At 42.6% G+C, this 72089-nt stretch overlaps 2 protein-coding genes across 2 annotated transcripts; one reads left to right on the top strand and one right to left on the bottom strand.

Moving 5' to 3' along the window:
• Positions 1-9997: 9997 nt before the first annotated feature.
• LOC131263555 (protein phosphatase inhibitor 2) lies at positions 9998-12513 on the top strand. The gene is made up of 4 exons (XM_058265768.1): positions 9998-10353; positions 10556-10735; positions 10817-10978; positions 11163-12513. The coding sequence occupies exons 2-4, from the start codon at positions 10635-10637 to the stop codon at positions 11560-11562; spliced, it is 663 nt and encodes a 220-aa protein (XP_058121751.1). The 5' UTR covers positions 9998-10353; positions 10556-10634; the 3' UTR covers positions 11563-12513.
• Positions 12514-20585: 8072 nt separating this feature from the next.
• LOC131264743 (bromodomain-containing protein DDB_G0280777) lies at positions 20586-63981 on the bottom strand. Its single transcript, XM_058267013.1, has 4 exons — positions 63715-63981; positions 39893-40169; positions 31805-31932; positions 20586-21780 (listed from the first exon to the last, which is right to left on the bottom strand). The coding sequence occupies exons 1-4, from the start codon at positions 63979-63981 to the stop codon at positions 21694-21696; spliced, it is 759 nt and encodes a 252-aa protein (XP_058122996.1). The 3' UTR covers positions 20586-21693.
• Between the last annotated feature and the right edge of the window lie 8108 nt (positions 63982-72089).

Genomic DNA, 72089 nt, shown 5'->3' with positions numbered 1-72089 from the left:
CTTGTTCATATACTTTACAACAAAATCAGGTAAAAGGGTAAATGAGGCCCCGGTCTGAATTCCCGTGTTCCTACTGGCTCGTATTTGCGCCTGACGCTATGCAAAGTGCATTCGTTTCGAATATTTGAACGCTAACGGTTTGCTGAAAAGAACATAACTCGGGGTCCACACTACAGCGCGACGTTCCGTCACAAAACGCGACGTCGCCTGACAGGCGGCCGAACTCCATACAAAAAAAATGTCGCACAATTCGCGCTAGTGTAGAAACTGCGAAAAACGCGACGTCGCGCTAGCTCTTGTCAAATGTCAATTCGAAACGAAAACAAACCGACAGCTGGACAAAACGTAAACAAACCGAAACACAAACGCGAACAAAACGAGCAATATTCTTCACGAAACTTCGGATTTTTCATTGAACTACTTATTATTAGGCTTCACAAATGTAATTCAGTTTTCAAACTCCGTTTTGATTGATATTTTTACCAACGTTTTTTTCGGGTGCCGAAACGTAAACAAACTGCTCTTCAACAAGTAGGAGATGATGTGGAAATATATACTTCCTACGGTGGGCCAAAATATCGTCGTTGTTTGTTTAAGTTTGTTTTCTCAGTGAATTTCAAATGTGGAAGCGCCAAACTCACTCAGGGTGCATAAAATACGTAGCTAAACAAATATCATGCATTACTACCTCAAAATTCAATAAAAAATTTTAGCCAAGTTTGTGCCCCAATGTGATACATATTTCGACATACTCTCCTACCTCTGTCGCGCTTGACTTGCGCGATTGTTCTGCCGAGACTGGGCTACTTTTGAAACGGGACGTCGCGCTGCAGTGTGGACCCCGAGTAACGGTTTAAATTCATCATGCAGTGTAGGTTGAATGCAGGGTAATATATTTTTACATGTTAAATTACTTTGTAAATTATACCACACATGATGGATAGGCCGCGGCGAGCGCAGCTAGGTCTACCGAAGAAAGGTGTTTGTTACTCGGGGTCCACACTACAGCGCGACGTCCCATCACGAAACGCGACGTCGCCTGACAGGCGGCCGAACTCCATGCAAAAAAAATGTCGCACAAATCGCGCTAGTGTAGAAACAGCGGAAAACGCGACATCACGCTAGCTCTTGTCAAATGTCAATTCGAAACGAAAACAAACCGACAGCTGGACAAACGATAAACAAACCGAAACACAAACGCGAATAAAACGAGCAATATTCTACACGAAACATCGGATTTTTCGTTGTACTACTTATTTCTAGGCTTCACAAATGTAATTCAGTTATGAAACTCCGTTTTAATTGATATTTTTACCAAAGTGTTTTCAGGCGCCGAAACGTAAACAAACTGCTCTCAATAAGTAGGAGATGACGGAGAAATATATACCTCCTACGGTGGGGCAAAATATCGTCGATGGTTGTTTTAGGTGGTTTTCTCAGTGAATTTCAAATGTAGAAGCGCCAAACTCACTCAGGGTACATAAAATACTAAAGCTAAACAAATATCATGCATCACTACCTCAAAATTCAACAAAAAATTTAGCCGAGTTTGCGCCCCAATTTGATACATATTTCCACATACTCCCCTACCTCTGTCGCGCTTGGCTTGTGCGATTGTTCTGCCGAAACTGGGCTACTTTTGAAACGGGACGTCGCGCTGCAGTGTGGACCCCGAGTTATACTTTTGTGATATATAAATATATTTCCAATTGATACTCTTTAACTCTGATGATATACCGAACCATCCTTTAATTATTTCGTTATGGTTTTTGCTTTAATTTTTATAGGATGCAGTAAAATTATCTCTTATTGACCGGTTACAATTTATTACTTGTCGTTCATTGAAGAAAATTGATGAAGTCTATAGAATTTTTGTTAAATATTAGGAGAACCCTTGAAGGTTTAGGGCCCCTTGCGAGCTCGGGGCCAACCGTGGCCACTCAGTCCGCGCACCGTTAAATCCGCCACTGCGTTTGCCTTGCCAATTTGGTCAATTTTGCCTCGAGTTGCTGGTTCGCGCAAGCGAAAACGCTCTCGAGCGCAAAGGGTTAATTGCGGGGATCAGTCTTGTGGTTGGCTTTAGGGCGATCACGACACTAATGTACTGATAGGCTTTCACATTATATTCAATTAGGTGTTTTTTCGGCTCCGTTCCAGAAGATAGTGCATATCGCTTTTGGGGTCTGGAGCAAAACTGCTCCACAGTGTATCGTAACAATTTTCAAATAATCTTGCTGTCAAAGTATATTCGATTGGTTGTTCGTAAACAGCACAAACTTGTTTGATTTCATAGAGCCGCTCCACTGTAGCTTTCGAATAAGGATTGCGCCGAAAATGCAAATCTCTTTCGCTCACCTTGCACTGATTCGCCACAATTTCTGTTATACTGATTGGAAGACATTTTGTGCACGTGTAGCACGCGGGGAGGGGCTCGCTGGATATTGTTAGAAACTCTACAGTTCCAACGACACTGTCGTTTAAATATACCTTTGCTTCCCAGACTCCTTCATCAAGTGGAGGGAGAAGACTACTTTTCCAGGGATGGTTTTGGGATTTGAGAGGGTGTTCAGTTATCGTGAATTCCTCAACAGATGCTACTTCGCTATGAGGATTTATCCAATCTACCCTGACGGTGTGATTTACGGGCAATGGATTGTCAGCAGGTAGATGAATAATTAAAAACGGAGCTTGCTCAACCGTAAGCACTGTTAGAATTAGAGGTATATGGTCTAATTTCGGATCGGGAAACAAGGAACACGTGCGACCGATTCCACTATACACACAGGAATGAATTCTTTATTCAACAGTTCCGGTCATTTGACACATGCAGTGCTGCCAGTGTCATCAATTCAGTAGTTGTTCAAACCAGCTTGGTTCAACACTTCTTGTCAAACCAGGTTGGTTCAACACTCCTCCTCAACGCTGAACGTTTTGATGCCGATTGCCTCCCGATGTTGTCGAAGCTTCACCGCTTGCAACGGTTTCGTGAGTAGATCAGCTTGCATGTGCTCGGTCGGGCAATACTGCAGTAGCACGATGCCGTCCCGAACCATTTCTTTCACAAAATTGAATTTTGTATCGATGTGTTTTGTCTTGCGTTCAGCTCTGTCTCCGCTAACCATCGCAATGCAACTTTGGTTGTCCTCATTGACCACGACCGGACCAACCTGTTGTTCGCCAATATCTGCCATTAGCTTGAGGACCCATTTTACCTCCTGCAGACACTCGGCAAGGGATACATACTCGGCCTCGGTGCTAGATAGTGCCACACACTTCTGCTTATGGCAGCCCCATCCGATGAGCCCGCCGCCGAACTTAAAAAAGAACCCTTAGTTGGATTTGCGGTCGCTCTCGTCTCCTGCCCAGTCGGCGTCCACAAAACATTCCAGCTTCTGTTCGCTTCTTCCGAGGTAAAGTACGCTGTCCAGTGTATCCCTTAGGTAACGTAGTATTCGCTTAGCCTCATTCCAATCCGCTTCTGATGGATCTTGTACTCTCCTTCCCAGAATGGCTGTAGCTATTGAAATATCGGGTCTACTGGTCACAGCAGCGTACAACAGAGCCCCAATAAGACTTTGGTACGCTTTCGCCGAATCCAACTTCTTGCCAATCTCCTCCTTTCGTTTTAAGAAGCCGGGATCCATCGGATATTTTGACGGCTTTGCATCTTTCATGCCGAATCTTTCCAGAACTCTTTCCAAGTAGGCTTGCTGATCAATACAAAATTGTCCTTTGTTTAGCCTAACACGTATTCCAAGAAAGAATCTTAGATTACCCATGACACTTATTGTAAAGTTCTGTTCCAGGACGTGGACCACCTCAGAAAATTCCTCCTCCGTGTAACAAATGACAATTACATCGTCTACGTAAATGAGTACAAAAATGGACTTATCCGCTTTTTTGCAAATGTATAGGCACGGGTCCGCCGTTGATTGAATGAAACCCTTAGTTTTCAGTACGTCGTCGATTTTCTTATTCCAAACACGAGCTGCCTGCTTGAGCCCGTAAATACTGCGACGCAGCCGGCAGACTTCATTCGGTTTACCACTCTCGTACCCTGGTGGTTGTCGCATAAAAATCTCCTCCTCGAGATGACCATGAAGATACGCTGTCTTTATGTCAACGTGTTTCGCCAACATCTTCCTTTTGCTCGCTAAAACCAGCATCGTCCGAAAAGTTATCTGTTTTACGACTGGAGCAAAAACTAGATCATAATCGGTCCCGAATTTTTGGCAAAAGCCCTGCGCCACCAAACGTGCTTTATAACGAACGAGATTGCCGTCTTCGTCCGCCTTGCATTTGTAGATCCATTTCGACCCGATTGCCTTCCGTTGTGGCGGCAGTTCCACTAGCTCCCACGTATTATTTTCGCGATGGGACTGCATTTCCTCTGCCATTGCCGACTTCCACTTGGTGCTCTGTGGACCGGATACAGCTTCCTTATACGTCCTTGGTTCAGGCAAACTTTCCATCACCAAATTCACTTCCTCGTCGTATCTTACCGGCGGAACGCCTGCTGTTTTCCTCTGTGAACGACGAACGGTATCAGTAGACTCCGGAGGTTCGGTCTCTGGCACCGCAGCTCCAGCTTGAACTTTACAGTCATCATCATCCCACAGTCCACGAAGCCAATTGTTGTCGTTGTCGTTCCAAAACCCTCGTGGCCAACCATCACCTGGACAATCCCTGCCGTAGAATTCGGACTCAGAGGTTGTTTCGTGAGTCAAATCGGGTTCAGCTTCCTGTTTCACTGTTACATCGAAAGACCACTCGATTTCTTCCCTTCCAGTCGGACTATCCTCCAGTTTGGGTTCATCGTGATGATGCTCCTTAGATCCGTCGCTGAATTCGAGAAAACGAACATCCCGACTGATTTGGATTTCTCCCGTCCGTGTGTTTAGCATCCGATACGCTTTATGTTCCGCGGAATAGCCGACGAACGTCATTCGTTTCGCCTTGACGTCTAACTTCTTACGCTTTACCGACGGAATGAACACGTAACCGACGCATCCAAATAGTCGCAAGTGGGTCAAATTTGGTTTTCTTCCGAACCAGATCTCGAACGGCGTACGGTCTACTGCAACAGATGGCAAACGATTTTGCATGTAACAAGCGGTGTTGACTGCCTCCGCCCAAAATCGCTTGTGCATGCCCGCGTCCTGAAGCATACACCGGGCCATCTCACTCAGAGACCGGTTTTTCCGCTCCGAAACCCCGTTCTGCTGTGGTGAATGCGCCGCAGTGTACTCCACCTTTATTCCTTCATCCGCGTAGAATCTCCTAAGTGTCTTGCTGGAGTATTCTCCACCCTGATCGGAGCGAATGATCCGCGGTTTACGTCCGAACTGATTTTGAACCAATTTCACAAATTCGCGAATCTTATCCTCGACCTCAGATTTTTTCTTCAGGAAACAGACGAAACTATAACGACTGTGATCGTCTATTAAGGTCATAAAGTAACGACATCCCCCTGGCGTCGTCTCCTCCATTGGGCCGCACACATCTCTATGGATTATATCCAGCACTTTAGTCGATGTCTTTTCTGCCACCGATGGGAATGATGGTCGAACCATTTTGCATTTGATGCAGCATTCACAGGTCACTCTGACTCCGCAGTCACGAATGCGAACACCAGACGCCAAGTTCCTTCGTTCCAACTCCTCCAGAGCTGCCGGGTCTCGGTGTCCAAGCCTGCGATGCCATGTATGAAGGCAATCCTTGGTGTGTCGGCTGTCATTCACCAATAAGGCCCGTTCATCAGCCATATTCAGTCGGTATAGGCCACCCACTTTATCAGCTGTAGCCACGACTTTCGCACCGTAAACAAGCTTGCAATTGCTTTTGTCGAACACTGTATGAACACCTTTACTGCAAAGTTTGGGCACTGATATAAGGTTGCACTCTATACCCGGGGCAAAAATAACGTCCGTTAGTGTTATCGACACGTTCTTTCCAAAGTCATTGTCGCACGAAATAACCACGCAATCCCCTATTCCACCCGTACGGATAGATTTGCCGTCCGCTGTAAAAATCTCAGGACGCACACTTCTGTCTAAACGGCTGAACAACTTTTCATCGTTGGCTAAGTGTGATGTTGCACCAGAGTCAATAAGCCACGCACGCGTAGTTCCGGGAACACTGGAACGCACCGAAAAAAGGAACGACGCTTGGTCGTTTTCGCGCACTGTTTTTGCTCGTTCTATCACCTTTTTCTTTTCGCTGCTTTTCTGCTTCAGGAACTGCTTGCACGCCTGCTTCTTGTGACCGGGTTTTCCACAAAAGAAGCACACAATAGACTCCTTGTTCGTTCGGCTGCCCGTTTTCAGCGCCCGCTCCTCCGCCGCATCACCGCTATACAATTTTTCGCTTTCATCCAGTAGCTTGGACCGCACCAGCTCCATTGTTAGATCTTCGTCGGAGCGGTTTTCCAAAGCGGTGGTGAGGGTATCGAAAGCCTTTGGTAGGCTCCGCAAGATCATAGCTACTTGCATGTATGGTGACAATTTTTCTCCAGCATTCTCGAGGCGAGAATACAATTCCTCCATGCTGTAGAGGAAATTCTCCATACTCTCTCCTTCAACGAAATTTGCGCTGCATATTTCCTTTAGAAGTGCCACTTTTCCAGTTAACGTAGCTTTATGGTGGTGAGCCTTCAGGGCATCCCACGTGGATTTGGCGCTTGTTTTATCCAGTATGAGGTTATGTTGGTTGTCCTCAACCAACAAAGCGATGGTGGCTCGCGCCTTCGAATCCCCTTCCGTCCAATCGGAAGTTACCGGTGCCGGCGCGACTCCCGGGTCAACGTATTTCCACGTTCCCTCCCGCATCATCACCATTTTTACCTTGAACGCCCACGCTCGGTAGTTCCGATTATTCAATCGAACAACACTCACTTTAGAGAGATCCATTGTATTTTTTGTTTTTCTGACTGCGACTAATTTCACTTTTAAAAAAAACTTCGCCCGAAAGATTAACAACACTTAATACACACCGCGTGGCCTGGGCCCATAACCTGTTAGAATTAGAGGTATATGGTCTAATTTCGGATCGGGAAACAAGGAACACGTGCGACCGATTCCACTATACACACAGGAATGAATTCTTTATTCAACAGTTCCGGTCATTTGACACATGCAGTGCTGCCAGTGTCATCAATTCAGTAGTTGTTCAAACCAGCTTGGTTCAACACTTCTTGTCAAACCAGGTTGGTTCAACAAGCACTCGATCGAAGTCAATCGGAAGCAGCTCTGCTTTGTCAAAATGGTTTGTGACGTACATGTGGACATTCTTTTTATCGATAAGATTCCGCGAATAAACTCGTTTGAACGTATTTCTGGGCTTAACCAATAGCTCTAAGTCCAGGATTTGATCACCTACAAATGCTTGGAAGCGTATCAAAAATCCGTTAAACATGTTCCGATTGAAATAGTGTGTGATTTCTATGATGTGCAACACTTCAAAAGGATGCAAGAGGTGTTCACGACCATAAGAACCCACTAGCGCGTATGCGATCGTTATGAGGGCAGCTGTGTTGTTTGTGGTATCGCGATCGTGATGATGATAAACATTTTCCCAATAGGAATTTAGGTTAGGCGTGTTTGGTGGGTACTTTCCCAGCATCTTCTCTTCTAGTTTCAAAAGAATCGTCTGATCAAATATGGGATTAAACTTGCGCGCTAGAAAGATGTCATCAGCCACCGCCAGCATCAGCTGAGACCAATCTTCGTCTCGTAAGACAACAGGGCTGCAGCCGACCCAATCGATCGTTTGGCTTTTCTCGATGCATCCATGTCCCAATTTCCAGCTTATGAGCTTCAAATTGCTGTCGTAGTGAGTTTTGCAAAACCGTGAGTTGTAAAGAAGGGTATGGAAAAATGTCTCCGTACCGAAGCCGGTGTATTTGGCTAATTCTCGCAGATCACCAACCAATTCCTCGTTTGTATTGACAATATACTGAACAAATTGTTTCGACAAACAAAACCAATCGCTTCCACCTTGGTAGGTGATTCCTACTGGAAGACGCCTTTCGCCGATGCTCCACATGCGTCCGGAACACTCGACGAAATTTTTATCCAGTCCAGTACTTGAGATATATTTTTGTAAAGGAAGTACTTTCTGCTGCAGTAAAAAATTTCTACCCTTATTAGCTGTGAGAAAATTTGTCAACTTGGAAACACTTTTCACTGGAAAATCACTTTCACTCATATTGATAATGAAGTCTGGCTGCCACGAAGGCATGGTTAGAATATTTTCTAAGCAGGTTAGCAAAACCTGTAGCAGTGAGTCACAACCCCAAATGGAAATGTATCGTTGACGAGTCACATGTATATTTGGCGTAATCCTCTCCAGTTCTAGTAATTCCCCATATAGATAGTTTTGACGCTGAAAATATTATCGTATATTAGGGAAACTTTTTAAATATTTGCATTATTGATTCAAACGTACTGCGTCCACGTGGATATAGTAGTAATGCTGTGGATCGTAGATTGCTCCCAGTAGACGACGAATTTGTCGGATATTTCTTTTATGAAACATCAATAGGAACGCTATTCTAGCTGGGTTTTCCGTTGATATTTGACTAAATTTGATTGGGGCCGCTGGATGCCCTTTAAAACAAATAATGAGTTAATGGTTAGAATTAAGCATTAAATCGTCATTATAACTTACTTGCAAGACCAGTTTCGTAAATATAAACCAGTAGCTTTCCGCCACACGTTTCCCTTCCATTACCAGAACACGGAGTGTTGCATATTGAATCTTTCTCCACCTGAGACATATTTGGTTCGACATCACCGCAATAGCACAAATTTCTAAACATAGAAATGTTTGAATAGAAACGACACCTAAGTCAACGTTCTTGCGTTGTTGAATATCATACCCATTCACTACGCCAGCATATCGAAATCCTATCATCATACACGTATCGACACAATTCTTGGGAGTGTTTGTCACAGTCTTTTTATGAAATGGGGCAAATAGCGATGAACTTAAAGGAAAACATCCAACCGAACGGTATGGAGCATATTTTCCACTGGGACAACGATGTTCGATTGATGATGGAAAAAGTCTTCCGAAGGCACTTTTGCAAGCGGCATTTCCAATGGCAATTTTACACTGGTCACTATCGGCACGCTCGATGGACGAGATGGCATCCGTGTCCGAAATAACACATGGAAATTTGTATTCCGTTCCATTAGCGCCTTTAAACGAGTGCTTGTAAGTTTGAGGCTCGGTTTGGTGAAGTGAAAACAAATATAATGTTTCGAAGCACAACATGGAAAGTAGCGTAATTATCAAATTTCGTTGAGTTAACATCTCTCTCCCAAGAGAAAATGTTTTTCGAGGCACTTTCATTATGCTCAACTAGTAAAAAACAAATGAACATTGCGGCTCTAACTGTGCTGTACAGTTCTCTCAGGTTAGGCAGCAAAGAAACATCTGTTTAAATGAATCATGTTTTCACATGCTAGACGAGAATATAATTCAAATCAACCTGATTGTTTGATCAATGTGTTAATCGGATCGAAACGTCTGTGTCAGAAGTCAAAATTTTTAATTTATGTAACTTAAATTTGGTCATAGGGGAATGCTAAACTTGTTTGTTACGTATAAGCAATTGTACCTGATATACGGATAATTTAAATTGTAACGCGCGTACTCGACTCCTTCAATACGTCAATGTCAAACATTCGAGGAATAGTAGTGGTGATGGTCATTATTTTGATGATTGATCCAGTTGGACCTCAAATGTTATGTGTGAAGAAAATAGACATGATGGAAAGATTGACTATTTTCTTTTTTTTCATTTTTCATTGTCGAAATGAGTCAGGTACCATTACATCTTGTACATTTTTATGCCTTGTGTCTTCAATTTTTCTCGTTCTTCGCATTGGATGGATCGTCATTTCTACTGGGTTCATAATTCCATAGCCAGGAACGACAGTACCTGTTGGGTACTACAGGAACTGCACATCACCACAACGAAATTGTCGATATTTTTTGCGACCGACTCGGTAAAATTATCAGTGAAAGATAGTGTAGAAAATCTGATCAGTGATCTTATCTGAACGATATAACAGCATTTTGGACTATCTTGCCCATTCCTTTCGGCGCAGTACGTTTCAGTTTGTAAATACATCTAGCAATCGAAGAGGCAGTACAATTTCGCACCTTCCGGCACGGTGTCAGCTTTCTAAAAAATCTCGTCGATAGAGGGATTTGTAGGTGTGAAAATTTTACAAGGTGCCTGTAAGACGTAATCCCACGATCGCGTTTGTTAGATCTGATCATCTAATAGCGCCTTTTCACTAGAATCGTAACGTTTACCAACGGTGACGCTTCCGAACGGACAAGGTAAGATTCACAATACCATCGTTCGGGCAGATGCTGCTCTGGATGGTCGTAGCTGCGATGAATGTTTGGGATGGAATAATGATCTCAAACACAACATTTTTCTTGACCATTTACAATCATTTACAAGCTTACACGGGTGTTGTGTTATAACGTTATTTTCGGTAAAATATTCGGTGTTTTCATTTATGATCGTTCTTTCCAGCGCGTCACTCATTCCAGTTCAACCGCACCGGATCCCGGAACCAACCGTCAAAATTAGCGGAGAAGCAAGAACACGTAAAATGTCCTTTAGCTCGGACTCGCCGGATGCAAAGAAGCCCTGCAAGGGTATTCTGAAATCTTCCAGCAGCTTCGACAAACACTCATCGGCGGCATCTTCTGCGTATGTGTACAACTACATCCGGATGTAGTCACCGGGTTTGTGACTGTTGGTATTAACTTCCCAAACTGTTTTCCATCGTAGACATCGGAAAAGCGCCAAATTCGACGAACTGAACGTATTACAAACGTACCACCCGCCGGACAAAGACTATGGTCACATGAAGGTGGACGAACCCAAAACACCGTATAACTACGTGGAGGAAGGGGACGTCGATCAGCTCGACGCCGAACTGCTGGCAGAAAGGTAAACATCGGCACGGTTCCTATTGTTGTGCAAAACATAGTGTAAATGTTTTGTAAACGTTTGTGAATTCAACGTTGGACTCCATCGATCATTGTATATAGTGTAGAAGCTAATTCCGTTTGACGACAGATAAGAGAGATGTTTGATTAGTACGTATAGTTTTAACCCCGCTACTTGTTTTTAGATTGCGCGTGGCAGCTAACTCGAAAGAAGAGTCCGCATCAGAGGAAGAATCCGAGGAAGAAGAGGAAGAGTTAACTGAGGAACAGAAAAAGCGCAAAGTTGAATTCGAACGGCGCCGAAAGGCGCATTACAACGAGTTCGAGGCGGTCCGGTTGGCACGCAAACTCATCGAGGAGGACGAAGACGATGAGGACGACAACGTAGAGACGGATGGTGCGGCCAATAGTGGTACCGCCGCCGGTACAAGCAATGCAACTGAATCGACGGTACCGACACAGGCCGCGAAAGGTGACACATGCATGGAAGTGGAGGAGCCGGACGACAGCGCGCGAAAGCCGAAGCTGTCCACTCCTGAACATCAGGCCACTCGGTTAAAACCAGGTATGGAGGAAATCGTCTAGACGCACGGCGTTAACGATATCCGCGCGCGGTATGTGTGCCCGGAAAATAAATGTTTCCATGCTGAGGACGTCGTTTGTGATGTGTTCAGCTCACTAACGCAAACAAGCAAACACCTTGCGCACGTTTGCGCCACACGTGTAACACAATGTGGAATATTTCCCAAAACAAGACGCAAGGCTACACCACTCTGCCACTTTGTAACTTCTATAGACGGCGTATAGCCTGGTATGCACGCAAACAGAGAAGGCAGAAGTTTTATCTATTTTATTTTTATACACATTGAAATGCGCTTCCCGTGTTGTGTACCGCTTCGGATGGAATGGATCTCCAGCGTGCTGAAATTTTATATATAAAATACCGCAATGCAGTTAAACTAGACACTACTCTAATTGTTCGAACATTGTACGAAAGTTACAGTCAAACATAAGCAATCAAACGTAGAACGATTTCGTTCGTACAACATAAATACTTCAGGCATACTTTAAACATCACGTCATTATTGGTTTACGATAAATCGTTCGCGATCATATCGATCGTGTAATGAAATATTTCACTAGTCAATTGACGACGTAAACGCCTACTTTGACCCACCTTCCCGTCGATTTCTGCGATCTTCTAATGTATTTTCTTTTCTTTCATTTCTTTTGCTGTATTTCCGTTTCTCTATCAAAACTCACACTGTTTGTTGATTAATGGCTACTGACAAAATTAAAATCACAAATTATGTTTCTTCATTATTTATATAACTACCCTATACGCCCGACTCTTGTGTGTTGTACCTATGTTCGTCCTGGCTCCAGTTCACTCTAGCTCGGCAATTCTTGAGGAAAGCTCCGAGCTAAGTGGACCCCGCAGCTCGGTTATCGCATTAATAATGCTCGTGTCCATTGGATTGATGATCTTTTTTATAGTTTGCTTTACGTTACTGTTTTTTTTGGTGAGAAACAGCAAGTAGTGATAGGCAGCGTGAAGTTAATTTAGAAGCGTAATGTTTGCTCCCGCTTCCCCGCTTTCGTGGATTCAATGGAGATAAAATGTTTCCTTTTGAGAGTGAGATAGCATTAGATAGAAACACAATATGCAGAGTGATTTACAAAATTTGATCAAACGATAAGTGGAATGCGGTACGTTGGACTCGTTAAGAACATATATTGTGATTTGATTTCAATCCTTCCCATATGGGGTTTTGCACATTTCATCGTATCTGATATCCGACTGTCGTAACAATTGCTAGATAAGCCTAATATTATTGTAAATAACCTCGCAACAAAAGATTTACATCATAGTTTCGTTGGCGCTTTGGAATAATACTACGACAGTTCAGTAATTTTCACTAAGAAAAACAGATTTCATTTGTTGAAACCCAATATGTTCAACGCTCCGATACTAATAATGAGGTTGAAGAAGAAAATAAATTAAACTAACACAAATACCTCTCTGCCAAGCTGCTAAGTTAATACATACCGATAGTGTCACTAAACCCCATCATGTAGTGATCCCTTAGTCTGCGGAATGCGTCCCAAATGACCCCGAAAAGCGTCGCCATATGGACACAAACGGACTACGTTAGCCAACCGACCACCAATGTCACATTTTGGGCGTGACGAAAGCTGGTTTCTTCGTTGTGGAGAAAATATTTGCGTCCAATTGAGGATCATTAATTTCTACGTATATTATGGCGATTATGTTCCTTTCCTCGCACTTCCTCATACTCTCGCTTGGTAATGGTTTTTGGGGAAACTTAATCGTTGTGCACAAACAATCATCCAACCAATCAATCTATTTAAAGCAAAACCTTTCTTGATCCCGTACAATGCCAGGGCCAAAGATAAAAATGGCAATAGCAAATACGAATGAAGCCGTCGCGTATACAATAATTTTTATATCTCATTTGCTTACGTGATAAGTGACACTGCTGATTCGGCATGGGTGGATGGTGTTGAGGCACGATACAAATACGACATGGCCATTAAGGTAGAGTATAACTCTAAATGGTTCTTGAATGCCTAAGAAACATGAGCGAGCAGTGCTTCAGTGTGACCGTGTAGATACGCTGTTCGTGCGGATGGAAGCAATAGAAACGAGATTTAGTGAATAGTTGTTAGACCGTTCAAATCGAATTTCACCAAGAGCGCTCGTTTTATGACGATAAAATACTGTTTTAAATGATAAATTTGAAACGTAAAATTAACGGCCCGATTGGTAGCTCTAGTATTTCATTGAACAAAACAAGAAATGCAAAGGACGCGATAATCAAAGGAGAAGTTTCAACTATATAATAAACCACGTAGTACATTACTAAACTACAGTATAATAGCAACAGACAGGGTGGCGTACGGAAGAGGTAATAAGAGAGAGAAAATTAAATGTAGAGACGTAAACAATTTAATCAGAGTGAAACCGACAGAATTGCCAATCTCTTCCTTATAATAAGCCATTATTACCGAAGACTGGCGGTTGAATGTTTTGTTGAATAATTGTGTTACCGAATAGTTCGAATCAGGGCCGATCAGGGCGAGTGAGTGCTGTTACATGTTGTGCTTCATATTTTTCATCGGAATCGCAACTGCCGATCATTTTAATTGTTATTTGGTAAACTTATCACAAGCCCATATTGCCTTGCTAAACTTTTCTCGAACATTTTTTCCTTCACTGCTCACGCCTATTAAATGCAATTTTTTTTACTGACGGTTGCACATGTCAACCCACTAGAGGTTGTTGCGAATCGCCTAGAGATGACGTGCGCTGAATGTAACATGAAGGATTAATTGCAACCGAGATAGCGACAAAAAATGTTTGTAAACGTAACTGTTTTATCATGTGCTGGACGGTACGAGCCAGACGTTAAAAAGAAAAAAAAAACATTAAAAGTGCATAGAAAATAATCTTGAAAAGCAATGGCGATGGTTTTCATCCACAAAATACATACATTGAATGTGAAGGTAGTGCTGAAGAAGCGATAGTTTGAGTTAACATTTGTGCATGCATAGGCGTGAATATGCTTCTAGGAGTGAAATTTTACCGTGTGAAGGATCGCAAAATATGTTTCGGTTTCTTAACGTATTCTCATGCTCTTTGGGATGCATAGAGGGATAATATTTTTACACCCTCTTTAGGGATACAAACACAATCCTGAAGAAACGTAGGACAGTATACCTGAATCAAAGATTTGATTTGAGTTTGCTTTCGATTAGATATTACTTTGTACCACGATTAATTGAAGTCACTGATGAGCGGATCTAGCTATACCATGGGTAAAGATTAGGGTTTCAAGACCCTTTGGAAAGAACGTGACCTCTGAGTGAGAGAAATTGGAGTGAGATTTATTTTAGTTAAACGTTACGTTAGGATGCTATGCTGCACTAGAGAGGTAACATCATTTTGTTTCATTTGAATAATTTGTCATCCTATAGGTAGAATGGCGGAGTTTGATTAGGAACCAGTTTCTACGTTTTGTGCATATGGTTGAAAGAACAGGTAGTGCGAACAAAATAAAGAAAACTTGTAAAGCTTCCGAATGTACTGTGGAAAGTCACTAATGAACCGAATAAAGGTTAGGTAAACAATGGAAATTGGCAGTGCTGAGTAAAATTAGAACAATTTAATAGAACCTGGAAACGCGAAGGAATGGAGTAGTGAGTGTAATTTATACATTTTATGTATGCAACTCTCTGAAAGAAAAGCAACTCTTGAGAAGGTTGAAACTGATGAATAAATCTGAAAATTGAAGGAATTGTTTCAACTGCAGTATGGTTTATAATTTTTTTATTTAAATGAAAGAAAAATAAAATGTGAGCCGTGAGAGTAAACTACGTACTCCATTCCAGTGCAATAACATTTCGCTTGATTTATATCTTTTATGCTTTACAACGATGATGGATAATCAGGTGTTTTTAAAAATAATCCGAATGAAAATGTTGAGCTAATTGATTTCGACGCTGCTTGCCGGTCCGTGTCGCGTTCCTCCAACTTCGTTCCCTCGCCATCCGAGTGCATCGGCGTACCGTATGCGATTGGGTTTTTTGGTTCAGCATCCACGAGCCTTCGGCGAAAAACGTTGCTAGCGCAACACGGCATTGCGATCGGGCGTTCTGCATTAATGATGTTGTTGTACCCACTCATCTGATGGTGGAGATTATTTTGCTTGCACTTGTGTTTTCAACGGATCGGTACTAAATCATACGGCGTCGCGTCCGATGCAGCGGAGCGAATGTCCATGGGAACCTTCGGTAATCATTTTATTTTTAAACCCGGTCCATACGCACCGCACAGACGTGCGCGGTTGTTCACGCATGCAGAAAGGTGACTCATTATCGTTAAAATAAATTCCCATCATTACCACCGACCGATTCACGTGTGCATGCAGTGCCCTACCTTTTTTTTTGTTTGTAATGATATATTTTCTTTCGCCAGCCAGACACAGTTGGGTGAGATGATCCTGACGGGCGGATGGCCCACAGTTGCCACCGATGCGTGGATTAATTTAATAAACAAAAATACCCGTTTTACCGGGAGCGTCAAACACGTCCCATATATATATATTTTTTTTAAAACAACCGATCGCATGAATAAGTGGAAAATCGATTTGATGGGGAAGTAAAAATCAAAAGTGTCATGTTGTTTTTCATGCCTGATTTTTCCCTCCCTCCCACTCTTCCACCCACGCAATTGCTCAACCTTGCACACACATCACCCCCACAATTGCTGGATGTATTCAATCTGATGATGTTGCAAGCATGGAATTAAAAAAGCGAACGCGCCCGTTAAACGTTCCGGGTGGGATTTATTTGTCACCCCGCCCACCAGCCGATCACTGCCTACATTTTGGGTTGTTTTTGTTTCTGCTCAAACTGTCCTTCGATTGTCGACGATTGTAAAAATTAATTCATCTATTTGTTTACTTATCACGTGGCAACGATCAGGAGTTGTTTACAAGCATATAAATTAGCGACGAGCCACCGCACGATGCGTTTCCAATGTCCAACGGCAAAGTTGGGAGCGGGTTAGTGTGTGGGTGTGTCTCTTTTCTTCCCCTGTTCGTAGCCCACATTCGAATGTCACTTATTTCCAACACGCCTGAGGAATGGATATTGCATGGGAGCTGGGTTGGTGCATGTGGGAGGATGCATTTTTTACCATCTATCAGTGAGGTGCGGTGAGCTTGTTCTCCCAACCGGAAGCAAACATACACACACGCATCGAAAACACAAATGCACACCGGCACATATGCACGCTACTCAACTGTACATTCTGGTTGTTATTTCTGCGTCCCCCCAGGAGGGTACGGTTTGCGATGTAATAAACTGGTTTACTTTTTTTGAACGTCTGATTGTGGGGCGTAATTCAGTGGAAGAAAATTTCGCAACGTGTCGAGTGGTTTTATTTTGTATGTTTCCCTATTTTTTCGTTCACTTTCTAAGTGGTTTCAAATAGAAAAACAAGTAAACGCAACAGTTTGTAAAATAGTTGTTCTCAAATGAGTGAAGCAGTTGCAAAAATTCTCTAAGAGAAGAGCACAAAAAACAGCTAACTGTATTTGCTTATGGGTTACATATTTTTTCGCTGATGAATATGTTTTGTGCACTTCACTGTCGCCAACGGCTTTTGCTGACGTTTGCCGATATTCGAAAACACTGCCCGAGCTGGTGTTTGTTTCTGTTCCCTTTTTGATTGCAATTTTCACTCTCACGTTTTTTTTCCGTTTTTATGCAGTACACAAAGTGCTTCTGCCCGTGTTTATGCTGGCGATTCATTTGGATGATTTTTGTGGGTTGTTGAAATGGTGATATTGTGTTTTTTTCTTTTTCTATAAAATACCACATGTTACATGTTTATTACGGTGTACATTGTTCGTCCGCTGGGGTGGACTTCTGGATTGCTATGTGTAGGAATTGCCCGCGGGAAATGAAGTAATTGAGGTGACGCAATCTTTACGATTCCGTGGTATGGTACATTCCACTGGGGGAAATAGTATTTTTGTTTAATTAAATTGTACGTTCAAGCAAAACGGAAAATTTTACCAGGTCTATTCAACATCAAAGCTTACTTTTTCTGATTTTTCATTTTGGGTAAAAACAACACCTGCTTTTCCTGAGGGTATCACATCAACACAAGCAGTACTGCGCTCCGAGCTGGTTCGCTCCGCATCAGGGTGCATTACCTAAAAATTGAAATTGTCACATAGAGTACAAAACCTTGCGAAACGAAGCTTTCTGTTCAGTTGAATTTCATCTTCTATTTATCCGCTTTGAAGAATTGGGTTTCAGTAATTCCAATTGCTGTGTAACTTTTTCTACCGGATTCATTATTGGTTGAGTTTTACTCACAATTGAAACTAGCGTTGAACATTTACAGACAATAAAAGATTTTACAAATCCCGAAAATTTCATATTTATTCTAATGATGGTGTTACCAATGATGGACAGGAATATAAATTATTATGACAATACAACGACGTTGTTACTCCCCATTAACTGGTGGATTATAACATATTTAAGTTAAATACTTTATCCTTCAGTGAGAAGAATTATAAATGAAATCTTTTTCGTTATGTTGGAAAAAATAAAAGAAATATGATCCCGCGGTTTGAGCTTATGGGATTTATGTGACCACCCGGTGGTTTGAGGGGAGAAAACCATAATGAAAATAGAAACAACTCCCAGCGCAGAGGGGAGAGGGTGGCGGTGGTGATGTGTGTCCTTTTTGCGGTTTTTGGGGCGATTTTAATTGCACTAAGTTTGTGGATAAAGCGGGCTATGAATTAAACATATGTGTGCCATTTTAACCACCCAGCCACCCGCCAGCCGACCTCCGACGGTGTACGCTTTTGAATAATGATTATTGTCATCATTTTTTTTTTTTTGGTTCGTTCTAACAGGCAATTTGTGTGTTTGCCCTTCAGGAAAAGATCGACTGAAGAGGACAGGGAGCAGGGGACGTGTGCTTATGTATTTCTATAAAATTAATCAGCAATAAGTGCAAATTTACGAGTTTCACAGATATATATTCCACAGAGTTGGTTTACCCCAAGCTGTCCGTTCTTCGCTGGCGGTTTCCCTCCCCTTTGGCCGCTAGTTTGTGCTGTCTGTTCCAATTTGCTCGCGCGCCAGGAAACCCCGTGGGTGAAACCTATTGTCATTACGGGCGACATATTTGTATATTAATTTTCATAATTTAAAACAAAGTGTATAATGCCGCTCCAATTTGCAACAGGGTAAACACGGTCGTACATTTTTGTGCCTTCTTTGTCCTTGCGTTCTTATTTTTTCAATGGATTGGTACACTGGTATAACATTTGCGGTTTTGCGAATAAACATTTGAGCAGGGAGATTTTTAAAATCATGAAATGATTATGAAACAAATAAATGTATGATTAAACCCTTTCACATTTTTGCCCGAGCCCGACTCGAACAAGTGGTTGGAATTTGGATTGCTTTGCCCTAATGCTGGCTCGGGCAGCTTTTTGTCGCACGTTTTGTTTCTATTTCCGTTGCGCTGCATTTATTTCAAGTGCACCTGCCTCTAAAACACGTTCTTATGTATTTTTAAATTTTTATACATTTATTTGACATCCATTTATGCAGTTGAACAAAATTTTTGATTATCATTGTCAAATTATTTAATCAATAAAATCCTTAACATATTTAGGAAATTATCATTTTTTTCTAGGGGTTTAGACCAAGAGCTATACTAAAATGTAAAAAAAAACAGTGTGATAATTTTTTGAGCCATTTTTTCGACATGGCAGACCGGTGAAGGGGTTGAAATGATTTAGACATAACGACAGCTAGACTTGCAAATGATATTTTATAGCATGTACTATTCAAAATCATAGGGTTAGATCTTACATGGGTTGACTATTTTGTTTTTTCAAATGAAACAACAATTAATCAAGTTGTTTTGTTTAGGATTCGTGACTTATTTTTATATATAAATACTGTTTTGTGATGTTAACATTTATAGTGAACTTTCGTAGGATTTGATTCACGCCAAATTGCTGTATTTTCAATACATGCCATGAAGTTGAACAGATGTAAAACTTACCCGTATAACCAATCGCCAATACTAGGGTTAACGCATAGTCATGAAACACCGGGCGTCTCCATTGTTTGCACATTTAAGAGGGCTTTATTCGTTAAAAACTATACAAAAAAGGAATTGTGATATACGTTCGCTGGGCAATCTGTAATGATGTGGTTTTGTGCCGTACGCGGCGCGCTCCATGCGGGAATGCATCGTAAATAAACAATGCACAGCGCGCTGCACGCATAAATAAATAAATAACGTACGATTCGACGCACGCCCTCAATCCACCGCCCTTGCCCTGCCCATTCCGATTATCACGATGGCGATCTACTTGCTCACGTTCGGCAGATCTTTTCCACCTTCATTGTTCCGTATCGATGTTTGGGTGAAATTTTCCGACCCGTTTTGTTTTACTCCTATCCATGTTGACTCTTTCAACCTTGGAGTTTCACACACTCCGCGGGCGACATAAGCCCCTTTCGGTGCTCTTCGATCTCCGATCGTGCGCTTTACGCCAGCGAATTGGGTAGCCATTGTGTTTCCTTCCATTCTTTGCACACTGTTGCGCCCATATTTTACCGTTAAAATCGCGTGATATATTAAATATTTGATTACTAATTGCTTTTAACGCTGCGTTCGATTCCCTTGCGTTGGGAGCGAAGTGAAGAAAACACAAAAAAATGGATCTTTTAAAACCAAATAGTGTCAACGGGCAGTGTGCTCTACGGAGTGTTGATCGCTGGCCACCACAGCTTTGGTGGTGATTTACCCCTGCCCCCTCCACGTCCCGCTGTCTTCCTGTTTCTCCCTGACGGAAGGCGTAATCCTTCGTAGTTCGATGCTGCCCGCTGTGGCCACATAATTTTTTAGGTACCGAATTAATGAGTGGTCGGACACCTGCTGCTTACCATCTTTCCGGTTTTCGGTCGTTTTGTTTTTCTTTCCTTCCACCATTTAATTTCTTTCCTTTGACGCGCTTTCGTGTGTTTCCACTCGATTATAACGAATAAGCCTTTATATATTTATTCTTTTTGTCATAAAATCACAACAAGCGTTAAGCGCTTACGGTACACGGTAAAGCATAATACACTGTAGCGGTTTTGTTTTCGTTTGTTTGTTTTGTTTCATTTGTTCATCGCGTTCGAACCAGGCGGAGGAAAATAAAAGAAAGCGAAGAGTCAAAATTAATAAGATATGCAAATCTGTCAGTATTGCAACGGGGAAGAGGATATTGTTTGATTCCTAGTATTTTTTGTCCTTTATCCACTTTCTGCCCTGTATGCATTGCGTTTGCTCACGTCGAATACATAAACCAAATTAATACACACGCGGAAACGGAGAACAGGAAGCACACGATTAGGCACAGGAAAATTAAAGCCATCGCGCAGTTAACGCGCCCATTCTCCAGTCGTATCATTTTCTATTGCTCTCAATTTCTTTTTAAAACTGCCTTTTTTGTTGGACGTTTATGTTTGGCCTTTACCGCTGTAAAAGTGTTATTCGAAGCGTGGTCAGAGGCCTGGCTTGCGTAAATAAATATAGAAAATAACATTTGCTTTTTAAAACATACACTTAGAGTGTTGGTCGTTTTTTTGTTTGAACGACTACTATGGCTTACAACACTGGTCAAGACGGATCGGCACTAACGCCAGTGTCCGATCTGACCGGAAGCAGTCCTTTAGGGATCTGTTCGCTCCGACTGCTCCGGGTGCGTACGCACCGAAGTCAGCTTCTTTCTCTCGCAAATCTTACCTTAGTAAATTTAATTTCTACTGCTACATGCTTTCGTTTCCAAACAGTGTTGGGATTTGTTGTTGTTGCGTTGTCGAAAAAGTGTTTTGTGTGTTTTGAGTATTGGCTTCCGAGTCCTTCAATTGCAATTTCGGAGAAAACTTTTGGTGCTCTTTTACGTATTAATACCGGAAGGGGCATATGGAGGCAATGTTTAGTAAGGTCCGCCGTACTCAGCGTTCAGATCCAGATTAGATGCCGCCTATAGAATGACCAGCAAAAGGGGAAGTAGTTTCTTTGCTTCTCTGCTGTCGCCACTGCTGACTCACATCGAAGAACTCAACTGAGCATCCGATGTACCTTTTCGGTTACATTTATGCATGATGCTGCGTTCCCGGTGGAGCCCGGTAGCCCGGGTAGGTGTTGTTGAGGGCATTCTTTGCGAAAAAGGCTCCGTAGTCCTTTGGTTTGTTAAACACACGATACATTTAGCAGCCGATTGGACAGGCAAAGAAGATGTAGTGGAAGTGTGCGTTGTTTGACGATTTAGTTTCCGTTGAATTCCGTCCGAGAAAGTGTATTGGTGAGCGATGACGGCAAATTTGCCCACGAGTCCCGTAGAGCAACATATGGAAAAGAAACAAACACGACAGAAAACGATAAAAAGGATTAGTGATAACGGATTACAAAATGGTTTGGAGAGGATCATGTTGGGTCGGTGGCAGCTAGTGTTAGCGAAATTGGAACAGCTACTCGTGTCCAGTTTATGTTCGTCTTCATCGAAAACCATCGCATCCATAGAAAATAAGCTAACAAAATGCGGTCTAAGCCTTGCGCCCTTTGGATAGTGGTACGAAAGCGTTTCAAACCCCGAACAGGTCATGTGAATGCTAAAAGATTTATTTTATTCGTTCAACTGGAGCTCAAAAGCTACGGGTTGGTATTTTTCTTGAAAAATTTCCACTTGAACTCCATCGAAGTGAAGCTTTGAGTGCAAAGTAATTTAATAGATTACTTCCTGATCAAACACATTCTAGTGTTCAACCGTAGAACGTTGGCCTACAAGTTCTTTGTTTACTCGAGGGAAACAACCACATACACGTGGTTTGAGTCTTTCACAATTCACATTTGAACTTTATTGTAAGCAACAATCAATTCAATGCAATAAATCCTGGAAAAATGATTAAATTGTGTAATGTGCTTTGTAATTTTCCAGCCGTTGCATAAAAAGAATTGGTGTAATTGATCTAATGTGCAAGCTTTAATCAAACAAATGAAGTGAAAACTTGCCTATAGTATAGAAAATTACTAAATATTGCTTGTCTTTGCTGGCCGTGCTATCAATATCGGTTGATTCGAAAATTCGAGAGAGGTTTCAAACCTGTTGTCAAAGCCAGTTGTTAAACATCAATGCTTAAGTTATTATGACCAACAAAAAGTTTGCAAATAGACTGATCACTTAGAAAATAAAGCTTCTCAGCCTAAACAGACTAATTTATGCATCAAGACCATTTTGTGCATGCAAATTTGCACAGTGTTGTCTAGAATTCATGGTGATCTTTAATTTATTTTACAAGAAATAGGTTTCTGCTGTGACCTAGAATTTTATGATGCATCGTGTCTTTAAACTGGATCAAAGTTGAAAAGGATTATGAAAGGATCAAAACTGAATTTCTTCAACTTTCTAGATAATCACCTCTCACACCGTGTATCAGGGAAGCGATGAAACGTATTTTTTTATTTAAATGCCATTTTTTCACCTTTCGCCATCACGCAATTGAAATCAAAAGAGATTTCATTATTTTTGCAACGGTTGCGGTTGATGTTTTACGCTCACCCCGGGATTAAGAGTTGCCCTCTAATCCTTTTCCATGCCAATTATCGAACATTTTCAAAGCCGGTCGAGATGGGAAATGCGTTGTCGAATCAGGTGCACGATTCATTGTTTAAATCTTATTTTCTCGCCACCCTTGCCTGGTTCTTTGACTCGAAAAACATGTGCGCTCCTTTTCCGGATCGATAAATCCAATTAATTTGAGCTGTACTCGAAGCTTGTATGAATTAATTTCATCACAATGGCGATTATTCGTTGGTCCACGGTGTGCCATTCGGCGTGCTCATGCATTTAAGAATGTGTGACCTCCGGAAAACGCAAGATATACGACGCTAGAGGGAACGAGATGCGGAAAAGTTGATTCAATGTTGAGGGAAGGAGAGATGGACCCGATGCAGAACGTGTTCCGATGGCGTTGAAATCCTTCCCCGCGACCGGTTGTTGAGATAAAAAGGAAGGAAAACGGTGAAATGGCTGTCAGTGTTTTTTTTTGCTCGCGTTGTTGCCTGAAGTTTTGGCGTTTTCATTTTTCGCTACCACTTTTTTCACCTGTTTTTTATTTTCGCATGACGCAATTCGAACGGTTTGCAAATTATAAAAAATGGCTTCTCGCTGTCCCAGATCGTGTCACCGATGTTGGGGATAATAGAACGGAAAAAGGCTTCCAAACGTCCGCACCGACCAAACGGTCGGGCCCGTTCCGACCTCGGTGTCCCGGTTTGGCCGTGGCCAGTCCTTTGTGGATCGGATCGGAAAGTGTCCAGCGCGCCTGGTTCGGATATCCCGTGTGCGGATGATGTCAAACCGATCCCGATAATCTGCCCGGCTCGTTAGTGGCGAGACCGGATGGAGGGAATGCACACCAAAAAAAGGCTTTGTGCACGTTTCGCTTAAAGGTGTCAAACAACAATACGAGCCACTTTTTCCGGTACGCCTTTGCATGCCTACGGGCGGTTACTTCGGGATGACGGGGTTCAACTTTCGTTGTTTTACTCGGACGCTGCACTATTTTCGCCCTAGTTGGGATGGATAGGTTCAGCTGGGTGGGGAATGACGAACGTTTAAATTGAAATTTTACTTGTTCTTTTCTCCATCCTTTGAGCTCAAATTTGGCAAATTCCCCTAGCTGAAGATAAATTTGAAGTTACAATGGGGTTTATTACTGTCCTTGGAGATTAGTTGTGTCTTCTCATCGTTTTTATTGATCTTAAGTTGTTTCATGTGCCAAACTTATGTTCAATGAATTGTTATTGAACGATTCATTTTCATTTAAAAAATACAGTTCAGATTTATGGGTCCGACTAGATTCAACGGCTGCTGTCGATAGAAGCTTTCGTTGAGTTTCCATAGGAAAAGTACGCAATAATTCGGGGAAATGTAAAAACAGCCTCTTCAACAATAGAGTAAACTTTTGCTCATTAAAAAAAATTCCTCAAAACGTTCAAATTTTTCATTTTTGCTCTAGCGTTTGTAAGTGAAATCATTACTTTTCACCTGATCTTCTAGCGAGAGCTCAGTAAAACGACTACGAATGGATCAGTGAAGCTGTTTACCATCTATAAACTAATAGTCGTTACGGTTTTATGGGCGAATGGTGCAAGTGTAACAAAGGAGTCGTACATCAATCTATCAACATCGAAACAGACCAAAGCATTTCATATTCTCGCTGTATTGGTCAACTGTTGTGATCAAAGGTGAAAAGTTTTACAAAAGTGCTCTCTTCAAGGCCGATTTAATGTGTAGTAATTGACGACTGTGGATATACATAAACCGCAAAACTTTTTCAAAATGAGAAGAAACGTTAAAACTAGAATTGAGTCTTATGGATTTTTGTGCGAGATTCATTCGTGTGATTATTTTATGAATGAACCATTCAGAATGATTTAAGAATCTTTGGGGATTCATGCATCTTCAACGATCAAAAGATTCTAGCTACGCTACAAAAGTCTGCATGAATAAGAAATGACGAGGTTTTTTTTTAGGTTTTTGTATGGGATTTCGATAAACAACGTCGAGAAATTCAACATCGTGAGTATTTTACGAATCCTTAATGTTTCAAGATTTATTTGGGATCCATCAATTTTTGGAGACTCATCAATCACAGAAGGTGCAAATATCTTTTTGAAAAATAAAATATCCTTAAGTGCATGAATCTTGAGGAATCCCGAATTTTATTTTGTTGAAAGATTCATTCACATTCATCTGTTTTGCACAACTCTAGTGAAAGTATAATATGACGGAAAATAGTATTTTATGTTCAAGATCCAAGAAGAGGAAGGAAATTGTATAACGGGGGAAATATTAAACGTCGCGGTTGAAATTACATGAAAAAGCGGTCTCAAAAGAGGAAAAGGCCTCCAACTGGCATTCTGATTTCATCATAAATATTGAATGTCCTGATTGTGGTTTATGAACTTAAAACCCACGCATAATCATGTTCATGAAATGAAACTGAATATTTATTTGTAAAACGAAAAGTGCGTCCAAAAAAGTATCGTCCCAACTTGGAGGGCCATCATGTAAAGAAGACATGAAAGGCTGATCTCATCACCAATAACAGCGACGGACGTTATATGGCAGAATCCTAGGCCACTATTCATGCAATATACAAACATCAGCCCTCGAAGATACCATTTCCCTCCGTTAGAACTCGGTCAAATTCAATTAGCTTGGATTTTAATTCAATCGCAGTTCAACTTCTTAATAGGAAAGGAAAAATGGAAACAAAAAAACCCAGAGAGCTAGACATAAAACACACTACCGGGTCGGGATGTCGTTTGCCCGGTCGATGCATGGGAAACATGAAAAGGAAAAAAATCGAACTCCAAAGCTCGAATAAAAGATGAAAAACCGTGACTCCTTTCCGCCAGTATCGGGAGGAGGTATTCGTACGCGTGGGAAACGTTGCGATCGACAGAGGGCAAAAAAAAGGTCAAATAAAAGGAAAATTCATACACCACACCGGGACAGGTGCACGGATGAGACTTAGTCACCGTCAGCCTCGCTCTGATGTCAACCTTGCTAAGCCTTTCAGGAAGGACTCCGCCGACGAACCAGCCGGATAAGTTCCGGTGTCCCGGAAGCAGGTGCTCTTTGGTAATGCGTTTCCATTCTTTTATTTTCCCAACGAACAGGCGGCCACATCGGATGGGCCTCGGAGGAGGGGCAGATTTTCTTCTCCTCAGCGAGGATGAAAGCATTGCACAAAAGCAGGGTGGGATTTCTGCCAGCCAGCGTTGCCCGTAATTAGAATTCATGGCGCGGGAAGTGAGGCTGCATTTGGTCGCATTAGGTTCGTTTGTGTTCGACTTTTTTTCTCGGTATAGATCGAAGTGAATTTAATCAACCGCTGATGTTTTGGGGTCTCGGTTCGCTTCGCGGATTATGCGATGAGGTGCATAAAGAGATGGATGAAATTAATTAATTTTCCTGCATCAACTACTGCCGTTACCAGTTTTTGCGTCCATGTGACGGCCATTTGTTATCGATCGAACTGAACAATCATTTATTCCACAGAAATCCTTACGAACCGAAATCATTGATTATTTTTCAATTCGCAAAGTATCAACTTTGCTTTTTCATAATATCTCATCCCTCCTACCTTTGTACTGTATGTAATAAGATAGTTCGTTGTGTATTAAACATTGCTTATAATGAAAATATACCATGTTACAATCCCATCAGCTACCCATGTTTGAATGCCCGGCATTGTTAGGGTATATCACTATGCAACGCGCCATAACGCTTTCCCTTGCAGTGGGTGGTCAGAAACGAGGGCGTACATTTCGTGAATTCGCCCGATGGGATAAACACAAAGAAGACGTCCATGGGCGAGTACGAGTAGATCATTGCATCTAAATTGTCTTGTTGCATGTGCTGCGACATGACAAACAATGCACTCGTCGCTGGAACCGGCTTTCATAAGCACATTTTTCTATCATTCTCGCATACCGGTTGGCATAACAATAAGCAGGGTATCATTAACCATCGCTCGTGGTGCTAATGATTATGATGATGTTTCAGACTGAACATCCATTCGAAGGCAATAGTTGCCTTGATTGATCCGCGCCCATCAGTAACTCATACTTTGGCTGAATACAGCCCAACAATAGCGATTGCAATAATCGGAAGTAGTTGCCATGCAGCAGCATAATGCATAATATTGTGTAGCGAACGCATTAAGAGGAATGCAGTGCAGGTGCGTTCTGCATTAAATGTATACAATTGCAACAAGCGTGTAATTCTAAGAGAAATACTATTGTAAATGCTCGGTTAAATTCTGCTCGAGCTCATCTCTTGATGACTTGACTGGATTTGGAAAGGCTTTAGTACCTTGGTACACTTTTGTTGTCAATAAGACCGATGCTAACAAAGCTTTAAACCGCGGTATATGAGGTTCGATGCGTCCATCACCCGAGTGGACAGCAATGGCACCATCGATCGGGTCGAGTGGGTTGTTGTTAGAGCCGGGGATTTCCGGTCGGTAGGAGGTCATTATTATGAATGGATTTCCTGCTCTCTTGAACGGAAACAAATTTATTGTTACGTCCATCGGGGCCTGCTGCCACTGTCCGACGTTACGTACTATAAAAAAAATGGTTCGTATCCTCTCTTCCTCTCGCTCTCTCTCTTCCATCGAGCCACTGGACACCGGGAAGTGAGCAACAGTATGTAATTTCCTGCATCGTGTGCAATGGGTTGGCTCACGACTAAAGCCAATACTAGACCGAATCCGATATTGTGGAGGATGTACGACTTTGTTGGGCTAATGCTAATAATCATGCTGTTTGTTCTCTTAATAGGGGAAAAGGGGGCAAAATGCATTCCTTATTTTGATGATCCGAAAGCATAGATTCATTGATTCTGATATTAATAATTTAAATATAAATTGAATGGAGTAAGAGGGTTCATAAATTGGAATCGAAATATTACAACATTTCACAAAGGTGCCTTGGGGTATCGCATACGCACAAATCGGAAATTTTTAAATTAAGCATGCCTTTCTTCTTATTCTTGGCGTAACGACCTCTTGGTCATGTCTGCCCCTTAAGGGCTTACGAGACTTGTTTCCCTGTTGTACGTGGATAGTCAGTACTCTCGTACCGGGGAGGGTCCAGTCTCGGTTGGGATTCGAACTCACGCCGTCGAGGTTGTGAGCCCCGGCGCTCATGGGCCGATATTCTAACCGGCGCTACCGCTCGGCTGTCGCGGAGCATGCCTTTATCAAGAGTTATTTGTTAAGAAAATATTATTACAATGTAATTGTTGTAATATTGAACCAAATTAAACTCCATTAGTGAGGCAGAAGATATCATCTTTAAAAACCAACTTAAAACTGCACCTTATTGTTTGATTGTTTTACTCAACTTGAAGTAGTAGAAGTGTCGAATTGAGGAAAAATGTTTGCCTGTGTTAAAACTTTTTCGATTAAAGCGTTTAAATGGCCCCAGCTCGCCCTTTTCTTAAACAACAATGTCGGCGGTCTTGTTACCAGGTGTAACGATTTTGAAACCCATTTGTGTTATCGTTTACGAAATTTAGTTGCTAATGATAATGCCATGTTGTTACTATTGTGTTTACTTTTTCGTCCTACTGTTCGCTGTTCTCAATGGCTTTTTTTTTCTATGTATGTCAAAAACATTAAATTTTAAAATTAATTGTACATATGTTGTTAATGCTATGGTTTGGTGTTACTATCGCTATTGTCTCAAGGATTTTTGCTTCATTACTCAAGGAACAACTTTTTGGATTTGCAAGCTATCTGTTTGTTTCTTAATTCAATAATTCTTTGTTCTTTGATGTTTTCTTAATTCAATAATTTTTTGGAAATATAGTGTGTTTGTCCTATTTCAAATCACTTGCTTATTTAATTTGACTCCTTCTGAAAAAAAAGTAACGAGCCTTGAGGCATAACAAAGTAACACTGTGCAATTCTAAATATTGTCTTATTGTTCGTTTGTCTAGCGAAATAAGGTTTATAAATAGAGTAAGTATTCTCGTAATCATTTTTCGATTGTGCTTCTCAAAAAAGGAGACAGTAGATGGTAAAACGTATCTTTTGACATTTATTCATTTAAAAAGCTTCCCTCTGTTTTTCAATAGCAAGATAATTTTCAAAGTATGTCGATAAGTTTTGCAATATTCGAGCAACTTTAATTTAAATATAAACAACAAACGATTGTTATTGAACCACTTTGTAGTAGCTGTACATTTTTTGAGGTCTACATTTTTCATTCCACCTTAACCGAATTCCAACTGACCACACACTATTCACCGGGTAAGCATTCGGGCACATTCGGAACCGGCCAGGTGGATGGAAAATATGATATTACCGCACAGTTTGTTGAAACGGTAGCCACAAATGGATGTACTTTTTGGACCAGGCATTTCAAAGTCTGGCGCAATTTTGCATTTCGGATAGATTCGTTTTATTTGCGGTCTTATCAGCGAGATTTTGTGGTCTGTAACACGGCCGAATAAAATGTCCCCCCCCCATACTTTTTCCGTTTCCCCCAGGGATTAGCTTAGCGCCAACCAACGGCACACGTGAAACGTGTTTTACTCGCGATTTCCATCGACCGGTGTTTGTGTGAAGCTGGGAAAATTTACCCACAAAAATTACATTTCCACGCGGGGTGTATTATTTTGCGGTAATTAGACAGCCTTCATTGGCGCCAATGGTTTTGGCCCACTTTTGTCGCGGTCTTTGTGTTGGTGGTGGTGGTGTCATGGCTGCGTGCACTTTTATTGCCAGCCGCTCCCGCCCTATCGAGTGAAGTGTACTTAGAATGCACCGCACGGCCAATGCGAGTGGGTGGAGGTGAGTTCGCTTAAGCTCAACTTTACCCCCACCCAAAACCCCACATCACCCGGTTACCGGTGGTTCCGCAAATGACTCCCGAGTTCACCATTTTCTTCTAATGAGCGCTAGTTGGCTTAGGTTAGATTCAATTAAAACATTCATAATCACCTAGCATATCGCACAGCGGGAGGGCGGTGGCATTCGTAACGGCGGCCGGGCGGTAATAAAACACGTTGGTGCACAGCGTGGAATACCGGGCGCCTCCATCGTGCACGCCGGAGCATTCTCATCAGCGCCCGCCACCAACTGTTGATTGTTCCGGTAAAACAAACGTTAAATTTTAAATACCCTGCCGGTGGCGCGGGCCGGTACCTTGACTTCTCTCCCCTTCGAGGGGGTACGAGACGATCGGTCCCACGGGAGGCTGACGAAAATCTAAAATTCATTTGGATTGTGTATGTAAAATTAGAGTACTACAATTAAAACGACCCGACGAGCTGCGAAGGAGGGGAGAGTTCTGCAAGCTTCATTCGTTCTGGGGAGCTTTTAAGGTTGACCCTGAATTTTGTCACGCGCGGTTGGCGCTGGCCGTGCAGTTCCGGGAAAGCGGTTCGTGTATCCCCACGATAAATGTGTTTAATAATTCCCGAAAAGTGCCTTAAATGGGCCGTCAGGTTCACTCGCTCGGGAATCCTTAAGCGCTTCATCAGCGTCCGGTTGAATGAGGTGCCGTACAGACGGCTGACATTTTTAGCTCTGAACTTATGCCCAGCGAAACACATTGGGATGTTGAAACGTTGGATAAATAATGAGTTTTAGATTAATTAGTTTTTAAATCATAAAGAACCCTTCGTTTATCTTTCTAGTAGTTTGTTGATGGAACGCACTCGAACTTTATTGGAAAGTTTACCCGTGCACTTGTTTACGAACGTTATTTAATTAAATTGAATGTACTTTGCCCGACTTCCCGAACATCCGTACCTCAGAGCGAGCTGCTGCTGCACTGCCCGGTCGGTGGAGCGTGCCCCAATTTATTGAATCAAGTTCAATTATTAACTTTTGTGCAGGCAAACATCCACCCTCTCCCGTCCCGCGTTCAGCACATTGTCGTCGTGTTCCTGCAGTTGAGCCCGGATTTTCGTCATAAACAATTTTCAAGCTCGTTAAAACATGCCTCCGTTTAGCACGCCCGCACTCGGCCGGACAAATATAGACGTAAGTTGTAGCTTTATTTTTTCTCCGTGCTTCCCCATCGCCACCCCAACGGAAACACAACCCACAAGGCCAGGCTAGGTTGTAGACGGCGGGTTCGAGGGCTTTGGGGGCAGTTTTATGTTTCAATTAAATTTAATTCAATCACGTGGGACATTGAATTAATTCGCTTATTGAAAAGCTAAATCCGGCGTGATCGGGTCGGTAATTTAGCACAGTGCCGGGCTGGTCGATTGGTCCGCTTTTTAAGAGCATTACCCCTAAGTGAATGAGTGTTAATCGTTTGATTTTGATTAAACCAGCGCTGGAGCTTCTAATCCGCGCGGTCCCTTTCATCTTGGTTGATTGTAGTAAAGCTGCCGTTGACAAAATTTCCGTCAATTAAGCTGGTAGCCGGTGAAAGCTAGCGCGATTGGGTAAGCGGACCAAACGGGTTGGCGAACTAGCCGCTCCCTTCGCTACTAAATGTAATTATTACGCCAATCAAAACGGCCCCACTGATCCTCTTATTCGGGAGCACAAACTAGTGCGCATCCACTTTAAAGAGTCCGGAGTAGGTCCTTTAGGGTTAATTTGATTGTTAGCACCGGACGAATTTAAACGCAGCTGAGTTAGGTGTCAGTTCGGGTTTGCTCACCTTCTGTTGGCGACGCGGGCGGAAGGCCGGCTGCTGGGCTAGTTTGCGACGTTCCTCGTTGTCCACTTCCGATTGGCGTTTGTATTCCTCTGGGGGCCACTTTTGATCTCCGCGCATATTGCTACCTCCTGTTGCATGCCGTAAGAAAAGAATAAAAAAGAGAGGTAAAGAGATGTATTAATTTTGCTTGCAAAATTGAATATTTAAATTTTGTGCAATTCACTTTAAATTGATTCGCAACAGTTGGATAAGACTGTAGCTTTGTCTGTCATAAACCACTATTTTATTCGCTGGGTACAATAACACTGGACTATTAAAAACGCCTCTTTTGAGCGAATTTTCCGCTACCATCGTCGCGGGAGAAGCATAAATCTTCGTTTCGCCAATTGAAATTTGGAGCGGGGAAAACATATCGCTCCCTAAGCAAGCCGGCGCGGAAAAGTGAATTTTTCCATTCGCCATTAGCCGCGAGCCGAATCATTATCGTAAAAACGTGTACCCGCGCGTATCAATAAAAGTCAAAATCGATTTTCAATTTCTGTCGCCGCACTGAAATCCTTTCCCATCTGCGCAAGAATAAAGCCTTTATTTGGCCGTTACTTTAACGATGGCAGCAGTTGGTGCAGCGGCAGCAGGTTCAATCGGTCTCGGCGGAGCGTTTTCTTCGAGTGCACGATACGGCCATTTTTCCAGCGGCCAGGTAAGCAGAAAGAAAGAAGCCGGGGAGGGGAGGGGAGGGGGGGGATGAGTCTGTTTTTATTTTCCGCCCTCAACTATTTGATAAGCGAACACTGGATTTTCTTTTAGCCCTCGGAACCATGTTTAGAGCTTCTCCACGGTACAACCCGAGCCTATAAATTTAATTCAAATGTGATGACACCATTAGCAAATGTTTCCTGCGCAACTGTGCGAATCCTTCGTTTCCCATCATCCGCCATTATAACGGGCACCGTCTTCGTGCCCCGATAAGCTCCGATTTTCGTGGCAGAAAATGGCGCACCGAGTGGCGCACGGTACTTTCTTTTCTCGCGACGATACAGCCGCACCTGATCCAGATATTTTTATCGCCGTAAATCTAGACCGAAAAGCGCATTATACAATTTGGTGGAGTTGGCATTTTTATGGGTGATGAAGCAGGCGGCAAAAAGAAAAAAAAATACGTTCGTTGCCTTGCGGAGGGCCAAAAACATTTGCACTCGAGCGAGGGTGAAAAGCAAATATTTCTTGTTGCGTAGATGTTTTCCAATTCAGCCGTGTTCGCCAAATTTAGGAACGTACGTACCGCGCCGTGGCTCGTAAAAAAAGTCGACTAAATTTTCGACTTAATACACACGGTTGCACACTCTTGCGCGGTGTCGAGAACCGGCCCAGAAGTCGACATTATCATAACAATCGGTGGGGCCGTTAAAATGGTGAATGCAACGCATCTTTCAACGCGCGTGTCGTGCGGATGCTCGAGTCAAACCGCGAGTCGAATGTGGAAAGCTGTCTGGTTTCTTTTTTGCAGGAGATTGATTCATTTACATCTGTATGATTTACGCCCCGGGGGCCGATGATTTATGCCTGGGAAACTTGCTGTGCTCCTCCCGAATGTGACCCGGGTTGTGCCATTTTGAGCGAAGTGAAGCGAATTTTCACGCCACACCCAACGGGTTGGAAAACCGGGTATGTAAAATCAAGTGAACCTATTTTGGTGCTAAACCATTGTGATGTGATTTCTCCGTGATTTCCACCAGGGTAACATTTTATTTGTCTAGCTTTTGTATGGCCCTTTCGCTTGTATCGGCACGTCTTACGTCGGAAAATATGTATTCAAATGCGTGATGCATCGTTTGCAAAAGACGAGATGGTTCGAAGCAAATTGCGACAAGCATTATTCGAAGCGAGAAATTACAAACAATTCCAATGTGTCGACGATGCAATGGTATTGTCTGAAGGTGTCAACATCACAAGCGCGTGATCAGGTAGCATCATAACAGGGGCTTCAGATAGTCGTTCGAGTGGAAGAGCTCGTCATTGGGGATTTCTTTTCAAAGCATGACGCTAGGGAATGATTTTTCATTTTTAGTTAAAAGGCAGCGAAATTGCTGCTCTTCAAAGATACACCGAAATGTACTCATGCCATCGGTGCACCGACATCGATCATCGTTCGAGACGCAGCTCTTGGAACAGTTGTAATTTATAATGCATCGTGTATGGGTAAATCGCTCCGCTTGTTTCACGTCGCCATCCAACGGCAGGTGATAACAGTTCCATAATGTGCGCCAGGGCTTTGCTTCTCGCCGCGCCGCGAACAATTTCATTTCATGCCAGCCCAAACGGATGACGAAGATGGTGTTGTAACGTGTAAGGACCTTGCATGCTTCGCACGTCACCGGCTGAGGAACAAGGATCACAACGCTAGCAGGGTGTAGAGAGGAGGAAACAGCGGCGGTGTGTTTGCTACCTGCGAGCGGGTACATGCGGGCGACATCCGACGACAAACGGTTTGGCCCCCGGAACGAATGCAGTAGACGTGCTTCATGCGCACATTAATGGTTCAATGGGTGCCCTCACGCGATGCATTGCAAATCGGTGCATTCGGGTCCATTCGGTGAGGGATACGCACACACGGGGACGGGAGAGAAGGGGTGGGGGAACGAAACCCTTTTATCCGGTGCTCCAGTGAAGGGTCACGGGGAGTAAAACCCTCCCGGGAAAGCTCAATCTGAGCTGCATAAAACGGAAAAGCGTGTCCTCGTGAAAACCTCTCTTTCTACATATTTTTTGTCTGCTTTTCGTTCCTTCAATTCAGCGTTCTTTTTACCATTTTGGAGCACCATCGAAAGTCAATGGCGGCCCCGAACCCAATGTGTATATGTGTGTGTGTGTGAACATGAAATGCTTTTCTTCGATGCATTGCGAACGTTCGTGATGTCAGAGGCGGGAGGCGCAACACCTGAGTTTGTGGCGGTTTGTGAACATTTCAACCTGGCTGCACTTGACATCTTCTTGGACACGATTGTGGTTTTTTTTGGAACATGGTGGGTAGTTTTTCTTTCTGGCGGTTGGTGTCGAAATTGGTGAACGTTACTTTTCTTTTTCAATCGTTTGCATCACTTGAAATATTTATTTTCTGAATGCTATCAATCAAAGTATTTTCATCACGTTCCCGTAGCAAATGCTCGAGGTGAACGTATGAAAATTTAAATGGATCAAATTGAAAGCACATTGAAGACTGTGATTTCATGAGCTAGAACAAGTTTTTGAATGAAAAAGTAAATTCACCGAACAAATTGACATAACTAAGAGCAATAGCAATAAGAAAGGCAAAAACTACCGTTTGTTGAGAAGAAAAAGAAATATGTTTCAACCTCTTTCCACTTCACGTCCCTCGTGATTTGATTGCCATACATTTGCTTTTTAAAGTCACATCTCTTGAATGGCAAATAAAAATCGCCTCGTGACAAACATTACCTCGTAGTCTTCGCACAAAAATCACACAAGGTCACCGGATCGGACGAAATGGCGAGTGAAAATCGGGCAAACACTATCGCCCGGTTCGAAGTGTCTACTGATGTGGCCACAAAACGATCCTTTCTCCCGTCAGTTTCTCGGCCCGCCTGCCCGAGCATTCTGGCACGTCTTGGCACGTCTTTCGCCGAAGGATTGTTTGACTGGCGTGCCGGGCGCGCGTACGGCGTTCAACCGCGATGAATATTTGATGTGCGGAAAGAGCTTTCTATCATTAAATTGAATTTATTTCAGCAATTTATGAGCACGGCGGCCTCACGCCTTACGGGATGGCGTCCCGTTGCCGTGTGGCGTATTCGCACGTCGGAATTGCGTTGCGAGCCGGAAATCATTTGGCCCGCACGCCGGGGGAAGAAGTTAGTTCCTATTAATCCCGTGGCCACGGGTGTGGCGTGAATAAGCGCCACCAGGCCGAGGCCGACGGTGGAGGTGTTTATTTGCGCCAAATGCGCTTTACGTGTTGCGAATGCTCGAGCGGGAGCGTGTGGGGTGGGATTGATTTATCTGCCATACGCCGATGCATCCGGTGGCCGGTGGGTGAGGAGGGGGGGGGGGGGGGGGATGGGCAGGGAGAAGACTCTCGGATGGAATCTAGGTTAGGCTGTGCCGATGGTTCGAGCATCTGGCCCAATTCCGAGCACTTGGAACCTTTTCGGGGCCGTTGAAGTTCATCTCCAAAGTGCTAAATAGCTTTTAGCCACGTGTCCGTCACGCACAAACCGATTCACGCATCTGCCTGTACAAAGGATTTGTTCAGCTTTGTATATGCCGTACATCCACCGTACGATCGAGGAAGATGGGGTGGGTAAAGGTGCATGGGTACGTCACCTTTTGGGCCTTCGAGCCACGGAGCATTATTTTCCGCCCGACATCAATAACGAAATCGGTAGACTGTAAAATGGAAAGCTTCCGAATATCATAAATCAAATCGGCACACAAACAAACACACACACACACACACACACACACACACACACACACACACACCTTTCCATTGAACTGAGCAACCTCTGTATCTCACGGTGAGCCGTCAGCGGGACAAACACCTTCCCGACAGGCAACCAACCATTGTCCAAACGAGTTTTTTTCTGAGTCGTAGCCAAAAGTGCTAGGAAAGAGAGTGGATTTCTTTTTATACTTCATCCTCCTCCTACCTTTGCGCCACTCTGCAGAAAATGTCAAGAACCCGATGGCTTTCCGGTGCCGAGGCAGGGCAACTTAAACCCCATCGGGCAGAAATGTTCGCTTCCGGCCGGGAATCTATCACTTCTATAAATAATAAACGACAAATTGCATAGGAAAAATGGCCTCCGGAGTTCGAGGTTTGCGTGTGCGCCCGTATGTGTGTTTGTCGCGAGTGTGTGTGTACCGATGGGAAAATCGAACAAACTGATTGAATGTTACGGGAGCGGTGGGAGAAGATGTCGTGGGTGTCGGTTTCGGGCCCATTATGCTCCGTGACTCGAAGAAAACGATTTGTTTATGCGCCCTCCGGGAAGTGGGTGGCAAAAGCTATGATTTCCATCCAGTGCGGGTCGGTTCGGTGCATGGAATGTTTTTCTTCCGCATTCGAAATGCTCATAGGAGGGAAAATGTATGCTATTGAAAACATAGCCGGTGGGAATATGTGATGCTGGTGAGTATTTTGATAGTGATTTTAAAACGGAGCATGATGGATGTTGTGAAAATGGGAATATTTGTTTGAAACTTGACTATTCAGGTTTGAAGCATGCTCGATAACCATTTCTGGGGAGATGAAAAAGAGATACACTTCTATTTTTACAACATCTAGCGCAACTAGTTCATGATGGAAAATTATCCGTTGCGGAAGAAAAATTGCATCAATGCCTCGCTATCCACGCATTGGAAAAATGCATCAAACCCACAAGCACCACTCCATTGCAATCATTAATAATGCGGTACAAATGCGCACTCCATCGAGCGATGTTTTGTTTCCACTGCTCGAGTGCATCCGGTTCGCTGCTTCGTGCCGATGGAGTGTTCGCTCTTGATGGAACCGCCCATCATTATCCTTCCATTAATCTAGATGTTCCATCGCATTGCCCGCGACTGATTCCGTAAAAATCCGTAATCCTCCGATCCGTACGATGCAGTCGTTGATCTGGGTGCACGTAAAAGGTCCCGATGGATTTGCCTGCACAACATTGGATACAGTTGGTGCACTCGAAGAATACCACGGTACTTGAACGTTCCGCCGGGAATAAATCGTTGTGCGCATTTTTGCATTTTTTTGCTTATGCCTGAGGGTTCTGCAACATGCTTTATGGGCCGTGCTTCTTCGGCGATCAAAAACTATTGAACATGTTGTTCAAATGAGGGAGCTGCGAAATGCATCGAAATAAAGTCAGCACTGCCGGACTTGGTTCTGTTGCACCAAGGATAAAGAAAAAGCTATATTGCCTGATCTATACAAAAATAAAAAAAAAAATGTGGAAATGTACCTTTGCAAGCATATGGACTCTGGAGTGTAGTTCAATTTTGTTTATTCACGGTATTTCTGTGCAACTTCTTGAAACATGAAGTTGAAATCCATTCTTTCGATGACTGATTTGTCGAAAAAGTGTGGATTGGAATTGGACAACCTTTCATATGCTCATTGAAAACAACAAACATCAAGAGGATTATCCTTTACCGCCAAGAAGAATAAATTAGGTAAACCTGTATTCAAATGAAAAGCAATTTTGGAAGCGTTTTATAATTGTTGGTTAACTACATATTTTAGCTTGTTTTTATGTATGGAATTCTGTGTACACTAAAAACTCGACCAATACTGAACCGTCGCTTCTGAAACTTTTCACACATTAAGTTTAAGTACTGCAGATGTTGTTGAAGGTTTGTTTGATCACTATTTTTGATAAAATTAACTAAATTTTACAATTTAAACTCATTTTTACTAACACAAACAAAACAAGCATGTGAACAAATGTCAAGGTGCATCCAACATAGTTACGCTAAGGTTTATACATTACGTGGAAATTGATGAAATATCAAACATTTTAAATATGTCGTTATTGTAACTATTACATTCAAACATACCTTTCAAGTATTAGTTAAAACTATAATTCTTTTCTCAATCCCTGCGTCACCGAGCAACGCCGGGGCGTCAAGCTAGTTGGTTAATAATATGCTAATGTCTCAAGGTGCGCAACGATTTTTTACAGTAGAATTAAACAAATTATTGCTCATGTTTGGGTACAAAGATTTCAGCCAAATTTGGCAGTACTGAAAAGGTTATTGTGTAAGGTATCCAAAATGTTTTACTTGACGAAACTATGTAGAACTAAAGGATATAGACAAGCTTTAAAGCTATTCACCGTCCGCCACACATTTCCAAGAAAGGTCAGGTAATGAAAAATAAACTGAAAGCGGGGGCCCGGAGATTTTGTTCTTTTTCAACATATACATTGTGGTTTGTTGTACTGTTTACTAATTTTTTGAATCAATTGAAATAGAATCTAGAAGCTTTCCATATTTTGAACCTTTTCTTATTTTGTAATGGGTATGAAAATTTTATTCTTTGAATGTACCTGTTTTTGGTACAAAGTAAACAAGTAATTGCTGCCGGATGTTGGACGAGACTAGGAAAGCTTAGAACGATCAATAATGCAAATACGTTTGAAAAAGCCTAAGAGGAAGTCCCTTTTGACACTTTGTTCAGCAATTTTAATCTTCGTTTTCTGGGAAAAAACGAAGCTGATATCATGAGCAAATCCGATAAACATTGAGATGGGTTTTTTGTATGAAGCGCTATAATTTTCTTACGGGCCGGATAAAATCAGTTGGTGGGATGGATTTTGCCCGCGGGCCGGACTTTGCCGAACCCTGTATTGCAACGTTAAACCTCAGTACTGAATCGATAACTTTTATTGGGGATCTTTGAACTTCATTAGAAAATTGTTAGACTGAAAGATGTTTATTTTTATGTTTTTTATACGTAATCTGCATCTTTTAACATAAAAAAGTCAATCTCATAATTTGCAAATGAAGTGCAAAAATACCCTATAAGAGTGGATCAACGATGTTCGGGTGCGTTTAGTTAGCTTTCAAAATTCTTTTTCAATGTTTCATTTAACTTATTTAAGGTTGCCCTATCCCTAACCCTGTAAACTAATCTTTCCGGCACTGAGTGTCGACTGAGTAAAATTCTTTGCATTAGCTCCGGCACGAAATAAAAGTGCGGTGGTCAAAAGATTGCTATTTTAGGTCGATATCGTTGTGTTTAGATGTATTTTTTACCATTCCTAACAGAGGGGTATTTTTCCACATTCGTAACAGAATAACCTTTCCAGTGCTATCACATTTATTTGAATATTATGACACCAATCGTCTCGCACCATGTCTTAACTTGGTCTGCTCAAGAACTTGATTTTACTTTATCAGATCAGGACATGAAGGTTGATATCATCAATCAAAAAAGTAACCATAGTGAACGCAACAGTTACTGCATTGGGTAGCCTGTAAATGATAAAGTCTTGAGACTTTCGATTTCGGCAGCATTAGCAATGAAACAAAAACACTGAACCTCCGGGGTCGTTTCCCATTCCCAAAACGTACCTTGATAAATAGCAGCAACCGGTTGCGTCTGATAGACGGGAGCTGGCTCCTGAGACATTGGTGGCTCTTTGCGTAGTGTCGTGACCAGTGTCGGTGGCAACTGCTGCTGCTGCTGCTGGTGCTGTTGCGGTGTTGACTGCACAGTCGGTTGGTACAGCGGTTGCTGTGCTGTCAGCGGTTGGAAGGCTTCAGTCGGTTGCGGTTGGTAGGGCTGTTGCTGGAGCGGATTTTGATACTGCGGTGCTAGTGGCTGTTGATAGTGTTGTTGGTCTTCCGGCTGCAGGAAGAGGGAGAAACCGGAGTCGGCAGGAGAAGAGAAACATTAGATTTGGATGCAACGGATCGGTAGGATTAGCACATCGGTCTTCGGTGCACCACCGCAAGAAAGGGACCATCAATGGTGGCTTAACCTTGGTGTGGCGTGGCTTCGCGAACGTTTCGTGCAATTCTATGAAATCCCCCGCAACGAGTAGAAGCGGTTCCCACAGCGTGTAACATTGACAGCGGTGTTTGAGTTCGGAACGCGCAGTGTTTCAATGTTTCATTCACCTGTCCAAGGTGCGGTCAACAGTTCCTGATGCTGTCAACGGATTTGAACTACACTTAAAAGTTTGAAGAAGTAAGTATATAAAAGGTTGGAGAAATAAGTATCTCCTTTTAGATACAAGATACTAACTAATCTTATTTGTTTTGCTAAAAACAGCGTCGAATAGAAACAAAATTATTTGCTGTTTGTAAAAGCAGCTTTTGTTGCTTGTACAAATATTGCTCATCGCATTTATCCACTTATTGTAGTAAACAATTAAGATGATCAATTTTTCAAAAGTTGATGTTAAGGAGTTGAATTTAGGACTTTGAATTTGAAAGACCTTTTAGTTTTAAGCAAAAACCATAAAATGGATTGGAGGTTTAACTACTTTAACTTTTAGCGGGTTTTTACCGCCCCATTTAACACGCTATAAGTGCGTAATTTTTGAAGATTTTTCAAATCCGTGAAATGCTACTTTTTTGTATATTTGTTGTCTATCTTTTAGCGTTTATGTTTTTTTTAAATTCTCTTCATTGTCCCTATAGCTCGATGTTTTTCATTTTCAGTTAGTTTTATTTAAGATAATGTTTCTACAACATTTGTATCTTCGTGATTTCTCGGTACTGGATACATATCCTTAACTTGACATTTTTCATTTATATCGATGGTCAGTGATCATATTGACAAGTTCGATTTGATGAGAACGTTTAACTATGAACTAACTTTAAAACAATGAAAAAAAACCCGGTAATTCTTTTTACATAGCTCAATGTAAAGCAATCGAATTGATTCGGATTTGAATTGATTACAATTCTTATTTTTCCGAAATGCACTAATTTAATTAAGAAAATATGTATGAACTAGTATGAAATAAATTATTAATAGCTTTCAAAATTGATGTTCAGTTTGTAGACATAGCTCAGATTTTAGGGCTTCCAATTTGAAAGAGCTTCACAGAGAAGGCTTTGTTTCTTAAACTTTGTTGTTGTTTATGCTTAAACTAAGTTCAGAAGCTCAAGCTTCTATAGTTGCTCAGGTACAAATATTACAGTACATAACAACAAAGAAACAATGCACCCTTCCAATGGATTTGAGGGAAAAGTATGACCAATAGGTTATTTTAAAGCATAGTACTTTTCTCTGTTGCATATGACTGTCAAGTCAGTTCCGATTTGATTTCCTTAATAGTTTTATCAGGTTTTTTAAACAGTCTGAATAAACATATTCCACGAAATCCTGAGTTTGCGATCATACACGATGTAATAACGCGTCTACCCTTATACCATAAGATTTGGATGCAGCTGATCCCGTTGCTCGCAGGTATGAATAATTCATGAGAAACTATAAACTACACTCAGCATGTTTGAATAGTTAAATCGTTACTGCAATTTTAATGTACCCTTGGCAGTCCACTGGGTCTTGCGTCCCGAAAAGCTCCTCCGTCAATCGCAAAGGTCAGCGGTGGAATGGGTACCCCTTTTTAATGGTCTGCGGTTGTCCACGGTGACGTGCGCTAGCGGAACGCAATGGCTCCAGTTGACGGAAGCAGGAAACGCAGTGTTGCGATATCGGAGGCTGCAAACTTTCCGGCCAACTTTCTTTTCAATGTGTCACACCGCGGGCCATAAGCGAAACAGTTTGGCCGGTAGTTTTCTTTCCATTTGCGTGGCGATCCCCGGAAAGCGATGCCGCGGTCAACCCGAGGAGTCCGCACATACGAACCGAAAGGAAAAAAAATACGTTGCTCAAACATGGTTGCATCATTAAAGTTGCTAAACTCCATTCGTCGCCTTCGGTGGGTCTTTTCAATATTTCAGCCTTCCGAGCGTCGCTCATGACGGACGGATGTTTAATTAACAAACACCGGAGGCAGCTACAGGGTTTGGGGTAACATTTTTGTTCAGCGCAAGAAAAACGACCACGTACGGTCCCGACGACGAGGACGATGATGTTGTTGTCGGCGGGACGGCCCCTAAGCGATGCCCAGGGAATCGCCGTGAGAAGTAGAGTTGGGCAACAATCGGCCCTCGACTCGGAACATAACATTGTTCCGCAATTGCAAACGCCTATTGATTTCATGCTCGAGCGTTTGCTTTGGCCGCAAACGAACGACCTCTCGAAGGGCGGCCCAAGCGAGATAGCGTTTGTTTATTTGCTCATGCTTGATAAATACTCGATATGAAGCTGAACTTCAGCGTGGGAAGCGTATTGTTTGCGGGTCTTCATTCTTCGCCCCTCTTTTACCACGGTCCAGATGAAGCCCGGCGCTTGGAGTGGAGTCCGCAGTAATTCCCCGTGAGTGCAAACGTTCGAGATCCGGCCGCGCAAAGAAACTGGAGGAAAAAAGGGTTTCGTGTGGGTGGCGCCGGTCAGCACCGGTGCTGCTTGTCGTCGTTGGATTAGTGCGTCATTAGTGCGCAATCGAACGAACATCCCGGCCGGCAGAGGTTCCCCATCGCTGCGGGTCGGGAACCGTTGGAGAGTTGATATTTGTTTTTCTCGTGACCGGTTGCACCGACCGAATCACCGCTCGGCCCTTCCGCAGAAGGTTACTGTTTCATCTCGTTATCGGAATAAACAGTGCGGCTGGTCGGAGCAAAGCGCGTCACAAAAACGTCACCACCGGATGCGCTTTTCCGCGCCGGCCGATGAGGACGCCGCAGGGTGAGGTTAGGTTCGCACGCGGCCCGGTTCGGTGGCATAATTTATCCAGCTCGCGGCCGGCCCGGAAAAATAGCGACAGTGTAGTCCGGTGCATCGGGAAGTTGGCGGGGCTGGTGGAACAGGGAGAACCGGGGACACGGGGCCGTGTCGCATAAAACGCATTAAACCGTACGAGGAATCGTGGTTTCCCGGGACATGGCTGTGAAACTGCACCACAGGACGCGCTACATATTTTAGAGCGAGCGAGGGGTTTTTTGTTGTTTGGAGAAGCGAAAATATGTTCCCACTATAAGAATTTCTAAGCGCCATCCCCGGCGCTGGTAGACAGAGTTGTAGCGTGGAGAAACTAGTGTGAATGTGTGTGTGGAAGTGTGTTTACCTTGATAATGTTTTCATTCGCAACATGTGCGCGCGCTTATCGTTGGCGGCGTGTGAACCACGTCAAACTATGAGGACTATAGCGAACGAAGCGTTCTAGTGCGTTTGTTTTGTGGGTTTGTTTGGCACCCGTTTGGCACCTTTCAGCGTTAAGCGTGCGATTTTCCGTGTAACCAACCGTTTGCAGCGTTTGTCCGCGATGTTTATGCTCCAACGACAAAAGTGGCTCAACGGATCGTGTCATACGCGAGCGTTAAGTTAATGTGTCTGCCGATGCGGGGTGCGCAACGGATGTAAAGCAACCGGTTCCCCGTCATTTGCCACCGGCGGTTATTGCACCATAGTGCAGATAAGCTTGCGAAAGTGTGTAATAATGTTGGTTTAAATATGGGTGTGGTATTGTTGCAGATGATAATGAAACATCCATTTCCATCATCTTTATTAGATAGTTTTTAATTGTGTCCATGTTTTTGTCCGATGTGTTTCGACCATTTTGTCTATGAATATGATTTTTCAGTTTCAGTGGATAAAATATAAATAGCTAAGAGAAGCAGTTCTGATTGTCTTAAAACTAATTGAACAAAACTTTCGTTTTTTTTGCGGTCGGTGCAATTAAGGTTTCGCGTTTTTTTATTTCCCATAGCCATGGGCTACACGAAACATACATTTAAAAAACATTAAACATAAATCTGCTAAATTTAGAAATAGGTAAAAAAAAGTATTTTCAATAAAGTTATGCACGCCAAACTACATAAAAACTTTTAATATAAAACTAATGGTAGTAAGAAAGGCTTGAGATGCTAAAAGCTAGTTTGATGAGAAAAAAGCGAACAGGTTCATGGGCTGAAGATGGTGATGTAAGAAAGACTAAGAAACAACATGAAGAAAAAAATTGTTAAGAGTTTAATTTCAATCTGTGACCCGGTGTAATTGGCAGGTGTACACTCAGTACTCAAACGGGGACGGACAATTGACACCACATTGTAAAAAAAAGAAGAAATACAAGGGAAGGAAAACAAACACAAAACAGAACACAAATTTTAAGAAAAGAAAACCGTACAGCAGTACAGCGGACCCACCGGATGTTGGCATGTGTGCGGTATGATTTGCGAGGACAAGGAGCAGTGGTAGCGTTCAGCAACCCCTTAGCGTTCAGTGGTTATGTACCTTTCTCGCGCCGTACCAGCCGGCCTGCGGCCCTTGACCGGCTTGAGCCGATGGAACGTACCCCTGATGGTACTGTTGCGGCGGCTGCTGCTGTTGTTGATGATGGAAGGGTGAAGTGGATGATGAGGATGAGTATGGCGCCTGCGGAGAGGGACGCTGTACCGGCACCGGGGAGGCCACGTGTGCCCAACCACGGGGGCTGGCGCTCAACGTGGAGCCGGGCGAGCGCGGCGAAGCGATCGGAATTCCGGGCGACTTCGGAGCCGGACTTCCGTAGCCTCCGCGCGGCGGCTGCGCTCCGTAGAACGGTTGCTGCTGTTGCTGCTGCTGCTGGTAGTGCGGCTGCGGCTTCACGGCCCGACCGCCGCTGAAGGCAACGGTGCAGGAGCCGCGACTGTTGCGCGGCGGTCCCGAGGCGTACTGCGGAGATCCCGGCGAGACGGGACCGGCAGCCGGGTAAGTCGGATACTTCAGCTGATTAACCGGCGACTTGGTCGGGGTGGCCAAGGGCGATTGGATGGATGTGGCCTACTTTGCATAAACACCGCCGCGCACACGTCGTTGCATTCCGGGGTGGAGTGGGAAGATCCCAACGATTGGAGTTGTTAGGATGGGGACGTGAACCGCCCGTGAGTCGTGCAACGCGATCCATTCGCGGAACGCAGGGAAACGGAGGGGCGATTATTGCAAAATGTAGCCGAGATGCAAATGATTGTTTCAGTACCATCCGCCATATGACAGCGAGTCCAAAATGAGATGAAGAGGTGGCGCAGTGGTATCGTTTCGGAATGGGGTTTGAAGATGGAGATACATGCGTACAATTGTCGAACGGATGTAAGAAGGTTAGGAAAAAAGAGAAGAAGAAAAAATAAAATGAAAATTTACATCGATGGGATTATCTTTGGTGCTTGATTCTACCTTGTATATTACGCTTGAGTAAAAATATGTGCTGATGTGTCGGATGAGTTGTTTTAATTTTTATTTATACATTGTGTGCTACGTTTACGCTCTTCATATTTTTGTGTACAATCGCAAACCCATGCCTTTAAATTTGTGCGTTTTTTCTGAGCAGTTAAAGTTTAAGTTTAAGGAAAAAATTCCGGATGACCCCAATTTTTGCAAGATAAGTAGTTATCTGATAGATAATATAGTGGGATCTGATTCTGAAATGTACGATTTTGAGAAACATTATTATGAAATTTAAAACTGCGTTAGTTTCATAAATATGTTCATCCCACATGGCGTTTTTCGTGATTCTGTAATAATATTTGGTAAAAAGGTTTGAAACCAAAGAAACAAGATAACTAAATAATATTTTTAACATAACAACTTTTAAAAGGCAAGTTTTTCCAAGATATGGCAATCCTTTAAGCGCATATATTGTATAAGATAAATGTGAAAATAATGTTTAATCCTGTCGAAAAAATACCAATCACTAAAAATAACATATTCAACTGATGCTTTTCGGGAACAATATTAGGAAAGTTTCTCTTTAAAAAGCCTTCAGAATGAACTTGTATGAAATGTAAATGAGATCGTTTTGATTTTTTATCAAGCAAATGAGTAAAATCTAGCAATTTTAGATATTCTGTAATAAGATAGCTTTCGGTCATAGAAACCTTTGAGCTATCCTAAGCATAGAAAAACTTATGGGGTTTTCCAGGTTGTTTCGTAAATCTCATAAAAACGGCCATGCTATATGAGAAGACAATTTGCTTCGATATTTGCTGGCGAGGATAAAAGTGAAACGCCAAGCAACGCACACGAAGGCCGCCCTTCTTCGGGGTCGTCGCCCGCAGCACCGGAGCAATGATAAAAATCTGTTCAACATAGCATCTCAAATTTACAACCCCCGCACAAAACCGGGCCCCAACTGTTATGATAAATGGCTATTGTCTCACATTGGGGCTTTTTCGTGTAGCTTTCACTTCCACCCGCATCATTCCGCTTACCCTTCCCTCAGCCGGGTGATTCCATAAAAGCGGTTCGCTGCCGTGATTCTTGTTGCGTCCATCAGGGCTACATAAATGTCATAAAAACACAGGACGCGACCGGGTTCGGATGGCTCGCACAGGGCGGAAGAAATTTTGCCACCACCAACAACAACTCTTCGGTACGGATGTTTTAGTTTGCTTGGTATGTTTTTGCGTTCGTTTTGTTTCTACCTCCTCTACCTTTAGTTCGTTGAGCCACCCGGATGGTCGCATGACGTCGTTGGTTTTATTTTCACTTTTTAAACACAGCCATCCCAGTTTTCCCGGCTTCCAGCACCCCACGAGCCCCGAGGTGCTACACGCGCGCCAACGCCTGTGCAAGGAAAAAGTTTTGCTTTCTCTGGGTGTAAAATTTCGAAGCTTGAAATAAAAGCGCATCACCGTATCGCTCGCCCTCTGCACGTTCTTTCTCCACCAACACCGGTGGACGTTTTTCATCGATCATTTTCTTCCCTCCTTTCGTGCCCTTTTAGTATGATCTTTTGAACGTTGCTGGAGTGAGCTGGTTCGTCAAAACGGTGGACGGTTTTATCGTTTTACGATGTATTTTTTTATTTTTGTTTTTCGTTTACCTCACTTTACTTCGCGTCCGATTTTTTACATGCCGTCTATCTCATTCCCTCATGCTCCGAGGTGAACATGATACCAATCGTCCTACGCGTCGTGTGTTTCGGTTCAGCGGAAAGACCGGGCAGAGTATTCCAGCTCAGGAAAACATTAAAGCACGTGGAAATGAAAAACACTTTGCAAACCTCGCCGTGCGGAAGAGAAACGCATTCTCGCCCGTAACAGTTTGTGTACAACTGGTCGGTATCTGGAAGGTTATGGTGTTTCGCAATCCTTTTCCCTTTCGGCAGCAGCTCATTGGCTTCTTGTTGCGTTTTCCTTGCCCAGTTCGCTGGCGTAATGTTTGTTTGTTTCATTCAACTTACGTTCGGCCCCATCCAACACGCTACACGAGGCGAGCAAAGTTTTTAATATGTGAGCCAATTCTGTTAATTATGAGGATTCATTATTTCCGCTTCCGCTCGTTCGGCTTCGCGGGGTTCTCTATGTTCCGGCCGGATCATAAGGGTGCCGGTTGAACCGGTTGGATAATTTCTATCGACATGCGTCTGGATGCCGGCTTTTTGGTATTTACTTTGTGCTCATTTGTTCGAACGCGCCCTTTCGGGTGAAAGTTTGTTTGAGTTCGAAATAAAGACGCCAACAGATGCCGTGGGTGAAGAAAAAATATGTCTTAATAAAAAAGATTGAAAAACAACCGACACCAAAGAAACGAAAAAAAGCTCGGTTGCGAACGACAACAACAAGCAGGGTAATTAATATTTCTGAATCGAGCTAGCAAAAGTATTTACGACCTCCGCGAAGGTGTCGGCAAGGAAGATGGCGTGGCTACGGCGGAGCTTTTCTTTATCAGCAAACCAGCTTCAACCTCCCTCTCCGCGTTACCGCACAAGGTGTTCGGTTAGAGTCAGCACACCGAGTGCAAACATTCTTCTTTATTGCCCAACAACGCCACGGGAACGAAACGATCCACGATCGCGTCCCTTCGCGCCGATGGCCTCAAAACCAGAAGGGACCAGAAGCACGCGGCCAAGCGCCGGCTGGAGGAAGACTAATGGAGCAAATTTTGACGTGAAACTTTGTGCGTCCGATCCGCTCCCCACACACACATACCCGCAGTCACCTTCCATCGAAATGGCGTTTTTGTTTTTCCGCTACAAAACTCCCAACCCTCAGTGCCGATCCCTTCCCTCAGCTCAGGGAAGGGGAAAATTATCCAAAATCTCCCACAAGATGCTTTCGCTGGTGGAACGTCGGAAAAAAGAAACGGTTTTGCAAAGCGGGCAGGAAAGAAAAACCGCCTTGGTGCTTTGTCGGTTGTGTCTTAGTTAAATTGAGGGTAAAATTTGTTACAACATTAAACAATTGCTCGGCTAAGTGTGCGTGTCTGTGTCTGTGTGTGTGTGTGTGTGTGTGAGTAAAAACATGGGGCAGAACGTCTTGAGAATGCGAAGAAGACATGGCCCTCGCGAATGGTGGAAAGTGTGCGGAGAAAAACAAGAGTAGAAGAATGTAAAGGAAATATATGCACATCGCAGGTTGGATAATTATCCCCCAACATGCTGCTGGTGGAAAACGATGGTGCCTTGCGATACCCCGGGTGGAGTAATTTTGAATGGTGGAATTAAGTTAAAAGCGGCATTTTTTTTCGTTGCATGAAACAATTTTGAACAATGGTAGCATCTTTATCGGTTTTTAGCTATTGTTCGTTTAAAGATCGTTCAAAATGAAGCGAGTTGTGGTTGTTAATTTTTTTTTAAATATACCCAAAATGGACGGTTCTTGTCGTTTAATGTTTAGGCTAAAGGACCACGTGCAGAACTCATACAATTTTTTAATGTCGAAACCTAAAAAACGTGCCTGTCCAATATTTTTCAGACAAATAAACAGCTTTACAATGTATAAATGGCCCCCAAATTAGAGGTTGTTTATTGAAAATCAATTAGATTTGATATATCCAAAAAAATAGATTAAACTTGTTCGTACAATTATTTAAATCGTCCATATGTTAGTCCCAACAGTCCTCAAAATACAGCCTTACCATTTATTTTTAACTTGAATTTTTCTTTAAACTATAACTGAGTTGAACATTCTGAAAAAGTATGTTTCAGTGATATTGAACTGTAACTTAATATGAATTAGTGTGACAGAGTGACAGAAGGAAAGTAGTAGAAGTACTTTTTGTCAGCGAGGATGAAGTATGATTGTTTGAACATATTACTGTTCATCTAAGCAAAGAGGGTCGTTTGTAAGCAGTACCATGATTTTCACTAACCATGGTGAATTTAGGCTCGTTGAGCAAAACTAGTACCGCTGTGCTATTTTCACTTCAGGAGGCTATTGAGAAGAAGAATAAAAGAATACACTCCTCCATGAAATCTCAGTTTACGTGCAAATGGACAGCGCAATGCTGCCAGTTGGCGCTCGTGAACGCCCGTTCGCGTTGGCGTCAATAAAAGCGAGCCATTTACGCGCATCGTCAACATTCCAACGAACCATCCCGAGGCCGCCATTCAATGGCCTGTGGCAGTGTGCAATGCTGTGTACATTTCGGTTCGTTTCGAATCATTTCACCTTTTTCTCTCGCCGGCTAATCTTCCGAGTAAGCGGTGCTTTGCGAGTTTACTTTGCATTGGTTTGTATGTGCGTGCGTTTACCTGCCAATGGGGGCCCTTCTTGAAGAAGCCAGGGGGTGTTTACATAAAAAAAGTCCATTCCACTAGAACAATATTTGCTTGTTAGAGTAAACATATGCGATGCCTGCAATACACCAAAGTTAAGAGAGACATCATCCGAGAAGATTTTCACTCAAATAACACAATTATGTCATGCTGTAGTATGGTTCGGATCTTCCGATTAATATTGCACTATAAAAGTGTCAAATTATTCAAGATGCACTAATATCTGCTGTTTGAACTATTTTTAAAATGTTTTTCATTTGTTACCTGCTAGAAGAAAAATATCCTTTCTAGCTTAACTGGTGAGGTAAAGCTACACTCCATATATGTTTGCGATTTTAATTAATTTGGCTAAGATGAAATAACCTTTTAGCATTTGCACATTGAACGAACGTCGCTACGTTTACATTAGTGTGTATACTTAGCGTGATGATAAAATTATTGTACCTTATACGATGTTGTCGAAGACGAAAGTAGGCAAAACTATCGGTATTGTGAAAATGGTAGAAGAAAGATTTTATGGATACTGGCTTTTTGGTAAATCACAAAACTGATAATCAAATGTTTTACACATTTTATCCCCATCAAGTCTAGGTTCTTCAACTGGCTCGTGTTTTATTATTTTAGCAAACAAAACGACATGTGGAATGCAATAAACGGAATAACAAGGCAGAGAATGAAATATTTAGCAATACTTTCATTCGAACGTGCAGAAAACTGTTGTATTTTACACATCATTCCGCGCCAAGCTCCTCGAGGAGGAGGAAAAAATTGCACTGGAAAATAAACTACACGTTGACCTCTTTCGGCGACTGGATGAGCATGTTGGGCAAATAAACGAAAATAAAATCACAAAAAATTCAAACCGCACCGGAAATGGGTTGTACTGCGAAGAAAAGGATACAATGTAGCAAAAAAAAAAAGAAAAAGTCAGAAAACCACGGCTGGGATTTCCCGTGTCCTGCCTTCGCGTCGGTGCCCGTCCTGCCCTTCGGGCCACTCGTGGTTTGTCAGTTGATTTTTATTGCATGTGTTGCATGTGTTTCGATTTCTGCCCGTCTGAACACTACCAGAAGTCAAACCAGCGGACCATTTCTTCTTCCGCTGCGTCTCGGGTCCGCTCGCCGCGCGTGGAACGCCGTGTGTATTTCGTATTCACCGCTCATCCGGTCTGCATCCGGCGCGGGCCCGGAGTCACACATTTTTCATGGATCATGAAATGTAAAACCTGAGCAAAACCAACCGAAAAAGCACCGATACCGATGTGCGTGCTCGCAGATGCATGAAAATGGTCGAAACGCCCGGAGGGTAATGCCAACCTGCGGGAAGTTTCTTTTCGATTACGGTGTGCCCTTATTCCCGCACCATCACCGCAGGAGAAGTGGTGGTTATGTCCGCGTTCTCACGGCCTTGAAAAATTGTGCCCCTCCTCCTGGAATGGTGCGTGCTTTATCGATGCGTCACGGTTGGGAAAAAAAACTTGCTACATCCGTTCGTCCGCGGAGTGTATGTGTGTTGAGGCGTAGGAACGAGTATTTTTTGACCACTTGTTCAGGGTCTGTTCACTCCCAGCGCCCACCAATGTTTGATAGTTAAAAACGCTGTCAACAGTTTACCATTTACATTCGACTATTTGCATAAAAGCAAGTACTTCAGCCGTGAAATTATTGGTGAACTGAGGGGCTGCAGCTGATTGCTGCTGTTTGTTCGAGGAGTAATCGGTTATATGAAGTTGAAAGTGTTCATTTTATTGCTGGCCCAATGAACTAAATTACTCTTATTGGATTCATCAATTCCTTTAACACAGGTCATATCAATTCATTGCGGTACAATTCTTAAAAGGTTGTAATCCAGTTACTTTAAGTTGATTCAATTTTTTGTTCGAACGTTTCACTTTGTCTATGTTTTAAAAATATCATCATAAGACAATACAGTTCAAAAGACAATGTTATAAGAACCTCAAAAGTCCCTAAATTTCTTGAAACTCATGCTCAAGATTCATTTTTATACTGAGCTATGAGCCATAAAACAACCTATGGCTTCGCATAATCCAAAATAAATTTAAAATTGAATGCAGTTACATAAGGAAACTCGAAAAACAAAAAAAAACCCACAGAATATAATTTTCATAGTAAAAGGGTAAATGAGGTACCTCGGTCAGGATCCGCGTCTTCCTGTTTTGGCAACCGTTTTAGGAAACACGAATGATAAACAACTTACTATTTTTTACAAGTAGTTTAAACTAATGGAGAAAAGAGGAAGTTAAAAAAATAAGCTGCTCTGAAGCAAGACCACAGTCATGTTTGATCCAACTACTTTAGTTTTGCGGCTTTTCAACTCCGTTCGTCCCTTTTGTTAAGAAATCTTAAAACCTTGAATCAACCCAATAAAAAAGTGGTAAAAACAAAACTTTATTTTTGGAACCAAAGCAATGTACAGTTGTAAATACGTAGTCTTACACTTTTTTTCACTAATCTTACATAATTTATTTATTATTATGTTGACTTTCGCGATTGTTTGTGCTGAACTGATCTTCTACAACCTGTTATTGAAATGTGTCTAATTGAAGGGAATAATTGATCTACCAAATGGTTAAGAATAGTATGCGTATCGTCGCACTTAATCATAACCGATTTGTAGTAAATTTTTCCATCTGTCAGTAACGAGCTCCAACGCAATTCGTTTGAAAAACAAACACTTCTCGTACCACCAAAACCATGACCCATTCTGGCTTCAAAGAACTCCGCTTTCGTTCGGAACCGCGTGGTCGAACTAATCTGGCTGCGCGTGGGCCAGAATTGTCCCGGGAACATTAACCGGAACAGGCAATTACGACACAAAACCGAAGCCGGAGAAGCTGAGTGGAACATAATTGCCGTATTTAATCAAACGCTTTCCGCTATGCCGGTGCGGGCAGGTCTCGTGAGAACCATCGATCGGTCGGGACGTCCATCCACGTCCAGCCCTTTAGCCACTGCAACACCATCGTCGCCGTTGTCGTCGTCGTCGAATCGAATCGAATGGTCCTAGCAAGTGGTTCACACATACGTCGAAGGCACCGTACGAAGGCGTTCAAATTGCGTAAACCACACAAACAGTCAATAATAATCATCGACGGTAATTAATTACCGACTACCGGGGCGCCGGATTCGTTAACGCTACCACGCCAAAGGATTCCGGTGGCGGATCCTGCTCGCACATTTGCCCCCCTCCTGGAGCAGCTTGGTTGGGGAGGTGTTTTGCGGTTTGATGTGAACGATCGCAACATCGGAGGGAGAGGGGCACCTTCAATACTGTACCCACACCTGCTCCTAATCCAGCGGCCATCGGAGTGGAATGTCGAATCGGGGAAATGCGACGCCATGGGACGGTTGCAAAACCGTTTGATCATGGTGATGGAGGTTTTGTGGTTCATTTGTGCAAGCACACACTCACACACACACACTGGTGGGTGGCCGTGACTGACCATGGTGATGCTGTTGGGAGCCGCACGCCCCCCCCCCCCCCCACAGGTAAGTCGCCAGTGTTTGCCGAAGCTAACAATTTATCACTCCAATAATGTCTCTCCTGCTCGCTCTTTCATGAACATCGCGCTTTGGGTGGGTTGGTGGCACCCCACGCACGATAGCACTTTCGCAACATTAATGATCTCTGACGGTGCATGTGTGCATGTGTGCATGTGTGTGTGTGTGTGTGCCTGCCGTGGAACGCGCTTCGTGCGTGCCAGCGACAGTTTGTCTCGCGAAAGTTGACATTTTTCCACGCATCCTAGACGAGGCTGGTGCGCGCGGCCTTGTGATCTTTTCGTCAAATCACCTTCATACGCACACAGTGTTAAACCTCGCAATGTCGCTCAACACCTGCGCTGCTTGAAGAGGAAAATTTGAACAGGGAAAAATGGAGTACGAGCCGTGAGAATTGCTCATCACACAAATAACCATAAATAACCAGCACGAGCGGTGCGACGAAAGGGAATGTGGGGTATGTAACAGGATGGAGAGTTTTGAGGTATGTTCCTGGCTAACTGGGACGTGTAATTTTTTTTTTCATATGTTGTTAATTCGCCTCCTCAACTTTTCCCTCCCACGTACATGCGTTCTGGGAAACATCGACGTTTTTGGTGGAAAGAATTTACCAGGAAAGTGCTGCTTCTTTTGGGAGGCATATTTAAGAAAAAAACCTCAAACGACAGTGTATGGAAGAATTTCGGGGCACATAATTCCTTTTCTTTGGATCGTTGGTGGAAGGGCGATCCTGAGCTGTTAATTTCTCCGCATGACGCTCACCGGCCCCAGAGACGTTTGAAGCGCTTCACGTTGATGAGGAATGTCGTTCCGAGGCTGAGGGGCTACATTAATACTCCGCCGTACGTACGCATATGTCGCAGCGTACGTTTTGGAAGAAACACATCAACCTACACCACCGAGAATCTTTCCTTCGGCTGGGCGGTATGACTTGTACAATAATAACGCGCACCCACAAATAGCGCACCTGTCCATCGGCAAGGTGACACGCTAACACGTTTGAAATATGTTTCGGGGAGGGAAAAAATGTGCGATGGCGCGCGTGATGAAATTTATATTATTTTCCCTTCCTTTTCCCCTGGACTTGCCACTTTTATTTTACTTCACGCGAAAGACTTTACTTCACTGCAAAGACATCCTGCGGGAAAGCCTGAAGTTGACAAATGGCCACATGAGGCCATGTACGAGTTTGACGACGTATTTATGCTATTTTTGGGTCCTTTAACGGGATGATGTGTTTCTGGGGTGTAGGAAATTTGGTTTATTTTTGGCTTACCTCAGAATTCTTGCTTGGGAAATGAGGATTTTTTCTTCAGCCAAAATGGTCATGGGTCATCGGAAAAGGTGATTATTTCCCGCACTGAAGTGAAACAATGGCAGTGGAGGCTGCATTATTGTGGCTAATGTATGGGGAAACTTTTGCACGTGCATGAACATTTCAACATCTTCATCCGAAACGAACGGTTTGTTGCAGCTGAGCAATAAATTCTTAACTTTGCATCTGTTTGTTTCTTGGAAAATCGTGTTTTTCCAATTCATTTCAAATTTCAACATTCGTATTGGTTATTTGATTTCACAAAAGTTGCTGGGAACCGTTTTCTTGGTATAGTATTTTCGTTTTCCATGGAGTCTTTGAAAATTTGCCTTCGGAAAAAATAACCCGCGACGCAAGCAGCCAATTTCCTACCTTCTCTAGCCGGTAAGTGAAATACAGTTTATGGTTTCAGCTATCATTTGTTCACCGCAACGCGCCGTCTCGGTATGTCCGGAAGGAAAACGTACGTAAGGTTTGTTTGTCGGTTCGGCCATCCGACGACCATCGGTGGTTGGAATATTTCTCCCTCACGTGGGCGGGGATGGTTTTTGCCCACCTACCAACGCACCGACACACTTATATAATTCAGTATTGGCACATGTGTGCAGCTCATAAATCATGCGAAAAATGTGTGCTCACGTGCTGGCACCGTATTTCTGTTGTTCTTCTTTCGAGGCTTCTGCTTACGAAATGCCTTCGCCCGCCACGCAAGGAACGAAGGCCCGCGCACCGTTGCGCAGGTGTATATCCTGCCCGGAAAACGCTGGGACGGATGTGTATGCGGCCGACAGAAAAATATTGTCGAACTTTTCCGGAGCGAAAATGATATTGTTTCGGGTGTACTTTTCCGGGCTTTGCGGCAAACTTTGTGTTTCGTTTTCGCCGGAACCGGATACGGTCTGTTTGAGGGGGTGTGGCACCAGAATGGAGTGGTATTAAAGTTTTCGCTGGCAAAAGTTTCCATTTAGTCTGTTAGTTAAAGACAATTGGACATCGTATGGGGCTCATGATCGGAGGAGAAGAGAACTGGAAGAGTGCCAGGTCAAAGGATCCTTTATGCAGAAGAAGTTAACGCGAACTGTGTCACTAGTTCTTCAGTTCGTTACTGCACGGAGCAATTTAACATTGAATAAGGTGCAAGAATATTGGGCAACTTATTTATTATTACTCGTATTGAATGAAACGAAAGCCTCTTTTAACTATCTATAGGTGTTATTTTTATCTATCCAATAGACTCCGAAAGGACAATCAAGTTTTACAATCCAATCGGATTAGTTTTTTAATGTAAGACAATGTGCAAAAAAAAAATTATTGATGAAAACATAATTTATCTGTCACTGACTAAAAGAAAATTAAAGGAAATATGTACATTAAAGACAGTGTTCTCGTTAATTAAATATTATTTTGAATTCGAACTTTGGCTCAATAGATTTTCAAAAATGTGAAAAATAAGTTAAGATAGAGTCGAATTAAGTTTTTGAACTATAAATTCACACATGATTCATTTTATGCTCTGGAAAATTTGTGAATAGATAAAATATTTGAACAACGAAATGGTTGTGTTGAAAATTTGCCAAATTTGAAGAGATTACTTTTCAGATTGATAGCTTTGTTGGATTTGTTCAAGTTGAGAACATGGAACTATGTGTGAATATTGCTGGTTATTTTCGAAGTTTTCTATTGAAGCTGATAAAAAAAATATCATAATGAAATCAATTCCCTTTGGGAGCAAATGCATGTTGATCTTTACAAAGTAATCTTTCTGCTTTTTTTGCAGATGGAAATAGAATGGGAGAAAGTATCCTTTTTCGGAATCGCCTTCTATATTCAGAACTAATTGACAGAATTTATTTATTGATTCGAAGAGTTGCATCACGATGGTACAGTGCAGAGTGATTAAAAGACAATGTCTCGCTGGACATCATCTATTTGTACTCATCCGCTACAGACCCGGGGCCATTTGAACCCGGAGCGCAACATTGATGTTTAGATCAAATCAGCCAACCTCGTTGGTCCGTCCAAAAGGAGAAAACAAACGTTCGAGACGAGCTCGTTCGCAGACCAACGTCACCTGGACGATGACGGGAGATCTCCCAGTGGAGTTTGACGTCCTCTGCACACCACCACTACACGACCCGAGTGTTGCATTCGATGGAAAACACACTGCAATAGTGGTACGTTTCCTGGTCGTACCCGGTAGCCAGTCCCGGTCGCGTTGGACTGGGCGGGAAACGGAGCTAGCGACATGTCACGTAGCTTGTTGGTGTTCAAATAATACCATCGCCCGGATCGGTCCATGTCTACGGTCGGGTGGGGCAAGGGCGGTGGGCAGTGATGACACAAGCGACGCGACCCGCGTTGTGATCTGCTCCCGTGCCGAGCCCGCCGAATGCAGAACTCTCTCGCCGGGGCGCTTTTCCGGATCGTTCGTCGGAAAATGTTATTGCTATGATGCCCGGGCCAGCCGCCGTGGGGCACCGCGAAGCACTACGTGACGAGCACGTAGACTCGCTGAAATGTTCAATTTGAAGTACCCACTCGCATATACACACACACACACACATACACTGTCACACACCGTTATCAAATGCCTCGAAGGCGACATCGGAGCGATGCAGTTCGCAAACTACTGGAATCTATTTGGCTAAGGAAGTGCCGAGGAAGGTGGGCGCCGAATAGGAGCGTCCTGGCCGTTTGTGAGGTTATGTTGACCTGGTCCTTCTCCCCCCTGCACCTCCCCTCCCACGCTCAGGTGTGCATGCGGTTGTTCTTGCATGACAAGTTTTCCTGTGTGTGACGGTTGACGATAAACTTCCAACCTTCCAATACATTGATTTCTAGCACCTAGTGTTGTTCGCAAAAGAAGCAGCAAAAACTCCACCATCCTAAACACACGCACACACACACACACAGACACCCGTAACGACATGAGCGGTTCGCGGTCGTTGAGTTGTGTGTATTGTTTTTTGGCGTTTGGGCGATCCGGAGTCGTTCGCGCTCGAAAGTGTGTTCGCCAGGCGGCGTCGACGTCGTCCATAAATTTTTGTTTCACGCCATAAATCGCAAAGCACCATAAATTTTCGCATACCACATCCCCAGATTGCACCTGTTTATTTTTCCCCACCTTCGCCGTCTGCTCGTGCCCGGGTTTTCCCTGGCTCACGGCAACCCCCCCCCCCCCCCCCCCCGTTGCTAGGGAGGAGCGCGAGCGTACCAACAAAGCACTCCAAGGTGTAGAACTTGCTGTGGTCTTCGCAGTTTCATGCCGGTGCTCACTTTTTTACCTCACATTGTGGTGCAACACCACACCTGGGGAAGGGATGGGTGGTGGTTGGTGGAAAGGGAAAAAAGAACGGATAGATCCTCTAAAAACATCACCGGAGAGCGAGCGCATCCGTTTCCCGGTATTGATGCATTTGTGCTGACTGTTCGTTAGTGATGCATTAATGACAAACTACCGTGCAATGTGCTGGTGCACGACACTTGTCTGTGTTTCTATTTATTTCTCACCACCCCTTCCCATCCCATTGTCGCCCCGGCACCTAACTCCCCTTTGGTGGGGCCTTTTGGAAAACAATCGACCGGAGATCATAATGGCGACCGATGATCATAACCTTTTTCCGAGCGCGCATCGTTAGCGTAGCGGCAAATCTCAAGAGATGACCGATCCCGGTTGGCTTAACGGTTGCCGCAGCGACATAAAGACCAAGGAAGGGCACCATTTTTACGGCGAGCGTCAGGCGAGGAGCAAAACGAAGGAAAAAACGTTTGCTCTTAATCGATCGGAAAGCCCGCCGCCGACCATTCACCTTGCTGACTGCTGAGCAGTGTTCCGCACTTAAAACATGGAAATAATGCAATCTTCGGTGGCTCAGCATGGTTTGGTGCACATAAAACGGCTGAGGGGAAAAATAAAAACGGAGCCCTCTTTAAAATATTCTCACCATCAAGTCAAGCCGCACGTGTCCACCGTCGGGGATCGAATATTCTTTTGATTTTATTCCATCCCGGATCGGATAGCCAATTTATTATACGCCCAAGTGACCGGTCGGGGTCATCACCACGGATGCAAGGAGCGAAGGTGAAAAATGGTCGTGCTGCGTTCTTTTGTTTCTTGTTGTGTGTGCGCTTTACGCCTGGGGTTTTAGTTTGATCCGATAATAAATTTTATGAAGCACTCCATGTACCATAAAATCACCGTGCCAATACCGCAGAATATTCATCAACCGTGTGATGGTGACGCATGGTTTCCTGTACCTGTTGGTGTGAAGGGCTGGATTTGTGTTATGAAAAGAAAAATTAAACCAGCGCCATCATTTTCATCGGCCGCGGAGTACTTTGAGGAAATGGATATGATGCATGTACTCTAAAAAGTGGCGGGAAATAAAACGTTGCCTATCTAACAGTGCCTAAAGTATTTGTGTTTACCAAAATTAGTGTTTAAAAAATAAATTTAAACTCTATTTTGTTTAAGTATGAGCGTTTACATTTGAATATATTTAATTCTTCGCTGAGAGGGTTTGGGAATGTGACTTCATTTGCGCCAGCAAACCCTTATTAAAAATCTCCATTTGGATCCACCCTTGACTTTGCCATTTACCCTGCCACTCTCGTCTTTGCTGGCGGAAAACGTAATTATTGCAATTAAAATATTAATTATAATGGAGTGAATCGCGTAATAAAATAGCATGCGATAGGCATCACTTTTTCATTTCCGCTTATTTCTTCCGAACCATAATACGGTACGGTTTTTGTGCGTTTCCCAGCGAGATTTGCCCGCTGCAGATAGAAAAACGAAGCACAGTCCGAAGCAAACCACCAAAAATAAGGTCGGCAAGTGGGAGTGGAGTGTCCTTTTTATTTGCCGGGTAATGTTAACGTTTCCAATTTTCTTATTCCGCGAAATGACAGTGTAAGTTTTCCACCCGCTCAAGGACCGCAGATATCGGCTGGCGTGTTCAAATTTCCATGGCCAACTGGTCTTTGCTTCTTCGTACCGTGGCTTTTGTTTTGTTCACGGTGGTCTCTTTCGTTAAACGCTGCATCATCAAAAGGACAGGGCACCACTTTAGTGGCATGGCAATCGGAAGAGAATTATTCCCCGGCAGCAAGAACAAGTTTTGGATGTTTTGTAGTTTCTTATTTTGTTTTCGAGGAAAATGGAAAAACATATAATCTTGATAATTTTTAATTCAGTAAAACAATCGCTATTGATAATCAACTTGATTGTTTTGAAGTTCATTTCGCAAAAAAATTGCTTCGTTTGTTTTGACCCAAAAAAATGACAATTATTGTATTTCTATTATTCCTAGCATATAAGAATGTTTAAATAATTAAAAAATTGACGTGTTTCGAAATAGCATCTCCTAAAACCACCAACGTTGTATAGTGAACAGAAATACAGTAAACGCTTTGTTTCTAAGACTCGGGAAAATCTGTGAAAGTATTAAAATCAATTTTGTAAGCTATAAAATGATCTTATTTGTCATAAATAAAAATCGCTGAACGTTGCTTTCCCTTTGCTGTTTACAACAGGATAAAAATCGTTAGTTCTCGTACCATCGGATCGAAATAAAACTTTAATTAATTCAAATTTAGTGAGCCTAGTAAAGCAAGATGGAAAGTGATGATTCCAATTTTTTTTGTTACATAGAGAACTCGATTGGTTTAAAAGCATAATTAACTTAATTCAATTTCTGTTCCAAAAATACTCGTGTCTTTTTCGGCAGCGAACATTTTTTCCTACTAGTTTAACGCAATATAATTTTTTGTCCCTCTTACATTTTTGCACGATCGCGTTTATCCTCTATTACTTGCATTAAATCCCACTCCATGCCCACTTAACGTGCACTTCGGGTACGTGTTTTTGCAGCATGCATGGACCTGTCACTCGATTGCAGCATCACTACAAAATCCATGCCCTCCGTACCGCGCCACGGCCAGAAGGCACAACCATTTCCGGATTGCATTGTGCGGCAAACTTTTGATGTGCACTTTATGCATCAAATTTGCATTTCCACCAGTGCAGCGGAGGGCCCGTCCCGCTGGCCGTTCGCCGGCAGCGGCCATTTTTTCGCTCATGTCGAACAACCAGTGTTTTTTCTGGTTTTTTTCCACTCACGCGATTTCTCTCCCTGTGTACGGGGTTCAGTGAGAGTGGCACTGGAAAGCGTGAAAAGATTACCATTCGGTCCTGCACCAGGCTCTGGTAGGTGGGGGGCAAAAAAGGTTATAGATGGTCGAATGACCGGGAAGTCTGCCATTTTTTTTTGGCTTGCCTTCGCTGTTTCGGTTGAATGCAATTTTCTCGATGGTAAATTAGCGCCAGCGATGGCACAGCTGCATGGCGATGCAAATGATTTACGTCACACTAACTACCCGCCTTCGTTGCAGCGGGGGTTGGGCCTCATCATCATCATCATCATCATCGTCATCACCATCATCACGGCTGGCGATGTTTGGTGGCCAATTAGGGCACACTGTGGGGCAGCACTTCGGTAGAGTCGAAATGGGGAAATCGGGCGTGAAAGTTTTCACAATCATTTGCACATTTTAAGCGAAACGTGACCTTTTTGAGCCTTTCGAGCTTGCGGCCCAACGCTTGCATTCTGTTGGTGCATGATTTGTTAGGAATAAAACGCTCGTGCGCTGAAGGGCACCACGTGTCAATAGAAAACTATTTTCGAAGCAATATTAAAAAGCCATTTGTTGCTCCCAACTAGCAGCGAAAAAAGTTTGGCGAAAAGTCGGGGAAAAAAGGGAGTCGGCTTTTAACCAATAATATGCAAGACGTCTTCATGACGGTAATTAAATAATTCTTTCCCTTGCACAAAGTGATTCCAATTTATGATAATTCATTAATGCATTCTGGGAGGGTTTTGTGACACCCGGTTTTTTCCTTCTACCCCGAACGTTTTCGCAGAAGAAATGGTTTTGCCGGCAAAGTGTAGCAACCTGCCGCCCGGTTGGGAAATGCATGAAAATGACAGGCGTACCGAAACGAGCGACAGCTGTCAATTTGTTCGTCAAGTAGGGGATAAAAAGGATATCGTAGACGGCACGACACTCACGAACGAGGGCAGAGTACACACACGTTGGGTGGATGTCTAGCGAAATGAGGGCTTCCATTTGTTCCGGGTTCCGGGTGTTTGTACCGCATTATACATTTCGGCCAACCTAGCTCTTGTCTGACAACGTTAAATCTGTTATGGTGAGTAGAAAAATAATCCTTCAAATGAACGAACAAGAAAGAATGAAACATAAAATAACGAAGGAGGGCGGAGGCTGATGGGGAAAGCTAAAAATTTTTGTTGACAGAAAAAATGGCACGCCGTCAAATAATTGAACGAGTGTCACTAACCGTTTGAAAACGGGGAATAGTTTGGCTCTGGGTGACGAGTTAAATATAATGTTCCAATACCCTAGCGTCTTAGAATAGAATACGAATTTTCGATGTCGTATACTACTCTTGACATTGTATAGATGTATGTTAAATCCTCCGTTTAATCCTCATATCCCAAGAAAGCCAAAAATAAACCAAGGAAAAGCAAATTGAAACGTGCAAACTACTTATGTTAACCGAAACAGCATCAAATTTTACTGTTTCCCACGTGACGTGTGAATAATCTTTTGACTTTTTGCCAGCGGATCGACATCGAGCTAAGTGACTCGAGTCGAATGTAAATTCTGAGACAGTTTTGAGATTAGCTGAGGGTAGACATAACTTGGCGAGAGAAGAATATTCATTGGCATAAGGTAGATGGTGAAAGGATTATTGGCTAGCTTGTCATTCCTAGTGACAGTTTTGCAATATATCATAGATTTGTTGAATAGGTAATTTGACGGCAAAATTATTTTGTTGTATTTATTTTCAATCATTAGATATTTCCCACTCCCTATTTCACGTTGTAAAGGTAAAAACTTGTGGCCTACGATAAAACATGCTTCACTCTTCCATCTATAAAGAGTAGCGGACTATGTTTTGATGCATTGCGACATCTCTTATCATGTACAATATCGTAATGCTAATATGTTTTAACACTTTCCCCTACTTGGTGAAGCTGCATAATATCCAACATTCAAGTTGGATTAAAACTCCCAACAACGAGGATGGAGAAAGTTGTATCGAATGTTGAAAAATAAATCAAAGTAACGATCGTCAATTGGTTGAAATTATGGTTGTGTGTATTAAAATCAAATTTAAAAGGAGCAATTTAATTTTAACTCGAAAAAACCAGCACAAGATTTGATATAATATGACAATAAGTTATTTTTGCAAAAAAGTTATTTTTGCAAAAACATCATTGATTATCCTGATAAGAAAAAAGAAAAATCTTGGGCATCATGGGTTGTTTAATTCTCTAATGCTACATAATATATCTTGGTAATTATACAAATTAAAACTCAGTAATATTTTTACAAAATACAGATTATAAAAATTGATTTCAATAAAGAAGTTTACGAAATTTAATAATAAATTGAAATAGTAGAATTTCAGTTTGAATTTGAACAGTTGATTTCGAATAAAACGTTTGACTTTTACTCTTTAATAGTTAATATTGTGTGCAATACCTTTAAGCTCCATTTGGCGTGAAATGAAAACAGAAGTTTATATGTTTGGTTCGACGATAAATATGCTGAGTTTTAGTCTTCAAGTATTCTGTGCAAAAAAGTTGGAATCACCGACAGTTCTCAAACCAAATAGTTGGAATGGTTTGTAGTTCAAGCGTACACTAAACATCCATATAAAACTAAATAAAAGTTATTCTCGGATAGTGCATGTCATGTGTTTCATTAGGAAGACATTAATAACAACAATTCATGTTCGCGAAAAATCTTTGCTCATCTTCCTTAATCACCATTCCCAGGTATGTGTTTGTGGATTGCTTGTTTTCAACAATTTGGATGAGATAATCCTGCCTCGTCCAAAGCCCTTTATCCGGTGCATAAATTTAGCATTTTTCAATCCTCATACGCCCACTGCAATTCCCTCAAGAAACAACTCACCCTCTGAATAGGAATAATCCTTTCAACCGGTTGGTGAGGGTGCTGCTGCTGCTGGAAGTTGGTCTGCTGATAAGTTGGATGCGGTTGCTGCTGCTGAGGAGCTGGTTGTTGGTACAGTTGCTGGGGCGGCAGTTGGTACTGCTGCTGCTGCTGCTGCTGCTGCACCGGGATCTGCTGCTGCTGCTGTGATGGATGCACTTCGTACTCACCGACGTCGGCTGGTGGAGGCCAAGCGACGCGCTTCAAACCTGCCGTTTCCGGAGGCATTCGCAGGGCATGGGGCGATCCAGGGCGCAGGGACAACCGAAACATCAGCGAACATGCGAACAGAAACAAAGAAAGAAACACATCCGGGTAAAGTACGTGTGAGTTTATGAATTCAGTCGAGTTTGTATAGTTTTTCTCTTGTTGCGGAAAACACGACCGACGTTGGAAGACGTTCGGAGGAGTAGGACAAAATAATTAAATTGCTACAACGATTCATCTCGAGTTGCATGGGTTCTTTTTCCTTCCGTACACCAGCTTCCGCTGCAGACACACCCACACCCGTCGACCGAGCACACCCACGCGCGGGGTGCGTTGCTAGAAATAGTGTCCATGTCAGCGCACGCTGGTTTATATTTTATATTTTTCACCCTCAACTTCAGCGTGAACTTTTGCGATTCATCTCTGTCTGTAGCTGATCATCCTTACCTCACCTACCCACCCGTTTGGGCGGTGTCCCTGCCCCGGGAGCGACTGTTTGCGTTTGTCCGAGTGAGCAAGTCGCGTGGAAAGTACGAGAATTATCTTGTGGATTTCCCATCCGGCCGAAACCCCATTTCTGGCCACCCTGCGAAGAACGAAACAGTCCGTGCCTTGCGCTGCGATGTCCTACTTCAGCCGGTAGATAAATGGGATTTGAGTGAAAGACTCTTCATCTGATATGTGCTGGTGCCTCTGCTTTTCTTTATGTTATCTTTTTGCCTCAGAGATGAGCGGCTCGCTAGATCGTCCACTAACTCCCGGGGCTTATCCCGTTCCCTTGACAATGCGTTAGGGTTGGTCCGAGAAGTTTGTTTGAAAAATTATAAAAAAAATAGATCCTTTTATATAAACCCCTAAGTTCCCGCTTATACTCGCCTATAATGCTTTGTGGACACGCAACGGAAAGAGAGCGGTGACAAAAAAGAAATCTTCTCAACAATCAGTTCGTCTGATAAAAGATATATTCGCATGGCTCACATCCCTACCCCAGGAATTCCCGCGATGGGATCTTTTTGAGTGTGCCTACACCCACTCATACCCGCCTCTACGAATGTGTGTTTGTTTTTACTGGCATTTCAATCGTGAATTGCTTTTCCCACTGTCATCTGCTGACGCCCTCTGCCGGGGACCGGGTTTGCTGGACTCGCGAGCGTCGAGTTGCGGGAGACCCCGAAGTCGTGGTGGGCCAAAGTCCACTTCATGTCTCGGGCGATGGTTCACAAGATTTTAATTAAAACAGACACTTTCTATAACAAGTTTTGAAAAACTTAATTTGCTGTACGAAGTTGTGCGCCCGCCTTTGAAAGTTCCGTTCCCTTTTAACACTGGCCTTTGTTGCCGTAAGCCTTCATTCAAGCGATACGATCATTCACCAGCTCGCGTCAGCCGTTTTCGGTACGCCTTCGGGGGAGGGAGTTAGAGTTTGGAGTTGGGCATGCTTTTTTCCCCATTCACAGACCGTTCGTTTTCTTTCGAGTTATGACTTTTGGACTTTTACTCAACTCACTGGTGGTTTCTTCTTTTAGCAGCCAGAGGCAAAGAGAGGTAGTTTTTTTTTGATAATTGTTCTTGAAGACTCTTCTGTGAGCTTGTTTCCGTACGCTCGAACGCTGTAAATGACTCATTTGAGGAAATTCACAGACAGACGAGTATATTTTAACAGCAAAATGAAATTAGTTTCATTGTGGTTGGTTTTTGTCACTTCATATTTTCTCGTTGAGAATATAAGTTGGTTTTGGGTATCAAAGTAAGTTTCACTTGATGAATTGTCATTTTGAGTAATAAACTTCATCAATTTTATATCCAGCCCAGCAGCGAAGTGCTTCAAACGGCGGTGCTAATGATACCCACTAGCCTACTTTGCCACCGGTTTTGGACTACAGTGTGATGAGCTTCTCGAGGGGATTTAGCTAGTAATTAATCGTCCATTTGCTGATCTAGTTGAACAGACTCTCGACAGCTCAAAGCCACGGGCTTAAGCTCATCAAATTTAATAGCGCCAGTGATGATAATAATTAGTAATCAGTCTACAAATCTGGACCGTTTTATGTTTTTTTATGAAACTGGTTTTGGGTAGCAGAGATCTAGATACCTTTTTAATATACTGACGCACATTTAGTCAAATGTTAGTTAATTTTGTTCCTTCATAGATGAATCTGGTCATGGAGACGCCTGGTGCTTTGTAGTTTTTTTTGTTCTCACATCAAATTTGCACGGGTGTTTTTTCACTAATTTGAATATTCCTTTCTTTGAAACAAAACTTGAAAGCTGGCATATATTTAATTTTAGAACTATTATTAGATTTTTTTATAGAAAACCATCCATAAATAGTGTAGCTTTGCATACTTCTACTTTTGAAATCTAATTGTCGAGACTGAACTATTAATCAACCAATCTGTGCACTGCAAAAAAAAAAATTTAAAACAAACCACTACCACAAACGACACAACGTACAACGACAGGGCCTCGTTTGTTTAACTTAAAACTATTGCGTGATCAAACTTGAAAATATCCATTATGCACGAACACCTGGCGTTCATCAGGGATGGAAAGCAGCTTATTAAGGCACTGAGAAAAATGGCTAACTAGTTGATTGCTGAATTTTCATAAATAAGCAATTAAGCACCCAGAGTAATGAAAATTTTATTACTCTTATTTTATGGTATACGTTGGAAAGAAAATATTTTTAATTTTCATCCGTTACATTTTCATTGGAATGACATTTTTGGTGTTTTTATTTCTCATTGTATGTACACACATAAAAATAATTGTGAAGTTTGGTTGGTGTGAGCTGTATAAACTATAATTTCAATGACATGTAGGAATAGGAAAAAAGTGGTATCACACGAAACAGAACGAAAGAATGGCCTACATTTTCAACCGGCTTTGACGGAAACCAGACGCCGCTTCGACGCCAAACGTAGCGTCCTAAAATATGCATCCTACTAAGTTGTTGCAGGAATTATGACCGCATTCCATAGAGGTTACTAATGCCGGCAAGGTCCATGTGTGTGCGTGTGGTTGTTGAACGGAGTTGCTGCGTGCGGTAGTTTGGGCAAAAGTCTTATTTTAGACTTGAGCTAAAACCCACTCAGCTCTTCGCTGCGGTTTTACGCTATGCTTTTCATTCTGAAACCATGCCAGCGCGTAACCGAAGAGAAAAAGTCAAACAATGCAACGTGGTGTGCAAAAGCATACCCGCCAGCATTGCTCCATTGTATTGAGGCAATTATGTGGAATTGTTTGAAGTTACTTTTACATGCATTTTTTTTTATTTCTTTCCTCACTGGAGCACGTTAAATAGGAGTTTTTTTTTAATTGGAAGGGATGTGATCCTTTAGCATACATTTGTCTGGAAAATAACCGATTCTATTTTAAGAATGCCTTGTGCAAAAACCAGTGGCCTAACCATACTGCGGTAATGATTCGCACCTTCCATTTCCGATGAGTGATATTATTTTACTTCTCTGCTTCTTCTAAAACACTAAGGAATCACTTCTAAAACACCTTTCGTAAGATCGAAACGAAAACAAAAACGCTGTGAAACAAATGAACATCCGCGTGTTGCGTGAGATAGTTGCCAAAAACGGACATGCCTGTCTAATTGTATATGGGCGTTATTAAAAGATATTAACAAACCTGCGACCGTTTTCGAAGGCAATCACCGGAACTCGAAGCTATAAATGCACAATTTTAACTAGTTCAATCCCGTCACCTGAACGAAAGAGAGATACACTGTTTTCGTAACGATTCGGTACGACCGCAAACTGCCCCGTCGACGGATCTCGCGTGCTTGAATCTTCGCGACAAACTGATCTACCGGCAAACACGAATCCTGCTGCTGTACCTGGTTTGAGGCACCTTCGCTTGATCTTCTTGGTCTGCCGGATACGGGATGCTTGGTGCTCTCGACAGGTTGACCTTCTTCCTGCTCGGGTGGATTTTTCCACCGCGATGGTAGTGGTGCAGTCAGGATTGAGAAAATTAAACGTGCAGGTAAACTGAGCCTCTCCCCTCCCAACAAACACTAAGCAGCACCAGAGCGTGCGGTGGGAATGAAAATGTGAAACAACATAAGTCACAGCAAAACCTCTTTGGCCGGCGCGATCTTTCATTCAGCGTGACGTCTTTCATTGGGCGAATTTTTCGTTGGAATAAATGTGTAACGATGAGTCAGCGCTAACATTCACTCTCATTTTCGCACCCCACTAGAGGCGATGTCCGTGGATCTGGTTTTGTTAGTGTGACTTCGAGAACGATATTTTTTTCAATTTCAGCACCATCACGACAGCGATATAAAATGGTTTCTTTGTCCAATCGGAATAAAACATTTTTCGTCCCAAAAGTACGATGCATTTTTGGTGCTGCGCAAATCGTAGTAATTTTCGAACAAATTACCACATATATACACTTTCACTAGATGCATATCGAGAAACCCCCATGATGGCTTCAGGAGCTGTCGAGTTGCATCAAAAGAGGATGAAAATTAATTGGTATCTTAAAAAACGTTGTGAATAATCCGTTGTTTCCGTTGCTCTGAATGCCCTTGACCACAACACATACTGTTGGCGTCAATCGTTTTGCGTCCTTTGGGGATAGAGGTCATCCGTGTGGATGACCAATTTACTGTCCCACATCATTTGCATCAAGCAACCTTGACGCATTCACATCATGGTTTTGTTGTGCTGACTATGAGATTGTATTTGTCATCAGCCAAAACGATGGTTCCCTACTTTGTTTAATCACTGTTTTATTTAGATGCCTTTAAACTCAATTTTAACGTGAAAATATTGTCACGAGAGAAGAGTTATAAATAAAGTTTCGGTTTTTATTAATCCGATGAAGGATGACAACTTTGCAAACCTTCGAATATTTTAAGATGACAATGGTACGTTGAATCACAACAATCTATTCCACCACCTACACGCTCAAACTGGATTTGGATAGGTCCACATGTAATGTGTACAGTACGACAAAACTTGGTACGATGTTTAATTCCGTTTCGATCGCACAGCAGCGTAAACCCAAATGTATCGAGAGAAGTTGAACGAGTTTTCAGGGTGCTGAGCAGCCGGTTGGAAAAGGAGTACTGAGATTGAGAAAAATGATTTCAGCTGTCACAAATTGCCGTAGCTGTGGTGCAAGTGATGCAGCATCTACCCCTGAGGTAGTAAAATTTATTTTAAAGTGATGTCAAATCCATTGGAAATCATCGTAAAAAAATGCTATATCACGAAGGAAAACAAGATAGGGTTGACACCGTTGACATTTGTCAACAAGCCGTCGTCAACTACACCGATTTCACCGATTACGCCGATTAACGATCACGCCGACCCTAGGAGTATTAAAGCGGGAGAATTGTAAAGGCAGAGCTCTACTCAAGTTGTAAATCGATCGCCAAATAAATCACTAAATTTGTGGTGACCAAAATTTATCCTTTTTCTTAGAACGATTTGCAACAAGCTAAATTACGTAGAAATGTAAAGCGATAACAATAAAATTTTCCTTTGGAAGCAAATGCTGTGTAAAACAACCAATTGAATTGAAAAAATCTAACAAAAAATTTGCAATTTTTAATTATTTAATGTCATTGTGTTATCGATACATTAAAACCTCTTTATTCCATACCGTTTTTATTTTTTTGGGAGAATAAACTATAGCAATAAGTAGTGAAAACTGCTGCAACGATTTGCGTTTGGTGCTATTTAATAGAATTAGGTGATGGGTACATTTTATGTCTACTAATGTTTTTTATGGCCTGTGATTCGTGACAGCATTTTATAAAATAAAAATATATGGAATATATTTCCAACATTTTTTCACATATGAGTAACATAAATACTCTTTTACTTATTACAGACATATCTTGGACGCGAGTTAAATTTGATTCTATAAATTTGTCTCTACGTTTTATTTAGACCTACATGTTTTATCTTTTGTTGTCTGGGGCATTTTGGCGCTGTCTTCTTGAGTAGTTTTGAATAATTTCTTAAATGCACCGATGCAAGAATTAAGCTGAACAGGTTTTTCCACATTCATTTTGAAACCTATTAGGTCATTTTATGAACAAATTCAATGGAATTCTAACAGTTTTACAAAATTCAACCAAATTGCGTAAATGCATTCAGCCATACATATTGTTCCACTTTCCCCCTGTACATTGCCTACGATCGCTACCATTGCAGCATTCATTTGCTTTCAATTTAGTCCCATCGCCTTCGCCTTGGCCCGCGTGATGATACTGACTAAGTAGAAAGACATTGCAAACATACAATTTCCCTCGTTGCTGAATTTAATAAAAGAATGCACAGAAAAGAACGGTTCCAGTGCCAGAACTTTGCATCGTTCTGAGCGCACGAACTGCTTTCGGGCAATGTTTCACATGACTTCACTATCTGCTCGCTGTCGCAGTATGTGCATTGTGGCTCGGTTTCGTTTTTCGTGCGTTGTTGTTGCCAAAAGAAGACAGTAGCATGCGGAAAAATAGTTCGAACGAAGAAGAACAGACGCACGCCATAAATGCAAAAAGGGCTGCCAAGTGGAACGTACGATGCTGTCAGCCTGTCGGAAAATCCGAGGGATGGAGGAGGGGACACCTTTGGGATGCGTCCGGGGTGAGGAATAAAAGAGAAGACAAACGTAAAATTTTGTGACCTGGTCGTTGCGTGAATGTAGAGGAAAAACAGCTGCGGTATGTCGAGGGGGTGATCATAAGTGGAACGTGTTGCATATTTTCATTTAGTCAGGCAGACGGCTAGTAGTGGCACAGCAGCACGCACGCGTATATACAGGCAAACACAGTGAGAATGGCACTGTAGTTTCTGGCATTTCAAGAGCATGGAACCCTCGGTAGTGCTCAGCATGGACGGATCATTGGGTTGCTCGCAGCGTATCGAGCATAAGCGTAAATTCTTTTACGACCTACGCTAACGTTTCGGCAACAGCGACCTCCAACGGGAGGTTGCGAAATGCAATTGCAATGCGATAGAGTGCGAACCAGCGCCAAATGTTGGACGACGCGTCGCAACTGCACTAACAGTGACATTCCTTTCCAGATCCACTACGGACGACTTAGCATCATTATGAGAGCGTTTCCAAAAATTGGCTCCACCACTTCGATCAGTTTACGGTGGGGAAAATTTCGTTTATGTTCGTCAAGTGTTGTTTTCTCTTTCTGTTGGAAATGTGCTATTTCTGGATCAGTTTTCTTTATTTACTTTTATGCATATAAATTTTACCCGGCTATTGGCAGGTCAAATGCTTGTTAGGATAAATTTAGACCAAACATTTTTATTTCAATTCTTTCTATTTTGTGTGGATGCCAATTAGCTTAAAACAATTACTTGATTCAAAAGGACATTCCGTTTGATATTGATTTTAAATAATTTATAAAAAGCGTATATCTTCATGAAACAATCAACTTGTTTCAATATCAATTTAGTATGTTTCGTTATCGATATTTATACTGCATATTAGATATCGTGTTTCTTAAGATGCTTATACAGACGTGATTCTTTATTACTCTGAAATGTCCAGTTGCCATATGTTTCAAATGTGCCATTGCCGATTTAAATGAATAAATAAAAATAAACTGAAGAACGTTACATGTGGTATCCGTTTTAAATTACAAATTAAACCGTCAATTTCAATATATTTGATGCATTCAAGATAATTTTAGGTCAGTGAAGTTTCTCTTTGTAGAATAGAATTTTAAACTCGTTCGTTTTGTTGCAAATGCTATTGTGCTTCGGATTTCACATTCAGATATCTTGGTTGTATTAACAGATGTTTTCTCTAAATAGTTAGTTTCGTATTAAGGTCACGTATAACGCAAAGCAAGTGTTCAAACCCGTCGTTAATGCATATATGACATGGGTTAGTACAACCATTTCATACTCATGCATGTTTCAACAGTGGAATATTTGTTGGAACCCAAAATGAACGACCAAGAACCCGTCCCATTTCTTCATTACGGTGGCCTTTTCATCACAACCATTTTTATGCTCGAAACCCTCTCCTACCTCCCTCACTCTATCTCGCTCCTAGGGGATAAGAATGTCGGCTATCAAAAAATCCGAAATAAGCTTCACCGCTTGCCAGCTCCGTACCGGGGTAATTCATGTGAAGTG

Source organism: Anopheles coustani, chromosome 2, assembly GCF_943734705.1.
Source record: "Anopheles coustani chromosome 2, idAnoCousDA_361_x.2, whole genome shotgun sequence".
Classification (NCBI taxonomy): Eukaryota; Metazoa; Arthropoda; class Insecta; order Diptera; family Culicidae; genus Anopheles; species Anopheles coustani.
Note: the sequence above shows the minus strand (reverse complement) of the source record. Positions and strands in the feature narration are given on the sequence as shown.

Excerpts from the sequence above, each read along its gene's own strand:
- LOC131263555 (XM_058265768.1), top strand. The coding sequence starts at position 10,635 with ATGTCCTTTAGCTCGGACTCGCCGGATGCAAAGAAGCCCTGCAAGGGT. Across the intron at positions 10,736-10,816 it reads TCATCGGCGGCATCTTCTGC|ACATCGGAAAAGCGCCAAAT; the intron begins GTATGTGTACAA and ends TTTCCATCGTAG. Across the intron at positions 10,979-11,162 it reads GCCGAACTGCTGGCAGAAAG|ATTGCGCGTGGCAGCTAACT; the intron begins GTAAACATCGGC and ends ACTTGTTTTTAG.
- LOC131264743 (XM_058267013.1), bottom strand. The coding sequence starts at position 63,981 with ATGCCTCCGGAAACGGCAGGTTTGAAGCGCGTCGCTTGGCCTCCACCA. Across the intron at positions 40,170-63,714 it reads GGATTATTCCTATTCAGAGG|CCGGAAGACCAACAACACTA; the intron begins GTGAGTTGTTTC and ends CTCTTCCTGCAG. Across the intron at positions 21,781-31,804 it reads GCCCGCGTCGCCAACAGAAG|GACTACGGAGCCTTTTTCGC; the intron begins GTGAGCAAACCC and ends AACAAACCAAAG.